General features: G+C 45.4%; 1 long non-coding RNA gene across 3 annotated transcripts; it reads left to right on the top strand.

Annotated features, from left to right (window-relative positions):
• Positions 1-10,881: 10,881 nt before the first annotated feature.
• On the top strand, positions 10,882-64,378 carry LOC132809330 (uncharacterized). 3 transcript variants are annotated; one of them, XR_009642257.1, is made up of 6 exons: positions 10,882-11,006; positions 15,262-15,366; positions 20,287-20,393; positions 29,047-29,155; positions 34,156-34,262; positions 64,256-64,378. It is a non-coding gene; the product is annotated as an uncharacterized LOC132809330 (long non-coding RNA). The 3 variants fall into 3 exon arrangements; XR_009642258.1 differs by lacking the exon at positions 64,256-64,378 and adding an exon at positions 36,674-36,750; XR_009642259.1 differs by lacking the exon at positions 10,882-11,006 and adding an exon at positions 12,782-12,858.
• The last annotated feature ends 6,514 nt before the right edge of the window (positions 64,379-70,892 follow it).

The raw sequence follows: 70,892 nt of genomic DNA, 5'->3' as shown, positions 1-70,892 counted from the left end.
CGGGAGGGCGAGACAGGGGAGGAGAGGGGAGGGCGAGAGGGGAGGGAAGGGAAGGGCGAGAGAGGGGAGGGGAGGGGGGGGCGAGAGGAGGGGAAGGGAGGGGGAGAGTGTGGTGGGGAGGGCAGGGCAGGACCTTGGTGAACAAATCTCTGGATGTCTGAATATGTCAGCACAAGCAGACAGGGTGGGGAAGACACCTGAACTGAGAGCAGGAGGGGGACCCATATCCTGGTGGGGAGAGTTGCTGGAGCTGCTCGAGAGGATTTAAACTCATCTGGCAGGTGTGTGTGGGACCCCAAACAGTCGTAAGGCCAGAAAGAAATTTGAGGTTGGTACAGATGTTCAAGAGAGCAATATAAATAGACAAGGCAGGCAAGAACATAGCAGGCAATGAGGGAAAATTGATGAATTAAACTGCATTTATTTCAATGCAAAGGGCCGGACAGATAAGGCAGATGAACCCAGAGCATGGATGGGAACATGGGACTGGGATGTTGTAGGTATTACAGAAACACAGCTGAGGGAGCGACAGGACCAGCAGCTCAATGTTCCAGGGGACAGATGCTGCAGGAAGGATAGAACAGGAGGCAAAACAGGGGGAGAGCTGGTGGTTTTGATTGGGGGGAAAATCCCAGCAGTACCGAGAGGGAGTATTCATGCAGGATCGCCCAGTTAAGCGATATTGGTGGAACTGAGAAATAGAAATTGGTCATCAGTTTGCTACGGTCGTACTACAGCGATAGGCAATGGGAGATGAAGGAGCAAATATGTCAGGAGATCTCAGATATCTGTTCGAATATTAGGTTTGTAGCAGTCGGAGATTTTAACCTTTCCAGACCCGGACTGGGACTGCCGCAGTGTTGAGCATTTGGATGGGAGGAATTTGTTAAGCCTGTTCCAGAAACTCCCAGTCATTGCGATGGAAAATTGCGATGGAAAAGGACAGGCCTGGTCCACAAGTTCAAGTTATACAATGGAGCAAGATAGGATTAGACAGGAATTTTTAAAGTAGATCTGGGGAGGCTATTTGCAGGTAAAGGGAAGTCTGGCAAGGAGGAATATCTTAAAACGAGATAAAAGGAGCATTCAGCGCCAGCATGTTCCTGTTAGTGTGCAGCACAATGCTGACAGAATTAGGAAACACTGGCTGAGTTTCGAGGCTCTGGTCAGGAAAAAGGGGGCACATGTCAGATATAACTGGCTGACTCAAGGGAATCCCCTCAGGAGCATCGGGGCTGTAGAAATACACTTAGGATGGAAATCAGGAATGCAAAAAGGGAACATGAGATAGCTTTGGCAGAGAAAGTTAAGGAGAACTGAAAGAGATTCTACAAGTGTATTAAGAGCAAAAGAAGAGCAAGGGACAAAACCGGTATCCTTAATGATCAATGAAGCCAACGATGTGTGGAATTACAAGATGCAAAACAAATATTTCACTTTGGAACTTACTGTGGATAAAGACTGGGGAGCTCAGGGAACTAAACAGTGTTTGTCCTGACTATTATTGGAACACTGTGTGCAATTCTGGTCTCAATGCCACAGGAAGGATGTTATGGAACATGAAAGGGTTCAGAAGAAATGAACAAGGATGTTGCCAGGGTTGGAGGGTTTGCGCTTCAGGGAAAAGCCTGAATAAGCTGGGGCTGTTTTCACTTGAACATGGGAGGCTGAGGAGTTACCTGATAAAGGTGTTTAAAATCATGATGGTCAGCGATAGGGTCAATCGACAAGGTCTTTTCCCAAGGGCTGGAGGATTCTAAACCAACAGGGAATAGCTTTAAAGTGCAAGGGGAACGTTTCAAAGGGAGCTAAAGGACAACTGGTTCCTGCAGAGTGTATGGAATAAGCTGCCGAGGAAATAGTGGAGGATGATAGAAATACATTTAAAAGGCATGTGGATGGGTGTATGAGTAGGAAGGGTTTAGAGGGATATTGGCAAAGTTCTGGCAAATGTGACTAGATACGTCATGCAGGAGTTGGTCCGAAGGATCTGTTTCCATGCTGTACATCTCTATGAGCCAATGTCTTGAAATGAGTCCACATTATCGAAGAGGAGGTGCTGGAAGTTTTAAAACACAAAGGTAAATAAATCCCCAGGACCTGATCAAATGTAGCTCAGGACATTGTGGGAAGCTGGTGAAGACATTGTAGGGCCCCTAGCAGAGATATTTGTACCATGTGTGAGAGGCAGGTAGACTGGAAGGTGGCATTGTGGACAGTGAAGAAGGTTTTCTGAGATTACAAAAGGCATCCTGATGAAATGTGTGAATGGCTGAAAAACTGTACATGGAGTTCAATCTGAATAAATGTGAGGGAATGTACTTGGTACAACAAACACGGGCAGGGCTTATACAATTAATGGTAGGTCCTTCGGGAGTGTTGTAGAACTCAGGGTTCAGGTACATAATTCTTTGAAGTTTGCAACATGGAGAGACAGGATGGTTAAAAAAAAACTTGCTTACCACACTTGCTTTCACTGCTCAATCCTTTGGTCCTCTTCTGGAATACTGTGCCCAGTTCGGGTCGCCCAGTTATAGGAAGGATATTATTAAGCTGGAGAGGGTTCAGATGAGATTTACTGGGATGTGGCTGGTTATGGAAGTTTTCAGTTATAAAGAAAGGCTGGATAGGTTGGTATTTTTTCATTGAAACCTGAATGTTGACAGATGACCTCATAGAAGTTTATAAAGTAATGAGGGGGATAGATAGAGTTAATGGGAGTTGTCTTTTCCCACGGTCAGGGGAGTTTCAAGACAAGGCACTACATTCTTAAGTTTAGAGGAGAGACATTTTTAAAAAAATGTACATGGGGACACATTGTCACACAGAGGGTGGGATGCGTGTGGAATGAACTTCCAAGGAAGGGATGAATGTGCGGACAATTACAATGTTTCAACATATTTGGATTAGTACAGGAATAGGAAAGGTTTGAAGGGATATGATCCAGGAACAGGCAGGTGGGATGAGATCAGTTTTAGAGTATTGTTAGCATTAACCAAACAATGCGGTATGACTCTCTGACTAGGATTATAATGTTGTGTCATTAATTAAGAAAGGCTGCAAGAGGAAGCCAGGGAACTACAGACTGATGACCAGACATCAGGGTGGGTCAGTTGTTGGAGGTCATTTTGCGAGGTAGGACTTGCATGCATTTGGAAAGATATGGACTTATTACGGACAGCCAGCATGGCTTTGTGCGTGGGAAACATGTCTCACAAACTTGACTGGAGTTTATTCAAGATGTGACTAAGAAGATAGATGAAGGCAGAGCAACAGATGTTGTTTCTGTCTTCAGTAAACCCTTGGTTAGGGTGCAGCATGATACATTGGTTAGTAAGGGTAGATCACAAGGGGTCAGGGAGAGCTAGCCAGCAATGGGATATACAATGGGATGACAGTGGGAGACAGAGGGTGGTGGGAGAGGGTTGTTGTTTAGACTGGAGGCCTCTGACCAGCAGTGTGCTGTGAGGATTGGTGCTGGGACCACTGTTGTTCATCATTTACATCAACATTTTGAGCTAAAATATAAGAGTCCCTGTTATAATGTTTGTGGATACAAAGATAAGTGCAAGAGTGGGCAGGGAATATAGTTCTCGAAGGGGATGGTAATCAACTGGGCCAATGGGTCAAGGAATGAAAGATGGCGTTTAATTCGGGTGTTGAATTTAGTTCAGTCAAACCAGGAGGACTATTGCAGTTAATGGTAGGGATTTGGGCAGTGTTATCGAACAGAGAGAGACCAAGGGGTGCAGTTACATTGTTCCTTGGAAGTGACATCACAGGGGGACAGGGTGGGAAAAGCAGCATTTGGCACACTTGTCTTCATTGGTCAGAGCATTGAGTACATGAGTTGGAGATATTGGTAACATTGTCGTCAATATTTCTCCTGAGCAGAGGCGGCCACGGGGTGACCGTATAAAGGTTTATGAAACAATGTAGGGCCTAAGTAAAGTGAATTTCCAAGGGTAGGTGAGTCCAAAGCTAGAGGCATAAACGTGAGGTGAGAGAGCAAGGATTTAAAGAGGGAGCTGAGGGGCAACATTTTCCATGAAGGATAGTGCATAGACGGAATGGATTTCCAGAGGAAATGGTAGAAACAAATACAATTACAACATGGAAAAGGCACTTGGGCAGGTACATGGAGAGGAGAAGGTTTGAAGGGATTTGGAGAGAAAGTGAGGTCTGCAGATGCTGGAGGTCAGAGCTGAAGATGTGTTGCTGGAAAAGCGCAGCAGGTCAGGCAGCATCCAAGGAACAGGAAATTCGACGTTTTGAGCATAAGCCCTTCATTCCTGATGAAGGACTTATGCCCGAACGTTGAATTTCCTGTTCCTTGGATGCTGCCTGACTTGAAGGGATTTGAGCCAAACACAGGCAAACGCGACTCATTCCATTTCGGAAACCTCAGCCGAAAGGTCATGCCGCACAGAAACAGACCCGATGTTTCTAGTTATTGGAGGAGGAGACTACCGAGACAAGGCATGTTGTAGAGACTGAAGCAAGTTACAGCGATATGGATGGTCATCTGGACTGGAGGTTTCAAATATGTGAAGTAATTGGTGAGAGGGAAGGAGGTGACAGAGATAGGAACTGTTATTGGTGTTAGAATGATTGAAGACACTGGTCCACAAGACAAGCCATCGATACAGTGTTGGAGAGGGAATAGGGAACAGAAAGACCCAGGAAGCATTACTACCCTCTCATGGGAGGCCTGCTTTCCCCTCTGTTGTCCTGATGTTCACCAAGACAGCACAGGCCTGGATTGAAAAACTGGGAACTCCCGATGCTGTCCCAATACAACAAAACTTAAAGTAACGGTGGTACCTGAGCCTGGGGTGTGTCAGTACTGTGCTCCTTTCCAGCATTATATCTATCTCATGTCCTGTTAGCTGATGTATAGAGCCCTCTCATTGCTCTCTTCTCTGTGCGCCGAGTGATCTTATCTGGCGGCAGAATTTATTCAAGGCTCCCGACCTCCCTGACCTTTGTTTCTCTGGCTGACCAATCATCTTCCCGACCAGCAGTTGTCAAGTCTATTGAGTCAGGAACTCCCTGGGTACCTGTAGAAGACACAGAAATAGGCAGAATGGGAAATTAGACTGATGCTGTGAGGGTTACACATGTAGAATGGCACTGAGCCCACATAGATCTGGAAAAACCCAGTCTCCAATCCTGGCCTGTGCTGCCTCATCTCTCTAGAGTGGAGAATTCTGTTGGCTCAGGATTTGGAGTAGCTACAAGAGTGAGAGATGGTGACAGGGGCAGCAATTAGACCCACACAATGAGGGATACCACATAGAGTCATAGAGATGTACAGCATGGAAACTGACCCTTCGGTCCAACCCGTCCATACCGACCAGATATTCCTACTCAATCTAGTCCCACCTGCCAGCACCCGCCCCATATCCCTCCAAACCCTTCCTATTCATATATCCATCCAAATGCCTCTTAAATGTTGCAATTGTACCAGCCTCCACCACATCATCTGGCAGCTTATTCCATACACGTACCACTCTCTGTGTGAAAATGTTGCCCCTTGGGTCTCTTTTATACCTTTCCCCTCTCACCCTAAACCTATGCCCTCTAGTTCTGGACTCCCCAGCGCCAGGGAAAAGACTTTGCCTATTTATCCTATCCATGCCCATGGAGCGACACTGAGTGATATCACCAGAGTACAGGATCAAACACTTGTGCTGGGATGCCCAACCTGTGAGAAGGTGAAGTGATGGCCTAGTGGCATTATTGTGAGACAATTTATCCAGAAACTCAGCAAATGTTCTCTGGACACAGGTTCAAATCTCACCATTGTAAATGATTGAATGTGAATTAAATGTTTCATGTCTTTAGTGAAGTAATCTAGGATGGGACTGGGATATCACAGGGATTACAGAACAACAGCTGAGGGAGGGACAGGACAGGCAGCTCAATGCCCCAGGGGACAGATGCTGCAGGAAGGACAGAAGGGGAGCTGAGAGAGGAGGAGAGCTGCTGGTTGTGATTGGGGTGAAACATCACAGCAGGGACTGAGAGAGGAGATTCCTGCGGGACCGCCCAGTGACGCTGTGTTCATGGAATTCATCAGTAACAATGGGGCTTCCCTTTCCTCTGACTGTTCTACAGACCCCGAGAGCCCCGCCCTCCTGCACCTTGACCTTCTCAACATGGCGGCCCTTGGGTCCGCGCTCCCTCTTCCCTCAAACAAATGGCGGCCGTGACCCTGGGCCGCTTCCCTGATCAGAGACCGCCACCTCCTTCCCCGGGCCTGGAGGGGCTTTTTTGTTTTTTTTAACCTGTATCCCGCACTTGTGAATTCTCTCCGCTCCTTTCTCCCAGCGAGGCTCCCACACCCCGGCTCTGAGCGCCGCTCTCTGAAGCCGATCGCAGCCGCTGCCGGAGAAAGCAGCTCCATGTCTCTCTCTGTCCTGATCAATGTGACACTGCGCATGCTCTGCATGGAAACCAAACTGCGCATGTGCCTGAGGTTTATAGACAATGCCCACCCTGGGACTTTTGCTCTTACCCAGAATAATTTTGCTAATCCTCTCTTCCACTTCCCTAGAACTCTGTGGAGGCCTATAAAAAAACTCCAAGCAGTGTGACCTCTCCCCTTCTGTTTCTAACCTCAGCCCACACTACCTCAGGAGACAAGTCCTCATGAAAAGCTATCTCAGCCACCATTATACTATCCTCGACTAACATGACTTGCATGCACCCATTGCAGAGCTTCAAACTCCATGAGGCAGCCATACTCTCTATCACAGACAGACTCAGTCTGGAACCTCCTCTGTCCTTAAGACCTTATACACTGCCTGCACTCCTCCATTTCCCCTTTGCATGTTCCCTTTCCAACCTGCCCCATCTGCATCACTCCACAATTGGAAGTGTCAAGGGCAGAAGTCTGTCAAATCGTCTCCCTAACCTATTCTATCCTCCTTTAAGATTTTTTTGGAAATCATTCTGCTTAATCAATGTTTTGATCATCCATGAAGTACCTTAGGAGATTTGCCATTGTGAAAGATTCCATACAATATGAGTAGTTGTTGTTTTTGCCATACATTAGGAGAAACAGGAATGATGCATTCAAAATTCTACCAAGAAAGTCACTGATAGGTGCAGTGTATAGGCCACCAAATAATAACATCATATTGGGATGGGCAATAAACAAAGAAATAACTAATGCCTGTAAAAATGGTACGCTTATTATCATGGGTGATTTTAATGTACATGTATTTTGGTCAAACCAACTTAGTCAGGGTAGCTATGAGGAGTTCATTAAGTGTATCTGTGATATTTTACTTGAACAGTATGAAATGGATCTACAAGGGAGCAAGCTATCCAAGATCTGACCCTCTGCAATGAGACAGGAATAATTAGTGACCTCAGAGTTAGGGATCCTCTCGGAAGAAGTGATCACTGTATGGTTGAATTTAATACATATGGAGAGTGTGAAGATAAAACCTAATACCTGGGTCCTGTGCTTGGACATGAGGAACTACAATAGAATGAGGGAGAACCTTGATAACGTAGACTGGAAACAAAGATTTTATGGTGGGACAGTTGATGAGCAGTGGAAGATTTTCAAAGACATTTTCCAAAGTCCTCAGCAAAGGTATATTCCAGTGAAATGGAAGGACTGTAAGAAAAGGTGTTCTCTACGATGGGTATCTAAGGAAAGTGATCAAATTGAAAGGCATACAAAGTGGCCAAAACCAGCATGAAACTAGAACTGGGAAAACTTTAAAGGTCAACAGAAAGCCACAGAAGAGTTACAAAGAAATGTAAGCTCGAACATGAGAAAAATAAACTAGCACAGACTATAAAGACAGATAGCAAATGTTTCTATAAACATAAATAATGAGAAAAGAGTGGCAAAAGTAAACGTTGGTCTTTTGGAAAAAGAGAAGGAGCATTTAGTTACGGGACATCACAGTGGAGGATACTAATATCTTGCCAGTAATTAACAAAGACACAAAGGTAGGTGAGGATATGGAAGCTATCATTATTACAGAACACCTAGTTTTGGACTGTTGGAGGTAATTGAGCTAATAATAGAAAATTCTCTTTTCCCTGACAGAATGTATCCCAGGAGAAATAGCAAATGCACTGACAGTAATTTTCCAAAATTCACTGGACTTCATGGCAGTCTCAGCAGTTTGGAAAGCAGCAAAAGTGACGCCACTGTTTTAAAAAGGAGGTGGACAAAAGATGGGTAATTATACCCCAGACAGCTTCTTCTCTATAGTGGGAATGATGCTTTGATCTATTATCAAGGAAGAAATAGCAGGGACTTGATAGAAATTGTCCCATTGGACAGATACAGCATGGGTTCATGAAGGGCAGGTCATGCTTGAAAAATCTTTTGGAATTCTATGAAGACATTTCAAGCAAGTTGGACAATGTGGACCCAGTGGATGCAGTGTACCTGGATTTCCAAAAGGCCTTCAAAAAGGTGCTGTGCAAGAGGCTGTTGCATAATATAAAGGTATATGGCATTAGGGGTATAGTATTAGCATGGATAGAAGATTGGTTGACTAACAGGAAGCAAAGTGTGGGGATAAATGCATATTATCCTGGCTGGCAATCAGTGACTAGTTGTGTGCCTCAGGGATCAGTGTTGGGACTGCGATTATTTAGAATTGATACAGATGATTTGGAGTTGGGGACCACATTTAGGGTGTTAAAGTTTGCTTATGACACGATGATGAGTAGCAGGACAAAGTGTGCGCAGGACTGTGGAACTTTGCAGAGGAACATAGATACATTGAGTGAGTGGGCAATGGTCGGTCATATGGAATATAATGTTCATAAATGTAATGTCATACTGTTTGGTTGGAGTAACATTAAAAAGAGATTATTAATTGAATTTTAAAAAGTTGCATTTTTGCTAAGCAGAGGCACCTGAGTATCCTACTGCGTGAGGTTGGTCACCAGGTATAACAATCAATTCTGAAGGCAAATGCAATTTTGTCCTTCTATGCTGAAGGGATTGTGCTTAAAAGCAGATGTTATGTTCCAGCTGTATTGGGTGCTGGTGAGGCCACACCTGGAGTACTCCATGTAGTTGTTATCTCCTTAGTTGAGAAAGGATGTACTGGCACGAGAGGGGGTGCAGAGGAGATTAACTAGGTTGATTCCAGAGTTGAGGGGGTTGGCTTAACAGAGACGGAGTAGATTGGGATTATATTCATTGGAATTCAGAAGAATGGAAACATATAAAATAATGAATGAAATGGATAAAATAGAAGTAGAGAGGATGTTTCCACTGGCAGGTGAATCTAGGACAAGATGGCATCACCTCAAGATTAGAGGCAGCAAATTTAGGACTGAATTGGAAAGGAACTTCTTAACCTCAATGGAATTCATTGCCCAGGGAAGTAGTTGATGTTTGTACAGTAAACGTTTTTAAAGCTAAGGTAGCTTTTTTTCAAAACAGAAATAATTAATTAAAGAATACGGTGAGAACATGGGTAAATGGTTCTGTGTCCACGAAGTGATCAGCCATGATCTTATTGAATGGCAGAGCAAGCTCAAAGGGCAGGATTGTCTTCTCCTGTTCCTAGTTCTTATGTTATACAATTGATATGGTTAATGTAATTTCTGCAGTTTCATGCATTCACACACACACACACACACACACCTCACACATATCCCACACACATACACACACACTCACTCACACACACATACACACACCTACACACACACATACACACACACACATACACACACCTATACACACACACACACTCACATACACTCACTCACACACTCACTCACAAACACTCACTCACACACACACACATACACACACACATACACACACACTCACTCACACACCTACACACACACTCACTGTACTAAAACTGAGGTTTAATGAATAAAAACTAAATTATGAAACTAATGATCGACTAGGCCATAATGAAGCATGAACTAGAAGTCACCTCTGTTATGCCAGGAACATGGTAACCTTGGGCAAGAAACCAAGGAATGCTTCAGTTAGACACAGAGGGCAATATACAATGAAAGCTCTTTTCATGACATCAATAAATGTTATAACTAGTAGCAGAAATTGTAAAATAATATAACATTTTAATTAAAGAAATTGGCAGAGAAAAGCGTGAAATGCTTTAACCAATGGAATTGTCATTAATGATTTTTAATGTAAGAAAAATCCATAGCGTGAGATGTTTAAACCAATGAAATTATCACCAATGTATTTGAATGGAAAAATAATGTATAAGTATTAGTGCTGTAAAATCTCCCGTTGCGATTTCCGAAGTCCTTTTTGGAACTCGCCCAATCTTCGAAGATTGAATAAACATCAGTTGCTCTGTCTGTGTGTGTCTCGCAGTATTTCGAATTGCCACGGGAAAAGTGACAGCCGGTGGGGATAAGGGCTGATACCAGTCAACTTGGAGTTCGCCTTTTTGAACTTAACCTTGTGGACAGTCTCCCTTGACACAAGGGTTAAAGGTCAGTCCGCGGTTGGCAGAGTTCGGAGGCAGGACCCGGTTGTTCTGAATCAGATCCCTAGAGTTAGAATAGTTAGCCAAGTGTCAGGAACTATTCTCCGGAGATTCAGAAAACCTAGACAGAAATCACTTATAACACATTCCTCCCTCACTCGTGACTTGGAGGTGCTGATGTTGGATTAGGATGGACAAAATTAAAATTCCCAGAACACCAGGTTATAGTCCAACAGGTTTATTTGGAAGCACTAGCGCTGCTGCTGCTTCATCAGGTGGTTGTGTGTTTTTAACTTTGTCCCTCACTCTTGTAACTTATGCAGAGCAACAAAAACCAGGAAGCAGTGCGCATGCTCCAGCCAACAATGGTCACAAGATGATTGATGTCAGCGGTGGACCAATGGAAGTACAGGGGCGGGGCTGGAGGACCTGGCGAGGCGGTTGGCCCTCCGACCAATCAGAGTGAATGAGAGGCGGGACTTGATTATACCACGTGATCATCCTCGCGGACAGCGCGGCTGTGCGGGCGGAGAGCTGTCGGTAAGGAAAGAAATAAACAGCAGCAAGCGGGAGGGAAACGGTGACGGTCTGGGCTGAGAGGTTTTGCGAACATTTGGTGCACATCGGAAAAGACAAATTTGAAATTTACAGTCTCGTTTTTGCAGTAAACCGGAAAATGCCTCATTTCGCGATTGACTCGAGTCAGTGCCGCCATCTTTATTCGGGGCAACGATTCACTGGACACGTGCAGCCGCCATCTTTGTAGGGGGCAAAGTTCAGAGGGGAGTATGTGCAGCTCTCCCTGATAGAGAGTCATGGGGCAGGATTTACACAGAGCACATTCACACCCAGGGAAATGGATTTTTGTTTTTCTGTGGATTTGTTTCGTCATTCGTTTAAATGATTTGGATGTGAATAGAGGCGGTACCGTTAGTAAGATTGCTGGTGACACCAAAATTGTTGGTATTGTGGTCAGTGATAAAGGTTGTCTCAGAATACAATGGGATATTGATCAGATGGGCCAATGGGCTGGGGAGTGGCAGATAGGGTTTAATTTAGATAAATGTGAGGTGCTGCATTTTAGAAAAGCAAATCCGAGCAGGACTCACACTGAATTGTAAGGTCTTGGAGAGTCTTGCTGAACAAAGAGACCTTGGAATGCAGGTTCACAGTTCCTTGAAAGTAGAGTCACAGGTCGATAAGACAGTGAAGAAGGCATTTGGTATGCTTCCCTTTGTTGGTCAGAGCGTTGAGTACAGGAGCTGGACAGGACATTGGTTAGGCCACTTTTGGAATATTGTGTGCAATTCTGGTCTCCCTATTATCAGAAGGAGGCACTGAAACTTGAAAGGTTTGAGAATTGATTTTCAAGGATGTTGCCAGGGTTGGAGGATTTGAGTTGCAGGGAGAGGCATAATAGGGACTGGGGCCATTTTCCCTGGAGTGTCATAGGCTGAGGTGTAATTTTGAAGAGATTTATATAATCGTGAGGGGCATGGATAGCGTAAATAGACCAGGTGTTTACCCTGGGGTGGTGGAGCCCAGAACTAGAGGATATAGGTTAAGGGTGAGAGGGGAAAATTCAACAGGGACCTAAAGGGCAACAAAAATTGTAACATTTCAAAGGCAGTTGAATAGGAAGGGTTCAGAGGGATGCCGGCCAAGTGCTGGCAAATGGGAATAGATTAGGTTCGAATATTTGGTTGGCATAGATGGGTTGTACTGAAGAGTCTGTTTCGGTGCTAGACATCTCTGACTGTGGGATCATAAAACTGCTCCGATTCGCCTCTGAGCACCTTGATGTCCACTTGTTCACTATCTAGCTTCCTCAGTCTCTGAGTGTATTTTTGCTCTGTTTAGTATTTTACTATTATGTTCACAGACCTTTCAATAAATGAATTGTCCACTGCTGCCCGGCTCCTGACCATATTACAGAGGAGGTAGTACTGGATGTGTTGAATCATATCGAGGTGGATAAATCCCTGGGACCTGTTAATGTGTATCCCAGACATTTGTGGAAAGCTAGGAATGTGATAGCAGTGCCCCTCACTGAGATGTTTATAATGTCATTGGTGACAGGTGAGGTGCTGGAAGACATGTGCCATTATTTAAAAAGGTGGTAAGGAAAGGCCAGGGAACAAGAAAACAGTGAGCCTGAAGTCAGTGGCAGGCAAGTTGTTGGAATGGATTCTGAGGGACAGAATTTACATGTATTTGGAAAGACGAGGAATGGTTAGGGATAGATAGCATGGCTTTGTGTGTGGGAAATTCTCTCTCTAAATTGATTGAGGTTTTTTTTGAAGATGTGACAAAGATGATTGATGAAGGCAGATTGTGAATGTTGTCTATATGGACACTGAACGATGTTCCACAAAGCAGACTGGTTAGCAAGGTTAGATAACATGAAATGTTGAGAGAACTAGCCATTTGGATACAAAACTGGCTTGAAGGTAGGAGGCAGAGGGTGGTGCAGAGGGTTGATTTGTGGACTGGAGGCCTGTGAGCAGCAGCGTGTTGCAGGAATGGATATTGGGTCCTTAAATAATTGACTTGGATGTGAATATGAGATATGGTCAGTAGGTTTACAGAAGACACCAAAATTGGAGGTGTAGTGGACAATGAAGAAGGTTAGTTCAGAATACAACAGGATCTTGACCAGATGGGCCATTGGGGCGAGGAATGGCAGACTGGGTTCAATTTAGACAAATGTAAGCTATTGGATTTTGGAAAGGCAAATCGGGGCAGGACTCATACACTTAATGGTAAAGTCCTTGGGAATGTTGCTGAACATAGAGACCATGGAATGCAGGTTCATTGTTTCTTGAAAGTACAGTCATAGATAGGCAGGCTAGTGAAGGTGGGGTTTGGTATGCTTATATTTATTGGTCAATGCATTGAGTACAGAAGCTGGGATGTCAAATTGTGGCTGGACAGGACATTGATTAAGCCATTTCAGGAATTACGTTTTAAGTTCGAAATCCCCTGTTCTGGGAAGGATGTTGTGAATCTTGAAAGCGTTCAGACAAGATTTACAAAGACTTTGCTAGGATTGGAGGATTTGGGCTACAGGGAGAGGCTGAATAGGCCAGGGTTAATTTCCCTGGAGAGTCAAAGACTGAGAGGTGACTTCATGGGGATTTATAAAATCATGAGGGGCATGGATACGGTGAACAGCCAGGGTCTTTTCCCCCCAGTTAGGTGGGTTCAAAACAATCGCATGGGCTTAAGTTGAGAGGGCAAAGATTTAAAACGGATCTAAGGGGCAAAGTTTTCAAGCTGTGTGTGGTGTGTGTGTGGAATGAGCTGCCAGATGAAGTAGTGGAGGCTGATACAATTACAACATTTGAAAGGCATCTGATTGGGTACATGGACAGGAAGGGTTTCAAGTGATACGGACCAATCGCTGGCAAATGGGGCTCCAGTTGTTGAGGATTCCTAGTTGGCATGGACAAATTGGACCAAAGGTCTGTTTCTGTGCTGTACATCTCTATGACACTAATAAATGAAAATAAGATGTGTTCCTCTTTTGTGGAGAGCTAGCAGAAGCACAGATAATTGTTCTTGGAGCTGAGAAGGTTAAGCAGTGATTTTGATCAGCTGCAAATTTGTTTCTAAGATATTTAATTTGCAGAGAGAGGGGAATTGTTAACAATGTCACAATTTTAGTAACTATTTTCAGGTAATTGGCAAATAATAAGTGAATATGTGAACATTATGTTCTTCAGTAAGTTCTGAGCATCTGGAATAGTCTGAACGGCAGCTGGACAGACTCAGCAATTATTCATAAACAGATTTGGAATTTTACCTTTTAAGGGAAGATTTGGGGTGCTATGGGCAAATGGGAAGGGAATTGGGACAGATTTGCAGCATTTCTAGAGGGAGAGAGTACAGCCCCAATGGGCTGAATAGCCCCCAGCCCCTGTGCTCTGTGATACTGTCCCATTCACTGTGAATGATGAAGCTCATCCCAGAGCAGAGAGAGGGAGGATCCCACCAATCATCCGGGGCCCATTGTGAGGTGAGTGATGTCAGCGCAGGCCAATAGGGCCAGAGGGCAGTACTGGAGGACCAGGTCGTACGAGTTTGTCCTCCAACCAATCGGAGTGAATGAGGGCATCCTCAAGGTTGGAACTAAAGAAAGGCACATATCGCAGAGATTTGAGAAACTGGAGGACGTGAGATAGGGAGCGTTCTGTGGCTAGTGAGGAATTATATAAATAAGGAAGAGTTGTGAGGATGGTTTAGGTGACATTGATCAGGCGAGTTGAGGATGGAGGAATTTAGGGATCGTGAGGATTAGAGTCATAATGTTATACAGCAAGGAAGCAGGCCCTGTGGTCCAACCAGTCCATGCCGACCATAATTCCAAACTGAACTAATTGTACCTGCCTCCGCTTGGTCCACATCCATCCAAATATTTCCTATTTATGTACTTATCTGAATGTCTTTTCAATATTGTAATTGTATTCACAGCTACCACTTCCTCTGGAAGTTCATTCCACACGTGTATCTTTTTTATTAAAACCTTCATGTATTTTCTCAAATCTTTCTCATTTCTTCTCAAAATGAATGCACCCGAGTTTTGAATCCCCCCTCCCCCGGCTATTCACCCTGTCTACACTCTTTCTAATTTTATAAACCTCTAATAAGCTCACGCCTCAACCTCGTGCACGCCAGTGAAAAAATTCCCAGCCTATCCAGCCTCTCCTTAGAACACAATCCCTCCATTCATGGCAACATGCTGGTAAATCTCTTCTGAACCTGCTCCAATTTAATAATCTCCTTCCTATAACAGCACAACCAGAACTGGACAGAGTATTCCAGAAGAGGCCTCCCCAACATCTTGTACATCCCCAACATAACGTCCCAACTCCTGTACTCCAAGGTCTGAACAATCAAGGTAAGTGTGCTTAGCACCTTATTAACCACCCTGTCTACATGTCACACAAACTTCAAAGACGTGAAGCCCTCGGTCTCTCTGTTCCCATATCACTACTCAAGGCCCTACTTTTATTGAGAGTAAGTCCTGCCCTCATCTGTTTTTTCAGGTTGTTATATTTTGCATTTATTCCAATCCAAAAAAATTGAGTATAAAGGCAGTAGGGGTATAATTAAGAGGGAAATCAGGAGGCAAAAAAGGGACGTGAGATAGCTTTGGCGAATAGGGTTAAGAATAATCCGAAGGGCTTCTATAAATACATGAAGAAAAAAAGGCTAACTAGGGAGAAAATAGAGACCCTCCAAGATCAGCAAGACAGCCATTGTGTGGAGCTGCAGGCGATGGGCGAGATAGGAAACCAGTGTTTTGCATCAGTGTTTACTGTGAAGAAGTACATGGGAGATATAGAATGTGGGGAAATAAATGGTGACATCTTGAAAAATGTCCATATTACAGAGGAGGAGGAGATGCTGGATGAGTGGCTAAGGAGCTGGTGCAGGGGAAAAGGATTCACATTTTTTTGGATCATTGTGATCTCCTCTGGAGTAGAGTTGACCTGCATAAGAAGGATGGATTGTACCTGAATTGGAAGGTGTTAACATCCAGACAGGGAGATATTAGTGATACTCGGGAGGCATTAAACCAGTGAGGGAGTGGGTGTAAACCCAATAAGATAGTGAGGAAAGAGTATGTCTGAGACTGGTACAGTTCAGAAGTCAAATAGTCAAGGCAGGCAAGGGCAAGGCACAGAATGAAGTCGGACTGAGCAGTTGCACTGCATTTACTTCAATAGAAGAGGCCTGACAGGGAAGGCAGATGAGCTCAGGGTATGGTTTTGAACATGGCACTGGGATATTATAGCAACTACAGAGGTATCACTCAGGGATGGATAGGACTGGCAGCTTAATGTTCCAGGGTATAGATGCTATAGGAAGAATAGAAAGGGGGACAAGAGAGGAGGGGGAGTAGCATTTTTGATTCAGGATAGCATTATGTTTTTGCTTAGGGAAGATATTGCTGGGAGTACGCCCATTGAAGTTATTTCGTTGGAACTGGGAAATAAGAAAGGGATGACCACCTTATTGGGGTATTCTGCATGGATTTTGTCTGGGTTCTCTGGTTTCCTCCCACAGTCCAAAGATGTGCAGGATAGGTTGGATTATCCAGGCTGAATTGTCCACAGTGTTCAGGGATGTGCAGGTTGGGTGGATTGTCCAGGCTGAATTGTCCGTAATGTTCAGGCATGTGTAGGTTGGGTGGCCCTGGGAAATGCAATGTTACTGGGGGAGGTGAGGAGGCTCTCAGGGTCAGTATCAGTGTGATGGGCTGAATGACCTGCTTCCACACTGTTGGGATTCTCTGATAATTCTACTAGTTTTAAAATAGTTACAGAAAATAATAGACCAGATCTACATGTTAAGGTTCTGAATTGGACAAAGGCTGATTTTGATGGCACGAGGCAAGAACTTTCACCTGGCCCCTCCAGCCTGCTCTACCATTCAATAAGATCAGGGCTGATCTTTTCATGGCCTCAGCTCCACGTTCCCGATCTCCCACCATAACCCTTAATTCCTTTCCTGTTCACAAATCTACATTTTGCCTGAAAGGCATTCAAATGCTGCAGTCAGCAGGGAACGCCACAGATTCACAACCCTTTAGCTGAAGAAGCTCCTCCTGATCTCAGTCCTAAATCTGCTCCCCCTTATTTTGAGGCTCTGGAGTTGGACCCGTCCCCAGTGGAAATAGCCTCCCTGCTTCTGTCTTATCTCCTCCCCTCATAATTTTATTTGTTTCCTGTCCAACGTCCCATTCTTCTAAATTACAATGAGTATAGAACATGTTTTCTCAATCTCTCCACATACACCAACCCTCTCAACTCCCAACTCAAACTAGTGACCCTCCTCTGCACTCCCTCTAGTGCCAGTACATCCTTGCTAATGTAAGGGGATCAAACCTGTACACAGTACTCCAGGTGTGGCCTCCCCAGCCCCCTGTACAGCTGCAGCATAACCATCCCTCTGGCAATGAAGGACAATATTCCCTTCACTGCCTTAATTACCTGCTGTACCTGCAACCCAGCTTCCTGTGATTCATGCACAAGGACACCCAGCTCCCTCTGCACAGCAGCCTGCTGCATGTTTTCACCATTTCATCATCCAGTTTGCTGTTAGTCCGACCCAAATGGATGACCTCACATTTCCCAACATTGAACTCCATCTGCCAGATCCTTACCCACTCACTTAATTGATCTGTATCCCTGTGCAGACTTGCAATGGACTCTGCAGACATTGCTTTACTCATCTTTGTATCAAATGTGAACTCTGACACCGTACACTTGGTCCTCAATTCCAAAACATTTGTGTAAATTGCAAACAGTTGTAGTGTCAACACTAATCCAAACACCCGTTTATCCCCATTATTTATTATGTTGGTGAACCGATCCTGTATCAATGATAATTACCCATAATGCTGTGCATCTTTACCTTATACAGCAGCCTTTTGTGTGGCAACGTATCGAATACCTTCTGGAAATCCAGGTACACCACATCCACCGGTTCCCCCTTGTCCAACGCGCTCATTGTATCCTCAAATAATTCCAGTAAATCCATTAAAAGTGACCTGCCTTTCATGAATCCATGCTGTGTCTGCGAAATGAGACAATTTCTACCCAGATATCTCACCACTACTTCCTTGAGAGATTCAAGCATTTTCTCCACTGCAGAAGTTAAGCTAACAGGTCCTTTTTGAAAAATAGTGGCACCAATTTGCAGCTTCCAGTCTGTCAAAACCATCCCAGAATCCAACAAATTTTAGTGAATTATCACGAGTTTGTTATTCTCCCCCCCCCCCCCCCCATCTCCTTTAGTCCCTCGAATGCATTCCATCAGGGCCAGGAGACCCAGCTACCTTGAGGCTGTTATCTTTCCCAACATTGCCTCTTTACTGGGAATGATTGTTTCTCTGTCCTCATCTGCTATTGCCTCCACAGGCCTGCAACAATGAGAGTATATAGACAGTATGTTCCTGTTAAGGCCAAGGCTGGTAGGTGTAGGGAATGCTGCCTGTCGAAAGAAATTGAGGGCCTGGTCAGGAAAATGAAGGAGGCATTTGGCAGGTACAGAGAGCTGTGTTTGTGAGAATCCCTAGAGGAGTATAGGGGCAGTAGGAGTATACTCGAGGTAAACCAGGAGGGCAAAAAGGGGATATGAGATAGCTTTCGGAAATAGGTTTAAGGAGAATCCAAAGTGATTGTACAAACACACCAAGGACAAACGAGTAACCAGGCAGAGAATAGGTACCTGCAAAAATCAAGGCTGTCTGTGGAACCGCAGGAGGTGAGAGAGGTTCTGTGTGAGCGGAGAGGTTTTACAAACACAATGTGCGCATCGGAAAACACACATTTTGTAACGTCCCAGTCTCGTGTTTTCAGTAAATGGGGAATTGCCTCAGTGTGGCTGCAGGTATGTGTACGCGTCACCATCTTTATTCGGGGCAAGAATTCACTGGATACATGCGGAACTGCCAGCTTTGTAGGGGGCAAGGTGCAGCCAGGCGCATGTGCAGCCTTTCTGTGGTACAGAGTCATTGGGCAGGATTTACAGAGCACATTCAAACTCAGAGAAATGGATGTTTATTTCTGGATTTGTTTTGTCATTCATTTAAATGATTTGGTATCGGAAATGAGTTTGCAGGTCATACAAAATTGGAGGTATTGTGGATAATGAAGAAGGTTACCTCAGATTACAATGAGATATTGATCAGATGGGGTTTAATTTAGATAAATGTGAGGTGCTGCATTTTGGAAAAGCAAATCAGTGCAGGACTTATACACTGAATGGCCAGGCCCTGGAGACGTTTGCGGAACAAAGAGACCTTGGACTGCAGGTTCATAGTTTCTTGCAAGTCAAGTTGCAGGCAGATAGGATGGTGAAGAAGGTGTTCAGTTTATATTCCTTTATTGGTTCGAGCATTGAGTACAGGATGTGGGAGGTCATGTTGCTGTACAGGGCATTCGTTAGGCCACGTTTGGAATATTGTGTGCAGTTCTGGCCTGCCTCCTATCAGAAGGGTGCTGTGAAACTTGAAAGGTTTCAAAAAAGACTTCTAAGAATGTTGTTAGTGTTGGAGGATTTGAGGTTGGAGGCTGGGCTGTTTTCCCTGGAGTGCAATAGGCTGAGCTGTGATGTTATGGAGGTTTATACTATCAAGAGGGGCATGAATGGAGTAAATGAACAAGGTGCTTTCCTTGGAGTGATGGTGTCCAGAAGTAGAGGCATTGCTTTAGGATGAACGGATAAAATTTCAAAGGGGCCTAAAGGACAACTCTCATGCAGTGGGTGGAATGAGCTGCCAGAGGAAGTGGTGGAGGCTAGTACAGATAAAACTTGTTAAAGGCGTCTAAATAGACACATGATATGATGAGTAAGCGTTTACAGGGATATGGGCCAAGTGCTGGCAAATGGGAATAGATTAGGTTCGGATACCTGGTTGTCATGGATGAGTTAGACCGAAGAGTCTGTGTCGGCGCTATCCATCTCTATGACTGTGGGATCATAACAGCTTATACTGTTCTGCTTCATCTCTGGGCTCCCTCATGACCACTTTGTTAATGTCTAGCTTCCTCAGTCTCGAACAATGGGTGTATTTTCCTATTACTTTTACAGACATCTTTATACGTTAATTTTTCACTGCCGCCCAGCCCCTGACCGTGTGCTGCTTATTAATTTTTTTTCTGGAAAATTTTTGACAGTCAAGAATTCTTTTTTTCCGATGAGCAAGTGTATTTTCCTTCCGTTTCTGACTATAAATTCTGCATCATTTTCGTTCCCTGTAATCCGTTTTGCACTCCCTGAAACATCAACTGTGTTTCTCCTTCCACAGATCCCAGTGATTAATGCCAAAGCCCTGTTGCCTGGGGAGAGGGTGATGTTTGACTTTCTTGTACAGCTGCAGTTTGTGTGGTGAAGGTGCTCCCACAATGTGGTTGGGTAAGAGACATTACAGATTATTCATTACAGCAACAGTGATGATTTGAAGATAATGTCCAAATCAGGAACAGTTTGTAGTTTTATTATCATGCTTATAATTTCACAAAAATATTATTGGGAACTTTAGACAAGGCCAGAGAAGTAGGTTTTGAGGAATGTCTTAAAGGAGGAAAGCAGACCTGTGAGGTTTTGGCTGTGAATTTCAGACCTTGTTGCTTTGGCAACTGTAAAAGCAGCCACACAGGGGAGGTAATGAATTAACAGATCATTGGGAGTCTCGAACAGAATGGGTTGTCGAGGTCTCAAAGGGTGTGTGATACAGCGAGCTAGGGATGGTCACAACCAGGAATTATATCAAGGGTGAGAATTTTAAATTGAGGGATGTGGGCCGGATGCTGGCAGGTGAGACTAGATTGGGTTGGGATATCTGTTCGGCATGGACAGGTTGGGTCGAAAGGTCTGTTTCCATGCTGTACATCTCTGTGGCTCTATGTTGTTGATTATGAATAGCAGCCTTTTGGTGGATCAACAAGTTTTGGTACGAGGAAGTACTTGGGCAGAGATTTAGTTTTTCTTGAGATAACAGGGAGGTTGAATGTGGGAAGTTGGCCAGGAGTGTGTTTGTATAAGGAAGTCTGGAGATAACACAAGGTGGATGAGAGTATATGAGCTAATACAATGTTAGAATCAGCACGAAATAGTGGTCCTGTCCCCCTCACCTCACCACACCTCTGGGATTCAGCTGGTTGTCAGGTTGTGAATCAGGCGGTAACACAATCGGGAGCTGAGTGGCCATGGTGGAGCCTGAAATGAGTGTCACTCAGCTGGCTGTTGCTGAGCAGCTGCTGCTTGGTAGCCCTGTTGGTGACATCTTCCATCACTTTACTGCTGATCGAGTGTGGACTGACGGAGGGAAATTGGCTTGGTTGGATTGCCCTGTGTTTTCTGTTGAACATGCCTGGGCAATGTTCCACAATGTCAGTAGATGCCAGTGCTGGAGCGGTACTTGGCTTGGCGGGTGGCAAGTTCTGGAGCACAAGCCATTAGTATTATTGCCAGGATATTGGCAGGGCCCGTAGCCTTTGCACTACTTAACCACTTCTTGATGTTATTCAAACTGAATGAAACTGGCTTAAAACTCACATCTGTGATGTTGGAAACCACTGGAGAAGGCTGGGATGGAGCATCCCACTTCTGGCTGCAAAGGCTGTTGACTTATCTGGTGCATGGATGTGTGAGGCCCCTCCATCAGTAAGGGTGGGGATATCTGTGATGCTTCCTGCAGTGAGTTGTTTTATTGTCCATCACCGTTTACAACTGGGTGTGGCAGTACTGCAGAGCTCTGATCTGATCCATTGGTTGTGGGATCACTTAACTCTGTTGCTTGGTGCTGATGCTGTTTGATATGCAGATGGTTCTGTTTGGTAGCTTCAGGTTGGCACTTCATTTTTAGTTATGCCTGGTGCTGCTCTGGGCATGCCCTCCTTTCCTGTCCTTTGTGATGGGTGAGAGCAGGATTTACAAACCCATGAGATTACAGATTGTGCTGGAGTACAGTTCTGCTGTTGTTGATGTCCCACAGTGCCTCAGAGAGATCCAATTTACGTTCCTACATCTCATCAAAGTCTGTTCCATTTAGAACGGTGATAGTGTCACTCAACACAATGGAAGTTTTTCTCAACTTTAAGCCAAGACTTGTGTCTCCAAAAAGAATGTGCAATGGTCGCTCGTACCGATACTGTCATGGACAGATGTGTCTGTAGCTGGTCAGTTCATAACAATGAGATCAAGTATGTTATTCCCTGTTGTTGGTTCCCTCACCACCTGCTGCAGACTCAGTTGAGCAGCTATATCCTTTAGGACATGACCAGCTCAGTCAGTAATTCTGTTGCAGAGCTAGTCTCGATTGTGGACATTGAAATCCTGTACCCAGAGTACGTTTGACACCATTTTACTTCCTCAGTGCTTCCTCCAAATGTTGTTCAACATGAAGGAGAAGTGATTCATCAGCCAAGGGAGGACGGAGCGTGGTAATCAGCAGGAGCCATGAGACTTCCTGGTGTCCGGAGTCAATGCTGAGTACTCAGAGGGCAAATCCTCCCTGTCTGTGCCACCACCTCTGCCTGGTCTGTCCTGCTGGTGGGACAGGACATATCCAGAGATTTCAGGAGAAAGTGAAGACTGCAGATGCTGGAGATCAGAGTCGAGAGTGTGGTGCTGGAAAAGCACAGCAGGTCAGGCTGATGAAGGGCTTAGGCTCGAAACGTCGATTCTCCTGCTCCTCGGATGCTGCCTGACCTGTTGTGCTTTTCCATCACCACACTCTCGATATCTAGGGATGGTGATGGTGGTATCTGGTCATTGTCTGTAAAAGGGCTCCTGAAGAAGGGCTCATGCCCGAAACGTCGATTCTCCTGCTCCTTTGATGCTGTCTGACCTGCTGCGCTTTTCCAGCAACACATTTTCAACATTGTCTGTAAGAGTTGATTCCATGAGTATGAGTATGTCAGGCTGTTCCTTGATTGGTCTGTGAGACAGCTCTGCACATTTTGACACCAAACTCCAGATGTTAGTCTGGAGGACGTTGCACCATCGAGAGGGCTGATTCTGTGGTTGTATTTTCTGGTGCTTTGTCAGATGCTGAGTGGTCCATCCAGTTTCATTCCTTTGTTGAGACTTTGCAGTGATTAATACAGTGAGTAGCTGGCTGGGCCACTGTCGGGTTGGCAGGATATTTTTCCACCATTGACAATGGTTCCATGGAGATTAGTAGATTCCTAATTCCAGTTATTTTTTCTTGAATTCAGATTCCACCATCTGCCAAGTTGGGATTCGAACCAGGATTTCTGTCATTGGTTTTAATATTTTGGGTAAAAGTTAAATACATTCGGTTTGTTCACGCACTTTAAATATCACTTACCCAGGTTTTGTTTCTTTGTGAAACACTGTCCATCATCCTGTCTCCTCCATCCTTCTCTCCAACAACAAGAGTTTGGAGCACATGGAGTTTCTCTGTCACTAAGACTGAGACAATCCGATCTGCTGCTTCCCTCCCTCCCACTGAGTCAAACTGCCTCACGTGGTGTTCCCGGATTTTGTCCAAACTTTCTCCAATCCCGGTCAAGCCTTATCAGAGCTCATCTTGACCCTTTTACCCTCATCTCAGTAAACCATAGAGTTTCCAACTCTCTTTTCTCCCCCTCCTCATCAGTCTCCGTCACCGATTCACAGATATTGTTCCTTGTTCTGTCTTTTCTGGTTATGTCCTTCTCTCCCATTCTGTGAAAAACTAATATTTGACCTCATGGTTGTTGAAAAATCCTGCTCCATCTCCACTCTCCCTTTCCTTTCTGAATTCCTTGCATTTGGTGTCCCTCATGGATCTATCCTTGGCCCCTCTTGTATCTCCTCTACATACTGACAGGAAGTGACATTGTGCAAAAGCACCATGTTGGGTTTCACATGTACACTGACAATGCCCAGCTCTCCCTCCCCGTCATCCCTCTCCATTACTCCACTGTTACTCAGTTATCAAGCTGCAAACCACATTCCCACTACTCGATTAGGTGCAGTTTCCTCCAATGAAACATTGTCATGGTTAAACCCGTTGCCTGACCAATTCCTTTCCCTTACTGCTGAGCCCCTCCCTCTCACTGAGAACTATACAGCAGAACTACACTCTTCACAATATTGCAGTTCACTCTTCACAATATTGCAGTTGTTTCTGACGCGAAGCTGACCTTCTGATTAGACGTTTACACAATCCCAAACACCAGGAATTCCAATCTCTTAAACGTTGTTTGTCCCCTCCTCACTCCAGCTCCATTGCTACTGAAACCCCTTACCCGTGTCTGTGTTGCCTTAAACGTGATGAATCCGAAACAGAACCCTTGATTCTGTGACTGGCTCAGAATCTGGTTTCAGACTCCCCCCTCAGTATTTACCCTCAGACACATCAGTATTTATTCTGTCAAACCCCTTCAGAATCTGGTGGTGCGGTCTGATTGTAGCTTGTGGAAATGGCAGAAGCTGATGTGTTGTATCTGGGTGGAAGGTAAGGACTTGGGGTGGGTGGGGGGAGCTTGCAGGGTGTTCTATCCTTGTTGCAGTTGGAGGTGTTGGTTTCAAAGGCAGAGGTGCAGGAAGTGGAGGAGATACATTGGATGGTATTGACCACATGGGAGGGGAAATTGCAGTCCTTGAAATATTTGGTATTTTGGTATGTTCTGGCTTCACTGGAACACTGCAGTAAGCATGAGACAGAGGTGTTGGCCAGGTGTGTTATAGTGACAGGCAGCTGGAAGCTCGGGGTCTGTTTTTGCAGCAGAACGTCGATCATCAGTCGCCATTTCCGCCACCTCCACTGAGATGCTGCCAGACACAGGTTCCTGTCCCCTCCATTAACAGCTATGCACCCTCCCAGCCAGATCGTAATCCACTCCTTTGTCTTTCCAAATGTTCCGGTCTCTCTCTGGGTCCTGTCCCTGCCTATTATTTACTCTTTAACCCCCTATCTCCTGCAGTACAAAGATCTGCAGGTTAGTTGAATTGGCCAAGCTAAATTTCCCATAATGCTCAGGGATGTGTAGGTTAGGTGCATTAGTCAGGAGGAATATACAGTAATAGGGTAGGGGAATGGGTCTGGGTGGGATACCATTCGGAGGGACGCTGTGGAACTTTTGGGCCGAATGGCCTGTTTCCACACTGTCAGGATTCTAATTTTCCCAGCTCCCATCGGTTCTGAGGAAGGGCCACTGGACAGATTCCTGTTCCCAGATGCTGCCAGACCTGCTGAGCTTTCCCAGCACCTCCTGCTTGTTGTTCCTGATTGACACCATCCATCCACCTTCCGGGTTTGATTCAGGCAGGGGGAGGATCCCACCACTGACCTCACAATGGGGTCCAGCTGATTGATGGCAGCTTCGGACCAATAGGAAAAGGTGGTGGGACTGGTGGACCAGGTGGAACCAGCTGGTCATCCAAACAATGGGAGTGAATGAGGGGCGTGGCCAGTGGGATGACACGTCACCAGTAACTCCGCCTGTGCAGTGTCACGTGACTCGGCCGTTGGTGAATGTGGGAGAGGCAAACAGGGAAGGGGAGAGTGGCCTCAGAGACAGAGGTAATGAGTCACTTCAGACTGGGAAGTTTTAATTACACTGTGCGGGTCGTTAGTCTGAATTAGAAACTCTTAATCCCGCGTTTGCAGCAGATGGGAAAATGGCTGCGGCCCTCAGGCGGTGATAGGTCCTGGGATATGGCCGCCATCTTTATTGGGGCAAGGTACAGTGAGGCACATGTCCCCTTCCTAGGATGGGGCAGGTGTGTAACTTGAAGAGAGGCATTTACACATCAAGCACATACCAAGAAAAAATTATGTCTTTATATTCTTCCTGTACTGACTAAGTTTTGTTTTGTGAATTTATTTCATAGGATATTAAATCAGAATAATTGAGGTTGGGATCTCAAAAGTAAGTTTTTACAGTCAATGGAGTCATCAGGATCTGAATATCATTGGCATTTAACTGTGGAAGGAGAAAGGTTTGTCTGTTTGTGGGAAAATATCTCCAATATTTTTGTTAAGCAGAAAGATGTACAAATTCGTGGTTGGATCACCCTTTGGGTGTGTGCTCTGTTCTGGGCCCTGCAGCTGAGGAAGGAGATATTGGCCTGAGAGGGAGCACAGATTTATCCAAATTACACCTCGTCTCTTTGTAAGAACTCTCAGATTTAGACCCAATCACCCACTTCATGATGTTAACCTGTAAACTTCATATTTTCAATTACCTGCAAACTTCCCATTAAAACTCCTTTTGGACTCAAATTCCAGTACCTTTTCAGGTGGGATGTTCCAGCTTCTGACAACTGTCTGTTCATTCAGAAACTGCTGAGGTCCATGTTGACTCTGGGGTTACAAAGGGCTGAATTGAAAGATGAGATGCTGTCCCTGAGCTCCCATTGAGATACACTGGAACAGTACAGGAGGCTGAGGGCAGTGTAGGTGTGAGCAGACAATGAAATGACAGGGCTGCACTGTGAGGGCTGCTTGGCTCAATGAGAGTGTTTTGGAGTTGGGTGTAAACAGAGTGAGGGGAGACAGGGAGAAGGTGAAGCTGAAACTCCGTTTTAGTTCAGGCCGTTCAGAAATTCACATGGTCCCAATGGGAACAGCCAGTTTTTAAGTGATACCTGCGGGGTATTTGTTAACAGTTTTTAAAGTATTTTTCCTGAGGGCAGTTGAGAGTTAACCACATTGCTGTGGGTCTGGAGTCACATGTAGGCCAGACCAGGTGAGGATGACAGTTTCCTTCCCGACAGGACATGAGTGAACCAGATGGGTTTTCTAACAATCGACAATAGTTTCATGGTCATCATTCGCCTTTTCATTCTAGATTGTATTGGATTCCGATGCTGCCATCAGCCATGTTGGGATTCTAACCCTAATCCTCGGAACATTGCACATATCACTCGTCTGGCAGCCATTGCCTCCCTTTTTAGCAATGTTTAAAAGAAAGTTCCATCATTCTACGCATACAATGTGAGATAAAGTACTGCAACCTCCATGTGTCAGCCTCTCCAAAAGGTCAATCAACGGAAATTTGTTTGGGGGTGAAATATTTCACTTTTTTTTGTGGGGGGGGGGGTGGGTGGTGTTTATTAAACAAAAACGAATCCAAATAAAAATCTGATGCCACAGACGTGTAATTTCTGAAGCCGGAGGGGGATTACAGAGACAGGGAGAGTTGTGGGGCTGGAGGGGGATTACAGAGACAGGGAGGGTGGTGGGGCCGGAGGGGGATTACAGAGACAGGGAGGGTTGTGGGGCCAGAGGGGGACTGTTGTCCAAACATCACTGTGGTGTACATGGACTGCAGCATTTCAGGGAGGCGGTTAACCACCACTTTCTCCAAGACAAGTAAAGGTGGCCAATAAATACTGGTCTGGGCAGCAAAGGCAACCCCCAGTGAATAAAACCAAGCAGTGACCTCTCTGAGCTGACTTGCTGTGAAGTTAAAAACCTCTGGAAATGGAGTGGGCAGAGAAGAGAAACAGTGACATTTCACAGCTGCCCTCAGAGAGACCTCACCCTTGGAAGTACTCAGAGCCGGGGATCAGCTCAGTGAGTTTCAGTCTCTTCAAACATCAATCTTAGTCAGTTTTATTTTATTAAATCTACAATAGTGAGTCAGGTGAGGATTTCTTTTTAATGTCTTACGGTCTCTTGATTAAATGTTTAAGATATAAAACATAAGTTATTCTCGGGCAGTATTTTTCGAGCAGTAAGACTGTGCCTTTGTCTTGGTCTGTAGGTTGTTAAGGCAGAGAGATGGCCTGTTGTAGAGTGGCGTGCTGTTCCTGTCGGATGTGGGAAATTAGGGAGAGTTTCAATGATCCTGATGATTATGTCTGCAGGAAGTGTGATTGCAAATCCTATTGGATCACATGGATTGGTGGAGGAGTGATTAAAGGCAGTGAGGAATTGACAGGAGCCGGGGAGTGTGATAGGTGCAGTCTCAGGATTGCAGGATACTGCAGATACAGTCAGGTAGGTGGGTTACCTCCAGGAAAGCTAGGAGGGGTAGGTAGGTACTGCAGGAGTCTCCTGTGGCTATCTCCATCTCAGACAAGTGACAGCCAAGTTACTGGGACTGAGACTGGCTTCTAACATAATGTGAGGTATATCCAGTTCCACACGATCGATGGTGATAGGGGACTCTCTAGTCAGGGGCACAGTCTGCCGTTTCTGCAGCTGACAGTGAGAGATCAGAATGGGGTGGTGCTGCCCTGGTGCCAGTGTCAAGGATGTCTCTCAGAGGGAGCAGAATATTCTCAAAGGGAAAATAACCAGTGGGAGGACATTGTACATTGGTACCAATGGCATAGGAAGGGGAAAGCATGGGGTCCTGAGGAGCAGGGAGATTTGCTAGTGCCACTCGGGAGGCATTAAACCAGTGAGGGAGTCGGGGTAATCCTAAAGAGATAGTGAGAAAAGAGGTGAGTCTGAGGCTGGTACTGTTCACCGATCAGACTGTCAAGGCAGGCAAGAGCAAGCTACAGAATGAGGTGGGACGGACCAGTTGCACTGCATTTATTTCAGTGCAAGAGACCTGACAGGTCAGGCAGGTGGGCTCAGGGTATGGTTTTGAACATGGTACTGGGATATTACAGCAATTACAGAGGCAGCACTCAGGGATGGATAGGACTAGCAGCTTAATGTTCCAGGGTATAGATGCTATAGCAAGGATAGAAAGGGACCAACAGCAGGGAGAGAGGTGTTTTTGATTAGGGATAACATTATGGCTGGGCTTCGGGAGGATATTCCTGGGAGTACCTCCAGGCAAGTTACTTGTGTGGTACTGAGAAATAAGAAAGGGATGACCATCTTACTGGGATTGTATTATAGACTCTCTCCCAATAGTCAGCGGGGAATTGAGACACAATTTTACCAGGAGACCTCAGTTATCTGTAAGAATATAGTTGCAATGATAAGGGGTTTTAACTTTACCAACATGGCCTCGGAGTGCTGTAGTGTTAAGGGCTTGGATGGAAATGTATTTGTTCAGTGTGTACGAGAACATTTCTGATTGAGTTTGTAGGATGTACCTACTAGAGAAGGAACAAAACCTGACCTGTTTCCTTTATTCATTCACAGGATGAGGCTATCACTGGCTCGGCCAGCATTTATTGCTGCGTTTACCCAGAGGGCAGTTAAGAATCAACCACGTTGCTATAGGTCTGGAGTCCCATGCAGACCAGACCAGGTAAGGATGGCATTTTCCTTCCCTAAAGGTCATGAGTGAACCACATGGGTTTTTTCAACAATTGACAATGGATTCCTTGTCGTCACTAGATTATTTTTTCCAGATATTTATTGAATTCACTTTCCAAAATCTGCCGTGATGGGATTCAAACCCAGGTCCCCAGAACGTTATCTGGGTCTCTGGATTAACTGTCTAGTGATAATTTCACTCCATCATCACTGCCTCTTAGGAAATGAGGCAGGGTGAGTGACTGAGGTATCAGTGGGGCAGCACATCAGCACCAAAGATCCCACAGTATTGTGGCTCAGTGGTTAGCGCTGCTTCCTCAGCAACAGAGACCTGGGTTTGATACCAGCCTCAGGCAACTGTCTGTGTTGGAGTTGGCACATTCTCCCCAGTGTTTGTGAGGGTTTCCTTCGGATATTCAAATTTACTCCTACAGTCCAAAGATGTGTAGGTTAGTTGGATGAACCATGTTAAATTTCCCATAGTGTCCAGATGCAGTATATGAGGTTTTGGGATGTGCAGGCAAATCTCTGCCTGATGTGAAAAGATCGTTTTGAGGTCCTGGACAGAGCTCAGTGACGTGTGGCTGAACGTTTTACATTTCCCGTGGCGGTAAGGGAAGGTCAAAGGTGTGGAGCATGTGTTGGTGGGAGGGTGTGGACCTAACAAGGGAGGTGCAGAGGGAATGGTCTCTGTGGAACGCAGATAGCGGTGGGGAGGGAAATATGTCTATGGTGGGGTCTGACTTTAGGTAGCAGAAATAAGAGGTTAATGCGCTGTATCTGGAGATTAGTGGGGTGGAAGATGAAGACCGCAGGGCTGTATTCTTTATTGTGGCTGGAGGGGTGGGGTAAAGGTGGAGGTGCGGGAAGTGGAGGGTATGTGTTGGAGGGCATTGTTGATCAAGTCGGAGGAAAGTTACGGTCCTTGAAGTAGGCCTTTCTGGGATGTCCTGGAATAGAATCCAAAGAGATTAAACGAATATATCACAGACAAAAGATTAACTGGACCAGAGAATAGGACCGCTTAAAGGTCAACAAGGCTGTCTATGGAATCACAGAGGGTGTGAAATATATGCAAATATTTCACGTCATTTTTACTGGAGAAGTATATGGAAGCTCGAGAGTTTGGAGAAATAAACAGTGATAACTTGAAAAGTGTCCATGTTACAGAGGAGGTGGGACTGGATGTCTTAAATCGCATCAAGGTGGATAAAGCCGTGGAACCTGATCAGGTGTATCCTGGAACTTTCTGGAAATCTAGGGAAGTGATTGTTGGGCCTCTCCTGTGATATTTGTATCGTTGATAGTGACAGGTGAGGTGCCATTATTTTAAAAAGGTGGTAAGGAGAGGCCATGGAACAAGAGAACAGTGAGCCTGAAGTCAGGCAGGCAAGTTGTTCGAATGGACAGGATATCCATCTATTTGGAAAGGTAAGGAATGATCAGGGAGAGTCACTGTGGCTTTGTACATGCACAATTGGGTTTCACTAACTTGAGTGAGTGTTTTGAAGTGACAAAGAAAATTGATTAAGCCAGGCGGTGAATGTTGTTTATATGGACATTCAACAAGGTTCCACAAAGCAGACTGGTTAGCAGGGTTAGATCACATGGAATGCAGGGAGAGCAAGCCATTACAAAACTACCTTGAATGTAGGAGACAGAGGATGATGATTGAGGGTTGCTTTGCGGACTGGAGGCCTGTGAGCAGCAGTGTGCTGCAGGGATGGATATTGGGCCCTTAAATAAATGACTTGGATGTGAATATATGAGATATGGTCAGTAGGTTTACAGAAGACACCAAAATTGGAGGTGTAGTGGACAGTGAAGAAGGTTAGTTCAGAATACAACAGGATCTTGATCAGATGGGCCATTGGAGCAAGGAATTGCAGACTGAGTTCAAATTAGATAAATGTGAGCTGTTATATTTTGGAAAGGCAAATCAGGGCAGGACTTATGCACTTAATGGTAAAGTCCTGGGGAACATTGCTGAACAATGGGACCTTGGAGTGCAGGTTCATAGTTCCCTGAAAGTAGAGTCACAGGTAGGCAGGGGAGTGAATGCAGCATTTGGTACGCTCCCCGTTATTGGTCTGTTGTGATGTCATATTGTGGCTGGACAGGGCACTGATGAAGGCCCTTCTGGAATTCTGTTTTCAGTTCCAATCTCCCTGTTCTTGGAATAATGTTGAGAAACTTGAAAGGGTTCAGAAAACATTTGCAAGGACTTTCCTGGGGTTGGACGATTTGAGCTATTGGGAAAGGCTGAATAGGCTGGGACTATTTTCCCTGGAGATTTGGAGGCTGAGAGGTGATCTTATAAAGTCATGAAGGGCATGGATAAGGTGAGCAGTCAGGGACTTTTTCCCAAGTTCGGTGGCTCCAGAACGAGAGGGTACAGGCTTAAGGTGAGAGGGAAAAGATTTAAAGGGGATTTAAGGGGCATCGTGTTCATGTTGAGGGCATTGCAAGTATGGAATGAGCTGCCAGAGGAAGGGGTGGAGGCTAGTACAATTGCAGCATTTAAAAGGCGTCTGACTGGGTACTTGAAGAGGGAGGTTTTAGAGGGATAAGGGTGAACCGCTGGCAAATGGGACTCCATTAACGCTCTCCGTTAATGGTCAATGCATTGAATACAGAAGCTGGGACGTCATATTGTGGCTGGACAGGACGTTGATTAAGCCACTTCTGGAATTCTGTTTTCAGTTTGAATTTCCCTGTTCTGGGAAGGATGTTGTGAAATTTGAAAAGGTTTGGACAAGATTTACAAAAACGTTACCAGGATTGGAGGATTTGGGCTACAGGGAGGGGCTGAATAGGCTGGGGCTATTTTCTCTGGAGAGTCAAAGACTGAGAGGTGACTTCATTGAGATTTATAAAATCACGAGGCGCGTGGATAAGGTGAGCAGCTGGCATCCTTTTTCCTCAGGTTAGGTGGGTCCAAAACTAGAGCACATGGGTTTAAGTTGAGAGGGCAAAGATTTAAAAGGGATCGAACTGGCAACATTTTCAAGCTGAGTGTGGTGTGTGTATGGGAGGGGCTACCAGATGAAGTAGTGGAGGCTGATAAAATCACAACATTTAAAAGGCTTCCAATTGGGTACATGAATAGGAAGGGTTTTGATGGATACAGGCCAATAGATGGTAAATGGGAATTCATTAGTTTAGGATTCCTTGTTGGCACAGACGAATTGGACCGGAGGTCTGTTTCTTTGATCTTAATAAATTAAGATGCATTCCTCTCTTTTGTGCAGAGCTAGCTGAAGCACAGATAATTATCCTTGGAGCTGAGAAGGTGAAGCAGTGATTTTGACCTGGTGCCGATTTTGTTCCAAGGTCTTGAATTTGCAAAGAGAGAGAGGAATTGTTAACCCTGTCACAATTTTTAGTAACTACGTTCAAGTAATTGGCAAATAATACAAGGTGAAAATGTGAACACTATTTTACTCAGTAAGTTCTGAGCATCTGGAACAGTCTGAACGACACAGATTCAGCAGGTATTTTGAAACAGACTTGGAATTTTACTTTTTAAGGAAAGATTTGGGGGTAGTTGGGACAGATGTGCACCATCTACAGAGGGAGAGAGGACAGCTCCAATGGGCTGAATAGCCCCCAGCACCTGTGCTCTGTGATACTGCCCCATTCACTGTGAATGATGAAGCTCATCCCAAGGCAGAGAGAGGGAGGAGCTCACCTCTCAATCGGCGCCGGCTTGATTAACGGCAGCTCCAGACCAATAGGAGGAGAGTCTGTGTGGTCCTGCAGCCAATGGGAGTGAATGAGGGGTGTGGCCAGCAAGACGACACCTGTCCATGAGCTGTGCAGGTGCAGTGTCACTGGGTGGGGGTGGGAGAGACAGCAGAGACTGGGACAGAGGCTGTTGGACCTGAATTACAAACTCCCGGTAAATTAAAACCAAAAGAACTGCAGATGCTGTAAATCAGAAACAACAACCAGGAGGGTCTGGAGAAGCTCAGCAGGTCTGGCAGCATCTGTGACGAGAAATCAGAGTTAACGTTTCAGATCCGGTGTCCCTTCCACAGAACAGATGTTACTGAGAAAAAAAAGTCCGTTTGTGTGCAGAAGATCGTGTGGGGGGATGGGGGCAAGATAAAAGGAGTAAAGGTGGGGATAGAGTGAGAAGAGCGGTTGGATAAAGGAGTGGATAACGATCTGACTGGGGGAGGGTGACTAGCTGTTAATGGAGACTATTAGTGGCTAACCATAGGTAGTGTGTAATGACAGGCTGTGACATGAGGTGGCTACGACATGAGGTTGTTAACCTGTGGTTAGCCACTAACTGTCTCCATTGTAAGCTGTTGCCCACCTATATCACTGCACGATTGGAGCTGCTGAGGACACAAACCTTTGGAATATCCTCCCTCACCCCCTCTGTCCGCCTTAAAGATGTATCTAAAAATCGTTCTCTTTAATCAACGTTTCCATCATCCGTGAAGCATTTTAGGAGATTTGTCAATGTGAAAGGCTCCATACAATGCAGGTAGTTGTTGTTATTGTCTGACATCAGGAGAAACAGGGATGAGCCCTCTCTCTCTCTTATACCTGATGAACAGCAGCAAAAGCAGGAAGCACTGAGCATGCTCCAGCCCACAATGGGCCTCGGATTATTGATGTCAGCGCAGGACCAATAAGAGTGGGGGGACGGGGCTGGAGGACCAGGATGTGCCAGTTGGTCCTTCAACCAATCGGAGTGAATGAGGGGCGGGACAATACTCAACCACGTGATAAACTTCACTGACAGCACAGTGTTGTTGTGGCCAAGGCATTGGAGATGTGTGAAGGTGCAGGGCAGGGGAAAGGAAAGACATAGACCAGAAAGAGAAGGAAATTTTCATGGTATGGCATGAGAGGTTTTACAGAACTTAGTGCACATTGTGAATCACAAATTTGAAAATCCCAAATTCTGCCCCATTTTCCCTCCTTATAATGCATTTTGCACTCCCTGAAATAGCAACTGTGTTTCTCCCTCCACAGATCCCAGTGATCAGTGCCAAAGCCCCATTGCCTGTGGAGAGGGTGATGTTTGATTTCCCTGTCCAGCTGCAGTTCATGTGGTGAAGGTGCTCCCACAATGTGGTTGGGTAAGTGCTGTTATAGATTATTCACTCAGCAATATTGAAGAGTTGACAATGTATGTGCAAATCAGCAACAGTTTGTTTTTTTTAATCATGTTTATAATTTCACAGAAATACTATTGAAAAATTCTGGCATAAGGCCACAGATTGAGATACTAGGTCAAGTGATAAAAAGCATTGTCAAATGAGCAGGTTTTCGAGAACACCTTAAAAGAGGAAAGCAGGTCTGAGAGGGTTCAGGTGGGAATTCCAGACAGTGTTGCCTTGGCAACAGTAGAAACAGCCAGACAGGTGAAGCAATGAATAAACACAAATGAGTTGTCAAGGTCTTGCAGGGTGTGTGGTGCAGGGAGACAGGGATGTTCACAGGGTGAGAATTTTAAATTGTTGCCTGTAAATAGGAGCCTTTCGATGGATCAACTAGTTTTGGTACAAGTGAGCACTTGGGCAGGAGGGTTTAAGATACTCTTGAGATTACATGTAAGTTGAATGTGGGAGGCTGGCCAAGAGTGTTTGGATAATTAAGTCTGGAGATAAATACTCGTCCATCCCTGCATTCAGTAAATGAGCTGAGACTAGGGTGGAGTTGGGTGATGTCACCAATGAAGAAAGTGTGTTTTTGGAGTTGGGCTCTTCCTCCACATCACCCCCACCTCCCTCCCCTCACCAAATCACAGGTATTGTTCCTTGTTCTGTCTGTCTTTTCTGGTTATGTCCTTCTCTCCCATTCTGCTACGAAGTAATATTTTGACCTCACCGTTGTTGGAAAAACCTACTCCATCCCCACTCTCCCATTCCTTTCTAAATTCCTTGTATGTGGTGTCCCTCAAGGATCGATTCTTGGTCCCTCCTGTTTCTCACCCACATACTGTCAGGAGGTGACATCGTCCAAAAGCACCGTCTGAGGGTTCACATGTACACTGACAATGCCTAGCTCTCCCTCCCCATCATCCCTCTCCATTACTCAGTTATCAAACTGCTCATCACACTCCCACTACGCGATTGGCTGCAATTTCCTGCAACGGAACATTGAAATGGTTAAACCCATTGCCTTCAGTTGCTATTACAAATTCCTTTCCCTTACTGCTGAGCCCCTCCCTCTCCCTGGGAACTGTCTGAGGCAGAACTACACTCTTCACAATATTGCTCTCATATCTGTAACCCCAAGGTGACCTTCTGATCAGGTATCTACACAATCACAAACACCAGGAATTCCAATCTCTAAAACGTTGCTTCCCCCCCCCCCTTCACCCCAGCTCCATTGCTACTGAAACCCCTGACCCGTGTTGATGTTGCCTTAAACTTGACGAATCTAAAACAGAACCCTTGATTCCGTGACTATCCGAGTATCTGATTCCAGATCCCTCATGATGGGAAACATCCTCTCAGTATTTACCCTGTCAAACTCCTTAAGAATCCTGCATGTTACAATGAGATCACCTCTCATTCTTCCCAAATCCAGTGAGTAGAGTCCCAACATTTTCAGCCTTTTCTTAAAAGATAATCCCTACAAGCCAGGGATCATCCCAGTTAATCTTTTCTGAAATGCCTCGGATGAAATTATGTATTCCCTTAAATAAAGGGACCAAAACTTCTGTCATTACTCCAGATGTGGTCTCACTCGCACTTTGTAAAGTTACTCTCAGGTATATACTCCAAACACTTACACTGAAAACTCCTTGTAATAAGAAACAGCGTTCCATTCCCCATCCTGATTCCCTGTTGTAACTGTGTTTCCTACGCAATTACCCCTGGTCCCTTTGTGGTGCAGCTTTCGACAGTTTCCACCATTTACATAGCACTCTGTTCTTTTATTATCTCCTCCAAAATGAGCAACTTCACAATTTCCCAAATTATGCTCCATTTGCTAACTTGTTGCCCACTTCTCCAATGAATCCCTCTCTGTAAACTGTTTATAATCCTTTTGGAACTTTACCGTTCTGCCTTTTCTCAGAGATTTCCCCGCTCATTCTTCTAAACATTTCCTGGAAGCACTGGGCAGTGGGAAGCAGTTGTTACCTTTTCAGAGAGACTCTTTGGAATGACTGGGAGGAGCTTGCTGCTCATGGGTCAGAATGGAGACAACTTGCCCATCGAGCTGCATGAGCCTTTCACCCCCCCTGTCTAATTGATGAGGCACAGCGGCAGCACGGAAGGAAAGAAAAGGAAGCACACATCCTGCTCTCCACATCGCACTGACTCTTGAAACATTGTGTCCCATGTGTCAAAGATCTGCCCTGTTCAGTCACATGAAGACCCAGTGTGGAAACTCACAGAAACCCATACAGATTTCCCCCTGAACTAACTGCTGACCCCCACAAGGGGTAATGTGTCCAGTCATCCTGGGCCAGGAGGAGGGGGTGGTGAGAGTTTCTTAAATGAACTGACCGTGACAGTTTTATAAACGTGTATTACAGGTGGACATTCAGATGGTAATCTCAGTAATTGTAACGCCAAACTGTGACAAAATTACTCAATTCATCAGGAGCTGGATATTCACGTTGTGTGTGAGTATTGTTTTCCAGCTCATTCCCATTTGCTGCATAAATGTCCTCTTTTGAATCACCCCACACTCTCAGTAGATCTCCCCAAAGTCTTCAATATGTGTCCTGTAATCCTTTTCTGATGAACTCATGAGTGTAAGGTGGATTATTCTAAATCTGTAAACCCCTCTGTCACAGGGCACCCGCAATTTCCTCTGCTACAAGGAGAACAATCTGTTTCCCCAAACCCCTGATTCCCCAATGTCTGTTTGCTCCCTATAAGGCACACATCAGGATTGTGTTGGAACATTCTCCACTTGCCTGCATCAGTGCAGACACCAACAATATTAAAGTGAACATCCTCCAGGACAAAGCACTGTGCCTGAGTGGTGTCCCATCCACCACCTTCAGCGTTCCCTCTCCCCATCCCCAGGGTACAGTGGCATCACTGTGTAAAAGGTAGTCAGCATTGTCTGACCAGACCATAGGGCTGCTGTCTCATTAGGGAGAAATGTCTGGTGGTGGGTTTAACCTGAAGGTTACCACAGCCCAGGCAAGGGGAGAGGTTGAGAACAAGTGTCCATCTATTGTAGATGGATATTCTTGATATGTATTAACAACACCCATGTCTCTGCAACTAAAATCCCCCATTCCTTGTACCATCCTGGTAAATCTCCTGTGCCCCCTCTCAGGGACCCTGCCATCCTTCCCAATGTGTGGGTGATCTCTGGTTTGCACAGACCCAGCTGCTCTGTGTTCCTGTGGGTGATGTCATCATAGAGCAACAGTTGCATTGAACCTCACTGTCTGTAAGGGTGGGAGACACAGAAATCCCGGTAGCATTTGAGATGTATTTAGTGTGCACTTGCAATGCCATGATAGATGAGACTTTTCCACAATTATTGGAAAATAGATGAGGACAGTTAGGTGGTAGTTTTCTTTGTCACAGACCCGATGTACTACCAGAGCCTTTTTCTGTTCTGTAGACCGCTAAGATGTTTATTATAGGAATATGACAAGCTCCATTGGACTTCAGGTCAGAAAGGGTGATACTAGAGTAGATGACAGATGATTGGCCGATGTTTTGGGAGGAAAAGGAGATTGAGAGGTTTAAGGAAGAATTCAGAAGCTCAGCACAGAATCGGAAAGGGCCGTCATCAAGTGAGAAATAAACATTGGGAATCCTGAAGGCTGGAAATAAAAAAGGCACATATAGCAGAGCTTTGAGAGACTGGAGGGGATTAGAGATAGGGAGAGTAATGAAGCTGGAGGAGATGAAAGTTGGAGAGGATTCTGAGGATTGAGGATGTTACAGAGATAGAGATATTTCTGATAGACTTTTTTGAGTTTTGAGGCTGGAGAGGAATTATCGAGATAAGGAAGAGTTGTAAGACTGGATGAGGTGGCATTGACGGAGAGTTCCGAGCATAGAGGAATTTACAGAGATAACGAGCGATAGAGCCAGAACGTTATACAGCACTGACACACACCCTGTGTTCCAACCAGTCCGTGTCAACCATAAATTCGAACTGAACTAATCGCATCTACCTCCACTTAGTCCAAATCCATCCAAGCATTCCCTATCGATATACAGGTCCAAATGCTTTTTCCTCTTAGAATCCCATTCCCCTACCGTTTTACTCTACATTTACCCCTTACTAATTCACTAAACCCAATCATCCCTGAACACTATGGGCAATTGAGGACTGCCAGTTCACCTACCCTGTACATCTGTGGCTTGTGGGAAGAAACGGGAGCACCTGGAGGAACTCACGCTGACACGGGGAAGCATATCCAAACTCCGCATGGACAGCCACCCAATGCAGGAATTGAACCTGTGTCCCTGGCAGCAGTGCTAACCATTGAGCCACTGTGCCACCCTTAAATTGTAATTGTATTCACAGCTACCACGTCCTCTGCTAGTTTATTCCACATGTGAATCACTCTCTGTACAAAAACAAAAAGTAAAATCCGGAACGTCTTTTTAGGGTCTTCCTTTTCTCACCCACTCTTGAATCGCGCCCCCTCCTGGAAAGGGCACCTGCTGTTCACATTACCTATACTCTTCAGGATTTTATAAACCTCCAATAAGGTCACCCCTCAGCCTCCTACACCCCAGTGAAAGAGGTCCCAGCCTACCTAGCCTCTCCTTATAACCGAAAGCATCCATTCCCATCAACATCCTGGTAAATCTCTTCTGAACCCGCTCCGACTTAATAACATCTGTCCTATAACAGCACAACCTGAACTGAGCACAGTATTCCAGAAGAGGCCTCACCAACATCCTGTACAACCTCAATGTAATGTCCCAACTCCTATACTCAAAGGTGTGAGCAATGAAGGCAAGTGTGCTATACATCTTCTGAACAACCCTGTCTACATGTGACATAAACTGCAAAGATCTGAACCCCGAGGTCTCTTTGTTCTATATCACTATGCAAGGCCCGATCAGTGTAAGTCCTGCCCTTTTATCAAGATGAAATATTTGGCATTTATTCCAATCCAGAACATCCTTCTAGTATAAAGGCAATAGAAGTATACTTAAGAGGAAAATCAGTAAGGCAAAAAGGGGACAGGACACAGCTTTGGCGAATAGGGTAAGGACAATCCAAAGGGTTTTTATAAATACATTAAGAGCAAATGGGTTACTAGAGACAGAATAGGGCTCCTCAAGGATCAGCAAGGCAGCCTGTGTGTGGATCTGCAGGCGATGGGGTGGGGAGGGGATACTAAACAAGTATTTTGCATCAGCATTTACTGTGGAGAAGGATATGGAAGATATAGAATGTTGGAAATCGATGGTGACACCTTGAAAAATGTCCATATTACAGCGAAGGTGGTACTGGATGTCTTGGAACGCAGAAAGGTGGATAAATGCCCAGGATTTCATCAGGTGTGTCCTAAAATTCTGTAGGAAGCTAGGGAAGTGATTGCTGGGCCCCTTGCTGAGATTTTTGTATCAGCGATAGTCACAGCTGAGGTGCCAGAAGACTGGGGGTTGGTTAATATGATGATACTGTTTAATGAAGGCGGTTTGGACAAGCCCGGGAACTACAGACCTGTGAGCCTGATGTTGGTGCCAGACAAGTTGTTGGAGGGAACCCTGAGGGACTGGATTTGCATGTATTTGGAAAAGCAAGGACTGATTAGGGATAGTCAGCATGGCTTTGTGTGCGGGAAATCATGTCACTTACTTGACTGAGCTGTTTTATGAAGAAGTAAGAAAGTGGATTTTTGAGGGCAGAGCGGTAGATGGGATCTATATGGACTTCAGTAAGGCGTTCGACAAGGTTCGCCATGGAAGACTAGTTAGCAAGATGAGATCTCACCATACCAGGAGAACTAGCCATTTGGAATATAGAACTGCCTCAAAGGTAGAAGACAGAGGGTGGTGGTAGAAGGTTGTTTTTCGGACTGGAGGACTGTGACCACTGGAGTGCCACAAGGGTCGGTGCTGGGTCCACTACTTCTCATCATTTACATAAATGATTTGGATGTGAACATAGGAGGTATTGTTAGTAAGTTTCCAGGTGACACCAAAATTGGAGGTGTAGTGGGCAGTGAAGAAGGGTAACTCAGGTTTCAATGGGATCTTGATCAGATGGGGAAATGGGCTGAGGAGTGGCAGATGGAGTTTAATTTAGATAAATGTGAGGTGCTGCTTTTTGGAAAAGCAAAGCCTAGCAGGACTGATAGACTTAATGGTCAGGTCCGAGGGAGTGTTACTGAGCAAAGTTTCCTTACAGTGCAGGTTCATAATTCCTTGAAAGTAGAGTCGCAGGTGGATAGGATAGTGAAGGTGATTGGTATGATTTACATTATTGGTCAGAGCAGTGAGTACAGGAGTTGGGCAGTCATGTTGTGGCTGTACAGGACATTGGTTTGGCCACTCTTACAATATTGAGTGCAATTCTGTTCTCCACCTATCAGAAGGATGTTGTGGAACTTGAAAGGTTCAGAAAAGATTGGTGGCAGAATATTCTTTAAAGGGTAGAATAACCAGTGGGAGGTCATTGGACATTGGTACCAATGACACAGGAAGAGAAAAAGATAGGTCCTGATGAGAGAATATAGCAAATTAGCCTGGAATATAAAAAAGTAGATACTCGGTCGTAATATCTGAATTACTCCCAATGCTACATGCTAGTGAGAGTAGGAATAGCAGGATGGAGGAGATGAATGATTGGCTAAAGATCTGGTGTAGGGCAGAAGGATTCACATCTTTTGGTCATTGAATTCTCCTCTGGAGTAGAAGTGACTTGAATAAGAAGGATGGATTGTCCCTGAATTGGAAGGTGACTAATATCCAGGCAGGGAGATTTGCTAGTACTACTCGGGAGGCATTCAACCAGTGAGGGAGTGGGGGTAAACCTAAAGAGATAGTGAGAAAGGAGGTAAGTCTGAGGCTGGTACAGTTCAGAAATCAAACAGTCAAGGCAGAACGCGGTAGAACCGAGCAGTTACACTGCATTTACTTCAATGCAAGAGGCCTGACAGGGAAGGCAGATGAGCTCAGGTTATGGTTTGAACATGGGACTGGGATATCATCGGTATTATAGAAATATGACTCAGGGATGGATGTGACTGGCAGCTGTATGTTCCAGGGTATAGATGCTATAGGAAGGATAGAAAGGGGGACAAGAGAGGAGGACGAGTGGTGTTTTTGGTTAGGGATAGCATTAGAGTTGTGCTTGGGGACGATATTCATGGGAGTAAGTTCAGTGAAATTATTTGGACGGAACTGGGAAATAAGAAAGGATTGATCACCTTATTGTTAATATCTGCGTGTGTTTCATCTGATTGCTCTGGTTTCCTCCCACTATGTAAAGATGTGCAGGTTAGGTGGATTATCCAGGCTGAATTACCCACAGTGTTCAGGGATGTGCAGGTTAGGTGGATTATCCAGGCTGAATTACCCACAGTGTTCAGGGATGTGCAGGTTGGGTGGATTATCCAGGCTGAATTACCCACAGTGTTCAGGGATGTGCAGGTTAGGTGGATTATCCAGGCTGAATTACCCACAGTGTTCAGGGATGTGCAGGTTAGGTGGATTATCCAGGCTGAATTACCCACAGTGTTCAGGGATGTGCAGGTTGGGTGGATTATCCAGGCTGAATTACCCACAGTGTTCAGGGATGTGCAGGTTGGGTGGATTATCCATGGGAAAGGCAGCATTACATGGGTAGGGTGGGAGTCTCTGAGGGTCAGTGCGGATGTGATGGGCTGAATGACCTGCTTCCCCACTGTCTGGATTCTCTGATAATTATAATAGTTTTAAAATAGTTCCAAAAAAGAATAGACCAGATCTAAAAGTTGCTGTTCTAAATTGGATAAAGGTGCATTGTGATTGAACAAGATAAAATCTTTCAATACTTCTTTGCTATTCCCAGGTAAAGGGACGGCTGAAAAGTGGGAACGTAACATAAGGAATAGGAGCAGGAGGAGGCCATCTGGCCCCTCCAGCCTGCTCTGCCATTCAATAAGATCAGGGCTGATCTCAGCTCCACTTTACTGCTCTCTCCCATAACCTTTAATTCCTTTCCTGTTCGTAAATCTACATTTTGACCTAAAGACATTCAAGATGAAAGTCTCAACTGTTTCAATCAGCTGGGAATTCCACAGATTCACAACCCTTTAGCTGAAGAAGTTTCTCCTGAACTCAGTCCTAAATCTGATACCCCCTTATTTTGTCGCTATGCACCATAGTTTGTCCAGTCCACAGTGGAAATGACCTCCCTGCTTCTATCTTATCTACTCCTTTCATAATTTTATATTTTTCCTATACAATCTCCCATTATTCTAAATTCCAATGAGGATCATGCCAGTTTTGTCAATCTCTGCTCAGAAGGCAACCCTTTCAACTCCAGACTCAAACTAGTGACCCTGCTCTGCACCCCTCCAGCGCCATTACATCCTTCCTGAAGTAGGGGACGAAAACCTGTACACAGTACTCCAGGTGTGGCCTCCCCAGCCCCCTGTACAGCTGCAGCATAACCATCCCTCTAGCAATGAAGGACAATATTCCCTTCACTGCCTTAATTACCTGCTGTACCTGCAAACCAGCTTCCTGTGATTCATGCACAAGGACACCCAGCTCCCTCTGTACAGCAGCCTGCTGCATGTTTTCACCATTTCATCATCCAGTTTGTTGTTAGTCTGACCAAAATGGATGACCTCACATATCCCAACATTGTCCTCCATCTGCCAGACCCTTAACCACTCAATTAACCTCTCTGTATCCCTGTGCAGACTGACAGTGGCCTCTGCACACATTGCTCTACCACTCATCTTAGTGTCGTCCACTTTTCATGAATCCATGCTGTGTCTGCTCGATGAGACAATTTCTATCCACATAGCTCACTATTTCTTTCTTGAGAGATCAGACATTTCCCCCACTACGGAAGTTATGCTGACACGTCCATTTTAAAATATTGGCATCACATTTGCAGCTTTCCAATCTGTTAGAACCGTCCCAGAGTCAGCAAATTTTAGTGAATTATCACGAGTGTATTTGCTATTTACCCACTGCCATTCCTTACAGTCCCCGGGGATGCATTCCATCACGGCCAGGAGACCCATCTACCTTTCGGCTGGTATCTTTCCCAGCACTGCCTCTTTACTGAGAATGATTGATTGTTTCTCTGTCTTCATCTGCCATTGCCCCCATAGGCCTGCGACAATGAGTATATAGACAGTATGTTCCTGTTAAGGCCGAGGCTAGGAGGTGTGAGGAATGCTGCTGTCAAGAGGAATTGTGGCTCTGGTCAAGAAAATGAAGGAGGGTTATGGCAAGTCCAGACAGCTGGGTTTGTGTGAATACCTAGAGGTATATAGGGGCAGTAGGAGTATACTCGAGGGAAACTAAGAGGGCAAAAAGGGGACGAGAGTGCTTTGTGAAATGGGTTTGGGGAAAATCCAAAGAGATTCTAGAAATACACTAAGGACAAAAGAGTAACCAGGCAGAGAATAGGGACCCTCAAAGATCAACAAAATTGTCTATGGATCTGCAGGAGGCAGGAGAGATACTATCTGCGTATTTCATGTCCGCTTTTACTGAAGGAGGATATGGAAGTGAGAGAGTTTGGAGAAATAAATAGGGATAACTTGACAAGTGTCCATATAAGTTATGAGGCACTGGAACTTGTATAATGCATCAAGATTGATAAATCCCTGATACATGATCAGGTGAATCCCAGAACTTTGTGGGAAGCTAGGGAAGTGATAGTTGGGTCCCTCGCTGAGATATTTGTATCACCGAGGTGCTGGAAGACTGGCGCCATTATTTGAGAAAGGTGATGAGGAAAAGTCAGGGAACAATACACTGGTGAGCCTGGAGTCAGGTAAGTTGTTGGAAGGGCTTCTCAGGGATAGGATTTAGATGTAATTGGAAAGGTAAGAAATGATTAGGGACAGTCAGCATGGCTTTGTGTATGGAAATCACTAACTTGGACTTCAGAAAGACATTCAAGGTGGAAGAACTAGCTATTTGGATATAAAATTGGCTGTAAGGTTGGAGACAGAGGGTAGTGGTGAAGGGTTGCCTTTCGGACTGGAAGCCTGTGATGAGCAATATGGTGTAAGGATCGGTGCAGGGTTCACTGCTTTTCATCATTTATATCAATGATTCCTATGGTTCGTGACTTTACATAGACACCAAATTGGATCTGGAGGAAGTGGATCGGGAAGAAGGTTACCTCAGAGTACAATGGGACTTCAATCAAATGGGCTGGGGAGTGGCAGGTGGAGTGAATTCAGATAAATGTGAGGTGCTGCATTTTGAAAAAACAAATCAGGGCAGGACTTATACATTTAATGGGAAGGTCCTGGGGAGTGTTGTTGAACAAAGAGACCTTGTCGTGCAGGTTGATAGTTCTTTGAAAGTGGAATCATGGATAGGCAGGGTAGTGAAGGAGTACTTGGTCAGTGCATTGAGTATTGGAGTTGGGACATTGTTTTGCAGCTCTACAGGACATTGATTCAGCCACATCTGGAATTCTGCTTTCAGTCCTGGTCTCCCTGCTGTAGGAGTGATATTACAGAACATGAAAGGATTCTGAAAAGATGTGCAAAAGTGTTGCCAGGGTTGAGGATTTGAGCTATAGGGAGAGGCTGAATAGGCTGGGGCTGTTTTCCCTGCATCATTGGATGCTGAGAGATGACCTTCGAGGTACATAAAATCGTGAAGGACATGGATAGGGTGAACAACCAGGGTCTTTTCCCAAGGTTAAGTGAGTACAAAACTAGAGGGCACAAGCCTAAGGTGTGAGGCAAGAGATTTTAAAGGGATCTTAGGGGCAATGTTTTCAAGCTGAATATGGAATGAGCTGCCAGAGGAAGTGTGGAGGCTGGTACAATTACAACATTTGAAAGGCATCTGACTGGGTACGTGATTAAGAAAAGTTTAGAAGGATATGGGCAAAGTGCTGGCAAATGGGACAAGATTAATTTGGGATAAATGGGTGGCATGGATGAGTTGGATTGAATGGTCTGTTTCTGTGCTGTACATCTCGGAATTTAACTATTTGAGGATAAATTTGGAGTGCTACGGGTAAATGGGAGGGGAGGAAGGGCAGATTGGCAGCATGTCCAGAGGGAGAGAGTATAGCCGTAATGGGCTGAATAGCCCCCAACCCCTGTGCTCTGTGATACTGCCCCATTCACTGTGAATGATGAAGCTCATCCCAGGGCAGAGCCACAGACATATACAGCACGGAAACAGACCCTTCAGTCGAACTCGTCCGTGCCGACCAGATATCCTATCCTAATCTAGTACGATATAGCAGCAGTTGGCTCATATGCCTCTACACCCTTCCTATTCATACACATCCAGATGCCTTTCAAATGGTGTAACTGTACTAGATGCCACCACTTCCCCTGACAGTAGCTTCCATACACGCACCATCTCTACATGAAAAAAGTAGTCTCTTGGGTCCCTTTTATATCTTTCCCCTCTCACCTTAAACCTATGCTCTCTAGTTCTGGACTCCCCCACCCCAGGGAAAAGACCTTGTCTATTTATCTCATCAATGCCTCCCATGATTTTATAAACCTCTCTATGAGGTTACCCCTCAGCCTCCCACACTCCTGGGAGGATCCCACCACTCATGTCACAATGGGGCCTGGCTGATTGACGGCAGCTTCAGAACAATAGGAGACTAGATGTAATCCTCCAGCCAATGGGAGTGAATGAGGGGTGTTGCCAACAGGCCAGCATGTGACCATGAGCTGTGCACATGCAGTGTCACTGGGCAGGGGTTGGGAAGAGACCCAGTGAGTGTGAAGGGAGTGGGAGAGAAATGGAGTTAGTGTGGACTGGGAGGGTTTATCAACTCATGATGTAGGCTGCTAGACCTGAATTAGAAACTCCCAGTAAATGAAAACCAAAAGAACTGTGGATGCTTAAATCAGAAACAACAACCAGAAGGTACTGGAAAAGCTCAGCAGGTCTGGCAGCATCTGTGAAGAGAAATCAGAGTTAACATTTTGGATCCGCTGACCCTTCCTCAGAACTGATGTCACTGAGAAAAAATGTCAGTTTATATGCAGAAGGTAGGGGTTAAGGAGTAAATGATAGGTGGTGATATAGTCCAAAAAGAGATATAGCAGCAATTGGACAAAGGAATGAATAATGATCTGGCTGGGGGAGGGTGAATAGATGTTAATGGAGACTGTTAGTGACTAACCATAGGTAATGTGTAATGGCAGGCTATGTAATAACAAGGCCTGGTGTGTGGGGTGGGGCACTAGGGCGCAAGGACGTGGGAGACTTAGGACCTAAAATTAATGAATTCAGTTTTAAGGTCAGAGGCCTGAAGGGTCCCCCAAGTACAAAATGAGGTTTGTTCTTCCAGCTTACGTTAAAGTTTGGCGCAGGAGAAGTACAGCCGGTCAGACAGTATCCAAGGAGCAGGAGAATTGACATATTGGGCCTGAGCCCTTCAGCAGGATTCTGAGTGGGGAAGAGGGTTGACAGATAATAGGATGTGTGTGTGGGGCTGGCGAGAAGGTAGTTGGGAAGGCGATAGGAAGATGCTGGTGGAGGGTAATGGTGAGAGGGTGGAGTGGGTAATTAAGAAGGAAGATGGGCAGGTGGGACTGTTCAAGAGGGTGGTGCTGAGTTGGAGGGCTGGATCTGGGATATGGTGGGGGGAGGGGAAATGATGAAACATTGATTCTGTACTTAAAGGGTCCCAAGGTAGAAGATGAGGTATTCTTGCTCCAGGAGTCATGTAGCTAGGATTTTGTGGTGGAGGTGGCCCAGGACATGCATGTCCTTGGCAGAGTGAGAGGGTGGGTTGTAGAAATGGTTGACCACAGGACAGTGGGGTTGATTGGTGCACGTCTCCCAGAAAGGTTCCCTGAAACATTCTGCAAGTTGGCGTCCTGTCTCCCCATTGTAGAGAGCAATGAACACAATAGATGAGGTTATTCAATGTACAGGAAAATCTCTGCTGGATGTGGAAGGGACCTCTGGTGTCTTGGATGGAGGTGAGGGGAAGGTGTGGGCACAGGTTTACACCTCTTGCAATGGCAGGCAAAGGTGTTGGGAGTGGAGGATGGGTTGGTGGGGAGCATGGATCTAATGCGGAAGTCACAGGGAATGGTCTCTGAGGAATGCTGAAAGGGGTGTGGAGGGAAAGATATCTCTGTTGGTGGGGTCTGATTGTCGGTGGTGGAAATGGCAGAGGATGATGTGTTGTATCTGGCTGAAAAGCGAGGACTTGGGGGTTCTATCCTTGCTGCGGTTGGAGGGGTGGGGTTCAAGAGCAGAGGTGCAGGAAGTGGTGGAGATACACTGAAGGGTATTGTTGACCACATGGGAGGGGAAATTGCTGTCCTTGAAATACAGGGCCATTTGGTATGTTCTGGAGTGTTCTGCATCAAGCTTCCCTGGAACACTGCATTAAGAATGAGACAGATGTTGGCCAGGGAACAGGCTCGTGTGTTAAAGTGGCAGGCAACTGGAAGCTCAGAGTCTGTTTTGGTCTGAGGGGGAGCATAGATTTGTCCAGATTGCACTTCGTCTCTTTGTAGGGACTGTCAGATTTAGTCCCAATCACCCACTTCATGATGCTAACCTGTAAACTCCTTATTTTCAATTCCCTGCAGCTCCTTATAAACACAAATTCCAGTACCGTTTTAGGTGGAATGTTCCAGATTCTAACAACTGTCTGTTCACCCAGAAACTGCTGAGGTCCATGTTGACTCTGGGGCTACAAAGGATTGAATTGAAAGATGAGATGCTTTTCCTGAGCTCCCATTGAGATGTATTGGAACAGTACAGGAGGCTGAGGGCAGTGTAGGTGTGAGCAGACAATGAAAATGACAGGGCTGCACTGTGAGGGCTGCTTGGCTCAATGAGTATTTTGGAGTTGGGTGTAAACAGAGCGAGGTGGGACAGGGAGAATGTGAAGCTGAAACTCCGTTTTGTTTCAGCCCATTCAGAAATTCACATGGTCCCAAAGGTAACAGCCAGTTTGTAAGCGATACCTGTGGAAATTTTGTAACAGTTTTTAAGGTATAACGTATCAACATAAGTAAAGAATACGGGATTTTGATTACAATGTTTGAAGGGTAGGAAGATTGCTCGCTCATTTAAATTCTCTAAATGGGAGTAACTAGCTGAATCTAGAGAGCCTGTGTGACAGGAGACCTCAGACCCATGGTGTGCTCCTCTTGTACAATGTGGGAAAATTAGGGATGTTTCCAGTGTCCCTGACAGGCTATGTGTGCAGGAAATGTGCCCATCAGCAGCTACTGGGAAACTGCTTTTCAGACCTGGAGCTGTGAGTGGACTCACTGTGGAGCATCTGCAATACTGAGAATGTTATGGACAGCATGTTCAGTGAGTTAGTCACACTGCAGGTGAGGGTTACACAGGCAGAAAGGGAATGGGGGACCATCAGATCAAGTAAAAGGCTCAGGAAGGAAGTGCAGGAGTTCCCAGTGGTTATTCCCTTCCCAAACAGATACTGTATACCGCTTGGGATTCGTGTGGGTGTGTGCGTATGTGTTGGTCTCAGAGGCAATCAGCAACAGCCAATTTCATGACACCATAGATAGCTCTGCTGCCCAGAACGGGAAGAAAGATAGTGACAGGGGATTCAATAGTCAGTGATACAGACAGGCACTTCTATGGCCACAGCCATGAATCCAGGATGGTATGTTATCTCCCTGGTGATAGGATCCGCGATATCATGGTGCAGCTACAGAACATTCTGGAGCTGGAGGGTAAACAGCCTGTGGTTGGAGAACACATCAATACCAACGACAGCATGAAACAAAGGGATGAGTGTTTGAAAGCTGGATATTGGGAGAGCAGGGACACATTATAATGCAGCTCCTGAAATGAAATGATGTCAGACTTGCTCCCAGTGCCATGTGCTAGTGAGAGCAGGAATAAGAGGGTAGATCAGCCGGATATGTGGCTGGAGAAATGGTGTACCATGGAAGGGTTTAGATTCTTCAGGCATTGGGAGCGTTTCTGGGTTAGGTGGGAACTGTACCAGCCTGACCGGTTACCCCTGGGCAGAGCTGGGTCAAATCTCCTGGGGGGGGGGGCGGGGTGCGCTATTGCCAGTTCCATTGGTGAGGTATTAACTAGTCTGGCAGGGGGGTGGGAGCTAAAGTGTCAGGTTAGATGGGTCAGATTCAGGACAGAGTGTGGGAGGTAGAATATTAGTGATGTAGTCAGCGGCTCCGAAAACCGAAGGAAAGGAGGATTAAACGAGGATTGAGTCCCTCTTCATCCATCAGTCCTGACATCCCAGGAATCAGAGTCAACAAAATCTGGAGCTGTACAGCTCTCTGTCTCCAGTGCTTCAGCAAAATGGTGGGAATCTGCAACAAACCCAAGAAGTGCTGGAGATCCCCAGCAGGTCGGGCAGCGTCTGAAATGGTGACACCTGCAGGAAACATTGCAGCCTTGGTCATCTTTTTCGCTGTCCGCTAAACCTCCAGTTTTGGCGTCATCTGCAAAATTACTAATACCTCCTGTGTTTACATTCAAATCATTGATATAAATGACAGAAAATAATAGATACAGCACCAATCCTTGTGACACTCCACAGGCCTCCTGTCTGAAAAGCATCCCTCCACCACCACTCTCTGTCTTCTACCTTTGAGCCAGTTCTCTACTCAGATAGCTGGTTTCTGCTTTATTCCATGAGACCTAACCTTGCTAACCAGTCTCCATGAGAAAGCTTGCCGAATGCCTTACTAAAGTCCACGTTGATCATGTCGACCAGTCTGCCCTCATCAATCATTTTTGTTACTTCAAAAAACATTCTAACCCCTGGAAAACATAACAGTTACAGCACCAGAGTAATCAGCCCATCGTGTCTGTGCAGATCATAATGCCATCCCAAACTAATTCCATCTGCCTGTAACATGATCCATATCCCTGATAACCTATGCCTGCTTATGTGTCTGTCCGAATGCCTCTTAAACTGTGATTGTTTCTGCTTTTCCCATCTCCCAAGAGAATACATTCTAGTCACTGACCACCTTCTGCACAAGACACTTGTCTGACACAACTCCCTTTAAACTTGCACAGATATTGTTGGAAACGCTCAGCAGGTCATGCAGCATCTGCGAAGAAAAATCAGTTAAAGTTTCAGGTCTGGTCCCCCTCAGAAACGTTATCGCTGATTTCTCTTCCCAGATGCTGCTAGACCTGCTGAGCGTTTCCAGAAGCTTCTGTTTCTCTTCCTGGTTTACAACATCTGCAGTTGTTCCGGTTTTCATAGCCTTTAAACTTGCTCCCTCTCTTAAATGTGTGGCTCTAGAATTTGTCATTTCCACCTTGGAAAAAAGATTTACGTTTTCGTTTGGATTCCCCTACCCTGGGAAAAAAGAAACCATGACTAGTCACCCTATCATTGATCCTTATAATTTGATAAAGTTTGATTAAAGCCACCTAACGTGTCCAGTGCTGCAGGGAAATAGCCTCAGCTTATTCACACTCTCCCTATGGTTCAAATGTTCCAATCTGGCAACACCCTTGTAAATCTTTTCTGAACTCTTTCAAGTTTCCCAACATCTTTCCTATAGCAGGGAGACTGGAATTGAAAGCAGCGGGCATTCCAAAAGTGGCCAAGCCAATAAACTGTACAACCGAAACATGATCTCCCAGCTCCTGTACTCAATGCACTGCCCAATAACAGCTAGCATACCGCACACCACCTTCACTGACCTGTCTACCTTCAACTACACTTTCAAGGAACTATTAACCTACACTGCACGGTCTGTTTGTTTGTCAATACTTCCCAAGAACTTGCCATTAAGAAGTTGAGTCATATACTGGTTACATCTTTCTGAAATCAGGGAGACTACAATTGAATGCAGTATTCTAACACTGGCCTGACCAATGCCCTACTCAGCCACAACGTGACCTCCTAACCCCTATACTCAGTGACAGAATCCCTGCAGTGTGGAAGCAGGCCTTTCGCCCCATGAGACCATACCAACCATCGGAACAGCATTCCACCCTAACTCTGTAACCTACCATTACCCAAAGCTAATCCACCTAACCTGCATGGCTTTGGATTTGTGGGAGGAAATTAAGAGCACCCAGAGGAAGCCCACGCAGACACAGGGAGAATGTGCAAACACCACACAGACAGTGGAGTCGAACCAGAGTCCATTTATTGACCAGCACATTCCATTCAATGTTAGTGTCCCAAATTCCATGTTCAGCACCTGATCTCCCTGAAACTTTCCAGGAACTATGCAGTTGTTCTGAGCCCTTCAGAGGGAATTAAGGTGGGGAGGACAAAACACAAACAGGGTTGAGTTGTAGATCTATAAAATAACACTCCATCTTCCTCCCCGTCTCCCCCCACCCTGCTCTGTCTGTTCCCCCCCTCTTTGTCGTCGCCCCACCCCCTCATGGGTCGTCCTCCCCTCTGTCGGTCTGATCCCCCATCTGTCGCCCCCTCGGTCTGTCCCTCCTCTCTGTCGTTTTGACCCCTCCTGTCGGTCGTTCCCCCCTCTCCTGTCGGTCGCGCCCCCCACCCTGTCGGTCGCACCCTCCCCCCCCCCCCCTCGGTTGCCCCCTCCTGTCAGTCGCCCACCGCGTCTCCCCTCTGTTCCCCTCCTCTCTAATCCTACTTTCTGTCCCCACCTGTTTCTGTGCCACCCCCTCTATCCCCCCTCTCTTTCCCTACCCATTGCTGTCCCACCCCTGTCAATCCACCCACTCCCTGTCTGCCTACCCTCCCTCCCAAACCCCTAGTTCTGTACTCCCCCACTGGAGGGAAAATATCTTGTCTATTTACCCTATCCATGCCCGGCCTGATTTTTAAAATCTCTTTTAGATCACTGTCTAGCCTCTGAAGCTCCAGAGAAAACAGCCTATCCAACCCTGGCAACATGCTATACTTCTTTTCTGACCTCTTTCAGATGGATGTTCTTTAACATGATAGGAAGGAGAACAGAATTCGATGATTCGGCAACTTTTGCAATATTCCAATGTCCAGTACAGCCGCAATATGACCTCCCAACCCCTATACTCAATGCTCTGACCAATAAAGACAAGCTGGCCAACCGCCGCCTTCACTATTCGATTTACTTGCTACTCTACTGTCAAGGAACTATGAACCTGCACTCCCAAGGGCTCTTTGTTTAGCAGCACTCCAGGAACTTACTATTAACTGTAAAGGCCTGCTAAAGTTTGCTTTTCCAAAATGCAGCACCTCACATTTTTCTAAACTGAACTCCTCAGCCCATCACCCATCTGATCTAGATCCCCTTGCACTCTGAGGTAATCTTTTTCCCTGTCTACCACACCTCCCATTTTGGTGTCATCCGCAAACTTACTTACAATACTTATGTTCACATCCAAATCATGGATATAAATGGCGAAAAGTAGTGGATCCAGCACCGATCCTTGTGACACTCCACTGGTCACAGGCCTCCAGCCTGAAAAGCATCCTCTGCGTTCTACCTTTGGACCAGTTCTGTACTCCATACGATCTAACCTTGCTGACCAGTCTCCCGTGAGGAACCTTGTCGAACGCCTCACTGAAGTCCATGTAGATCATGTCCATGCTCTGACCTCAGCAATCCTCTTTGTTACTTCTTCAAAAAAACTGAGTCAGATTCATGAGACATGATTTCCCATGCACAAAGCTGTTATTAATATCCAGGATTTAACTCTGTACATCGGGGTCTGCGTTGCCCAGTTATAGGTGTTAATATTCGGGATGAAGTTCAAGTATGCCAGCATGTTGTCTGTGACTGTGCATTGAGTCTTGTTAATGTCACCAACACAATTGAGTTCCTTTTTGAAAGGCGGTCCCCGTATCCCTTGCCCACCAGGAAATGGTGGCAGTGTCCTTACCTCTGGACCAGGAGGATTGGGCTCAGATTTGAGGAACAGCATCTTTGAAGAGGCTGATTAGAAAACCTGCCCAAGCCACCAGGCCATACTGTCTCCCAGCTGTCCCTGCCTCAGCCTCTAAACAGAACCTTCCTGTAGTTTCTGTCCTGTCAGACTCTCCCATTGCTCAGTTTGTCCAGGATCCCCTCCTGCTGCTGCACTGCTCCTGTCCCTCACTGACCTGTCCATCCCCCAGTGTCCTCCACATTCATTCATTGTTTACAATCTCATTACCCCAGTTCTCCAGCTCCGCCCCTTCCTGTCCATAGAGACGGCTCAATGATTAGCACTGCTGCCTCACAGCACCAGGTACCCGGTTTTGATTCCAGCCAAACCTGGAATTTGTGCATTCTTCCCGTGTCTAAGCGGGTTTCCTCCGGGTGCTCCGGTTTCTGCCCACAATCCCAAAGATGTGCAGGACAGGTGAATTGGCCATTTTAAATTGCCCATAATATTAGTTACATTAGTCAGGAGTAAATATAAGGTAGGGGAATGGGTCTGTGCAAGTTACTGTTTGGAGGATCGGTATGGACTTGTTTGGCCGAAGGGCCAGTTTCCATACTGTAGGGATTCTGATATATTGGGCAGCAGCTGCTGTCAATCACCCGGACTCCTGTATGATCGGGAGCGCGTGCTGTAGGAGAGGAGACCAGTGTATGGGCGCAGTGCTGGCCTATTGTGGGAGTATGCACAGTACGGGTCAGTGCCTGGGAAGGAGGCTCTGGGTGTATCGGATTAATCTGTCATTGGCATCTTCCTCCCTCTGGGAGCAGGACCCAGGGGAATGGCCCCTTTCCCGGCCCCCCTGAGATGTGATCAGACTATCAGTGGGGCAGCATTTTGCAGAAAGTTATCAGAACTCTTTTTTTTGTGAAGATTCAGGGTTTTTGTGGAAAGTGACAAGGATGGGCCTGCAATTAGAGTTCTAATTTGGTTCATTTCAGTAAGACGGGTTTTGGCCAGAGTGTGCAGGAAGCAGTGTATGCAGGGTGGTTGTCATCAGAGGATTCACCAACAACTCCCCCCCTCCCGGTGGACTCAGAATCAGACTCATTGGTTTGGTTCTTAGTCTGCAGACAAGAGCTAGGAAACTAAATTCAAAGAGAGGACAGACTGTGTGAGAACCAGGTGTGGAGGAAAGGAGTGAGGAGGTTGGTTTGGATTTCAGTTCACAGAAGAAAGAAATTGTTAGATTGAGAGTTAAAACTTTGGGAAACATGAAACTACAATTTAATACTATAATTATCTTATAAAGATCCATCCTGTATTAATATGGTGAGTTGTTTTCTCAGTTGTAGGATACTGAAAGGGTGGATTTGTGGATGAGAATTTCAAATTGAACTTCATGTTCAGATCTGATAGTTACTTGATCCGTGCCAATCTGAATATTCATTGGCCTTTTCATGTGGAAGGAAAGGGGAGTATTCTGTCCGTGGGCGAATATTTCAAATCTCAGTGTGACTGGAAAAACTACTGAGACACAGCCAAGTCCATGTTAGGGTGGTGACTGTGGAGAAAGAGTTCATTTGTTTTTAGAAGTCTGAAAAATCATGGCATGTTTCCCAGGAACAATTAAGCCACAGCTTTGCTTGGTAGAAGGACAAGTCTTTAATTAACCATGCAACCAGAAAGACACAAGGATACCTGCACCATGGGAAATACTATGAAAACGGGATTGTTGTAAAGGAGTTCATTCTCGACCATGGACTGTAATCCATTGGCGTTGTCACGTTGGTTCCAGCGCCATGGGGAAACACTGGAAATATGATGAATGCAGTGTAGGTTTCAGTTATTAAACTGTAAAAAGTGCAGAACAATTTAAAAAGGATGTTGTCAGGGCTCAGGGGTCTGAGTTATAGGGAGAGGTTGGACAAGCGAGGATTGTTTTGTTTAGAGCAGAGGAAACTGTGTGGGTACTGTTCTAGAAGTGTGTAAGACCATGAGGGGCATGGGTAAGGTGAATGCATTCAGTCTTTTTCCCAGGGAATCAAGGACTGGAGGGCATCAGTTGAAGGTTAGAGGGGAAAGAATAAAAGAAAAGTTGAGGGGCACCTGTTGTACACAGAGGGTGGTATGTATATGGAATGAGCTGCCAGTGGAAGTGGTTGAGGTGGGTACACTCTCACAACAGGTAAAAGACATTTGGACAAATACATGGATAGGAAAGGGTCAGAAGCAGGTGGGCCAAGTGCAGGGAAATGTGGTTAGTGTGGATGGACATTCTGGTCGGCATGGGCCAGTTTGGGCCAAAGGGCCTGTCTCTGCTGCAGGATGCAATGACTCAAAGTGCATCTGCTATTTCTCCCACTAACTCTGTTGATATCCTGGGATGTATTCCATCAGGGCAAGGAGACATGTCTATCTTTAGCTCCATTAGCTTGCCCAGCTCTAACTCTTTCATGATAATGGTTATTTCTTGGTCCTCACCTTCCTCCTTATCAATTATTGGCATGTTCTTCGTATCCACCACTGTGAAGACTGACTGCTGTGTCCTCATATTCCTGAACCCTGTTGGATAGGGATAACTAGGTACAGAACTCTGAGAGGTCTTCTTAGAGTCTTTATTGATGAGACATGGCAGTTACCTGGATAGTGTACATGCAGAACGCCTCCAGGCAGCATCAGGTAACTCCCCGCCTGTCCCATGTAAAGCTCCCATTCTTATACCTTTGTGGTTAGGGACTTTAAATAGAGACTGTCTCTCAGTATTATCTCCATGGCAACGGTCAGTTAGAAAGTCTAGTTCAGTTTCGCACTTTGTGGTTAAAACATACACCCCTCCCCCACTGTGGCTCTCTCAAGTATCTGAAAGGCACTTCAGTTTCAGTGGGGCTGTCTATCAGGATTCTGATATGGAGGAGCCGGTGTTGGGGTGGGGTGGACAAACTTATAAATCACACAACACTAGGTTATAGTCCAGCAGGTTTATTTGGAAGTACAAGCTTTTGGAGTGTGCTGTGATTTGTAACTTGATCAGGATTATCTCTATGGTAACAGTTAAACGCTTCAACAATTACAGAGGCCATATGTTCCCCACATAATAGGTTCCCCTCTAGCAGTGTAAACTGCTATTCTGACCCTGGGGATAGCGACTCATCACTTTTCTCCCCCAATCCCACCTAGATTTCTGTTGATCTTTAAAGTTTTTCTAATCTCCTAGTTTCTCCGTGGTCTTTGCCAATTTGTATGCCTTCTATTTCAATTTGATAGAGTCCCTTATTTCCTGAGCCACTCATGGCAGATTACTCCTTTTCCTACAATCTTTCCTTTTCCCTGATATATACTTTTGCTGAGCACTTTGAAAAGCTCCCCCACTGTCGGTCAACGTTCCCAAGGTAAAGTCTTTGCTTCCAGTTTACATTAGGTTGAGGCAGGAGTTGGCTATTGTAGTTTCCTTTGTTTAAGCACTGGATCTTGGATTGGATCTAATCTTCCATCTTTCCAGCTGTGTTCTAACTTCAACCAGATTTATCAGAAGTCTTTTATCAGATTACGAGGGGAGGCGATGTTTTCTGGGTGCTTTGCGTTTCATTGTCAAAGACCTTGGCTTTGTATTAAAGTACAGGATAGATATTCACAACAGAGTATTCTGGACGGTGTGAATGTACGACACAGTCTAAAATCATAAATCACTGTCTCCCCTGAGTTTAAAATTGCAAAATCATTATCTCCTACACGCTTCCTCACTATCTAAGTTTGGAACGCTAATCCACCTGACTATCCTGCTTTTTCCAAAATCTCCTTTGGTGAAGGTGGTGAGTTTTGGATTCAGCTTTCCAGTTATTACCGTAAGAAGATAAGCACTGGGCACAGGAGAGGCAATGCAGCTCTTCGAACCAGCTCCACCATTTAATACGGTGATGATTGAGCTCACCTCGGTCTCAGCTGGATTTTCCCACCTGCTCTCTCTCACCCTTCATCTCATTGTAAATTCAACATCTGTATCTCTTCATTAAATCTGCTCATTGTCCTGGCATCCACCGCATTTTGAATAGGAAATTCCACAGATTTGCAACACCTTGAGATAAGTACATTCTTCTTTAAGAGAGTAGAATAGAGTCCCTAAAGTGCAGAAACAGGGTATTCATCCATCGACCTTTGATGAGCATCCCATTCAGACCCACCCTGTCCCTGTAACCCTGCATTTCCCATCGTTAATGGCCTAACGAGCACATACTTGGACACTGTGGGCAATTTAGCATAGGCCATCCACCTAACCTACACATCTTTGGACTGTGGGAGGAAGCTCGAGCACACTAGGAAACCCACGCAGACATGGTGAGAACGTGTAAATTCCACACAGTCGCATCTGGCTGAAATAAAACCCGGGTCCCTGACGCTGTGTGGCAGCAATGCTAACAACTCAGCTACATCTGCTTAAAATCTGCTACCCCTTATTTACCTCCCCACCCCGCAATCTATGTTCCTTACGTCAGAAATCAGGTTGTGGAAGCAGATGTGTCAGTAAAATCCAGTGAGAGTCCATATGTCCTGTGTGTCTGAATGGGGATCCAATACACAACACCCTCGAGCCCACACCTTTCATTCACTATCCAGAAACATGTCTCCAGTGGCTTCATGGGGGCTACAACTCCCACAATCCCTGAGGCAGGGACCACGCGTGTGCGGGGAAGCCCAGAACTGCACATGTACAGAATATGGGCAGATGTTGGAGCATGTGCTTTGGGGAAATTAGCGGAAAGCATTTGACACTGTGATTGGCTGGAGGAGGGACCAATCAGCTTGTAGTATTGATGGGTTGGGGGGGTCAAAGTTCCATCCCCAACTTGTCATAACACTGGGCATCGACCAATGGGAAACAAAGAACGATCTGACCCATTCTCCCAGACTGAAGGTTCCGCTTCTGTCCAGGATCTGCTACCTCCCTTTCTGTTTCCTTTTGATTTATTCTCCTGTTATATTTTTGACTTGCAGCAACTGAAGGGAAATGGAGTAAACCCAGAAAGGGTGCAGAGTCTAACCAGGACAGGAAGTGGTGGCATGGTTCTCTTTACCAGTAACTCCATGAGAATGGAGGTGGGTACATTAGGGACAACAGAGTCAGAATGGTGGGAGAGAGTAAGTGGGCTGGAGGGTTACAGCTTTTGGGGAAGAAAGGGAAGAAAGATTTCCAGAAAAGCTAGAATTGTCTGCTCTGAATATCTAACCTGTACATATTTATTTATTCAGGGTGCTCGATGGTGAAGATTTGCAGACTGAAATCTCAAACTCCTGTGCAGATCATGATTAAGTTAACCAGCATTTGAAGAACCAAAGATAGAGAATAACTTGGCCAAAATCCAGCAACACTCTCCCACACAGCATTGTCGGTCTCTCTGCGCCAAATGGACTGTGAATGGTTCAAGACAGCAGCTCACTACCACCTTCTCAAGGGTAACTAGAGATGGGGAATAAATGCTGGCTGAGCCAGTGATGCCCATATCCTGGAAATGGTTTCTGTCTCAAGTTGCTGAAACCCAGTTCCTGTTACTGCAGGATGATGAGGGATGCTGAGTGCATCCTCCAGGAGGCAGCACCATCACACTACCCCCGCCTACACCCACACAGTAACACAGCAACGTCACTGGTACAAAAGGCAGTGAAACCAAAGGAGGACTTAGATATAGTTCTTCGAGGTAAAGTCATGAAAGGGGATTGGAGCACAGCAGGAACAGGAGACTGAGCTGGATCGTCAGCTGTTTCCCATCGAATAGAGCAGCAGGATTGAAAGGCCGAATGGCCTCCTGCTACTATCTCTCATGTATGTAAATAGCCATGGAGCCCGGGGAGGAAGAAGTAGGCAGGGCAGGGATTCTCCAGGCGAATGCACTTCCACATCCGGTTTCAGTGAGGGACGGTTTGATGGATTTTATTTAACATTTGTCTTTAACACAAGGTTTGTGAATTTGGTTTTAAAATGTTGTAGCTATTTATTCCACAATAAATAAAACTAAAAGAAAAGAAATGAAACGATCTGAATATAACAGTTTTTTAAAATTTCAAACGCCCTGCAAAACAAATCCTGTCTACTCCCAGACGCCATCACTTTCCAGTTACTCAAGCTCCAGGGAAATATTCCCTCCCTGTCTGAACCTTTGGTTTGATTTAACTGCTTTTCATTTCTGGTTCTGTGAGCTGTGAAGTGTTCTTTATTCCCCACATCTCTGACCCGGGCGTGGTATCTCACACACAGCTGAGCAACCTTCCCACCATCAACATTATCATTACGCCATTACCCAATTTTGGTTCCCATATAATCACCAGCAGTAAACCACCCATGTAACCAATTGAATATTTATAAACAACGCCCCATACAGGCAAAACAAACCATTACAAATGACAAAGTGGGAAGGGATCAAATCAAAGTAGAGTGAGGAGGCAGCGATGGAGATAAAGCACTGTATCCACTGTGGTACCCATCTCTATCTAAAGGCATTGGGAGAATTGATACACACCACATGCTCCTTCTCCAAGGACACCCTGTTGTATCCCCTTTATCCTCAATCATAGAATGGAATCCCGACAGTGTGGAAGGAGAGAATTGGCCCATCAAATCCCACCAACTATCCAAAGAGCATCCCATCTGGAGCATTCCACCCCTGTAACACTGCATTTCCCATGGCTGATCCACCGAGTCTGAACAATTCTGGACACTGTGGACAATTTAGCAAATCTTTGGACTGTGGGAGGAAACCAGAGCACCTGGAGTGGACCCACACTATCCTGGGGACAATGTGGGAACTCCACACAAGCTGTTGTCCAAGGCTGGATTCCAACCTTGTACCTGGTGCTATGAAGCAGCCATGCTACAATCACAATTTAAATCAAAACAGATAACCCCTGCTCATTGCTGTTTGTGGAGACTCATTGCCCAGAGAGACATTCTGAGATTCAGAAAGAGACAATATGAGTTCAGTCAACTCCTGTCGAGTTAATGGGATTAACAACAACATCAATACTCCAACAGTGTCATCAGACCTCGTACCTATTCTATCATTTACGATTTTTAACCCATGGGAAGTTTGTTACCAGCTTCAATGACAGCCATAATGCTCTGACCACTTTGACAGAGCCAGTGCTCGTCAGTTCTAATAGTTATCAATAGATTGTATCTAAACAGGATGCCCCTCAACAGGAAGTGCTCTGACACTCAATGCCCGTAAGTCAAGGTCATTTTCCTAAAACCACTCACGTCTGGCAATATCATTGAAGGTATTTTAAACAGTAACCTTTCAGTCTCAATTGCCAGTTCCAGTCCATGAAGCAGCCAGTAACATGCATCAGGGAATTGAATTGCATTGCCCTGGCAGGAGAGATTGAGGAGCTTGAAGCTGTCTTCTCTGGAGTATCTAAACATGAAACACTTCAAATGAACAAAAATCTTCAAGAGCTCGATAGGACAGATACAGGAAGGATGTGTTCCCTGGCTGGTGTGTCTGGAATGAAATAAGCACTAACTCCGGTATCTTTACCCAGCATCCCCTTTAGCTGCATAAATGTTGAAGATTTATTTGCTGCTCTAATTCCACTCTCTTGATCACTCCCATTTTTCACTGCTGTAATGTTGATGACTGTGCAAATGTATAAAATTTAATTTAATCCATCCCAAAACCTCTCTGTACCTGTGTCTCACTTGTGTTCACCGAGATGCTCATTCAATCTGACCTCTTTACAAATCCTGCTCTGATATTTCCTTAGAGGGTTCAGAATTAATTATTCACAGAATTATTACTGTACAAAAGGAGGCTGATTAGCTCATCAGCTCTCCAAAGGATCACCTCACCGAATGCTATCCTTCTCCCTTTACCCCATAAACCTTCCCATTCATCCTCTTCCAATAACACCGGCATGTTCACAGCGAACTACAGCGATCGGATTTATTTTGTTTGTTCATGGGATCACGGCATCACTTGCTGGGGCAGCATTTGTCATCCATTCTAACTGCCCAGGAGATGGTTCAGAGTCAACCCCATTATTTGGGGTCTGGATTCACATGTTGGCTGGACCAGGTCAGAAGTAACACAGTCTCCTAGACCCAATGACCGAAAGAGTTGATTTCTGGCCTACTATCTCAGCAAAGACAGTTCTCATTGTAATGGCAGAATTTCTCCGTGACCCAGTGAGTGCTGCAACACCTGAGGCTGTGGGGGAGCCAGATTCAATCACGGATATGGGAAAATACTCAGACACTGACCTGTCCATCTGGTTGTTAACTCAGACAGATAGAATGAAATATGCACATTAGATAGCAACTTTGATGATCTGGGGCAATGAAACATGCTTCCGACCTGATTATTTCAACCTCAAATCTCTGAAAATACAAACACAAAACATCCTATTTGTACCAGGTTGTCTCTCAGCCTCCTGTTTTCTTGAGAAATACATTTTGAGCCGTTCAGCCTTTTCTTGTAATTATAACCTCTATGTTCCTGTAAGATTTGTAATGAAACCTTTATTGTTTTCCTGTCCCTTGTGAGTGATGCCAGCAGCAGAAACAGGTCCTGAACTGTGAGGAGTTTCAGTTGGATTATTCATATTTAAAAATTCATTCTCACCCTCACATACAGTGTGGAATTGATATAAAAACAGCAGGAAAGGAGTGATTGAGAACCCACAAAAACACGCAGGCAGCATGTGTGCCTGAGCTGAACGAACCGGGCATTAGGAAAATGTGACAGCAATCGCAACCATTTATAATCACATAATTCTGCAGGTGTAGACAGAGGCTATTCGGCCCATCAAGTCGGTAATTACCTGCTCTCCTACCCTATCCCCGTAACCCCACTTTTACCATGGCCAACCCAACCCACCTAACCTACACTCTCCAGGCCATGTTAGCACTGCCAATAAAGTAAATCTGCACATCTGTGGGAGGGTCACAAATTACATCCAAATGCTCGGAATTGTGGATGAAACTCACAAATACTTGACTGACGCAAATTCTCTGTTTCTAAAATAAAATCTGGGTGAAACTGCAGCCAGAAAGATTTCCAATTATCTCTGGAGGAAGAGAATTCAAAATTTGTCCCCGGGGGGGGAGGGGGAGTGAAAGTTACAGTGGTCAGGGAACCATCAGAAATGTAACAAGTTGTGAGTAGGTAGGTGTGAGACGAGGACAGAAAGGCAGTCTGTCACATAGGGGAAGGCAGGCGAGATTAAACAGCAGAAATGCTAATCTCTCAAGGCCAAGGGGAATAGATTTAGGGCTGGGAAGGAAACAAGGTATGCAGCTGCCAAAGAAATACTTTGAGAAAATAGATTATAACAACATAGAGGACAGAGTTCACAGTCTGAAATTGTTGCTCTCATTGGTGAGTACAGAACGCTGTAAAGCCTGAGTCATTCTATCACAGCCAACACATGGAGGATGGGCTGAGTGGCTTTGATCTGTGCTGTAACTTTCTAATAATTTTATTCTGACATTTGGAGCTCAAGTCTAATGATGTTTAACTTCTCAAATTGGACTGGAGTTTAATATTCTGGAGAAATGTCAAATAAATCACATTTATCCCATTCTGCAGAACTTAGTCCATTGCCCTGCACGTTCCAACATTTCAGTTCCATCCACGTACTTTTATTCAAATGTAATGCTGGTAACTGCCTCTGTCACCCGATCAGTGAGATCCTGCTCTCCACCATCTCTGAGGGAAATAAATTCTCCTTTCCACTTTCTTTTCAGAGAATTATCTTCAATCTAAAACCTCTAGTTCCTGATGGCTCTGTTAATGAATAGCTGCTTCCTATCCATTCTACCTGGATTCCTCAGTATTTTATCACATCAATTAAATCTCAGTTCATCTTCCTTGGAATCCAGCCCCCACCCCACCCCACCCACCACCACCACCTCCAATCTATCCAATCTTTCCTCAGAGCAGAAATTATCCAATCAGAGAAACATTCTGATCAATTTTCTCTGTCCCCTCTCCGGTGTGATCACATAAATCCTGGAATGTGGGGACTATGAGTGAGTGCACTACTTTAGCCGTGGTCACCCTGTTCCAGTGTCACCTCCGTGTTCTTGTGGTTGTTGCTGATACAAGAAAAATCCTGGTTTTCCCACATGGGAACTGCCTCTGTCACCCCATTAGTGAGATCCTGCTCTCCCACATGTGCACTCCATGGGACTGGGATTCCCTACCATGTGTTTGTTTGTTAATTAATCCTAAATAAGTTCCACATTAAAACAGGATTATCAGATACCCAGCAACGAATTTCTTCCATTATACTCAAGTCACCTTACTTTTAATATCTCTTTAAAATTATTACTAACACAACAGGCTTTAATTTGCTGAAGAAGTATTCAGGTGTCTTCACTGTTACAATCACTTGAAGATTATCTTTACTTTTAGTTACACCTGGCGAATTGAACACTGATTGTAAACATATTAATATCAAATGGACTTCAGTTTTATGAAGATTAATCCAGTCTGACATTCTTGTTGATTCATATCTTGGAGAGAACTGTCGTCAGAACTCCAGCTGTGCTCTGACTTCAATCACGACTGCTTGTGGTTGGACTGCAGATCTTACATCTGTTCTGTTGTTTACTGGGTTGCTTTGCTCTGCCCATCACTTGCTGCTTATGCTGTTTGGTAACTTCATCAGGTGAGCACCTCATTTTCAGGTATTCATGCTGCTGTTACTGACATGCCCTCCTGAATTCTCTCAGGGCTGATCCTCTGGTTTGTTGGAAGGAGGGAAGTTGGAGAATATGCTGGGCCGTGATTCTGTAAGCTTTGTTGGAGTACGACTCTACTGTTGTTGGAAGGCAAGAGCTAAACTCTTGCACTGTAAACCCGATGTACAAGAAGCTACATGCAGTATCATAAACACTGACAGTCCAAGACATGAAATACAAGCAACACTGTACAATGATGCAGGATCACAACTGCAGCAAGGGGAGATTAAGATCCAACTTGACATAGGAGTAGAGAAAGAAGCAGCTGATCAAATTGTCTTATTCATAGTCATAAAGAGACTCTGTGAGATTATTGTACTCTTAGGGTTGAGGATGGAGGAGGTTGGGGAGATGAGGAGCTCTTCAAAGGAAAGTAATCTGCCTGAGAGTTATGGGATCGACTTGATTGCTAGGTATTTAACAGAAAGCTAATTGAAACTGTTTTTATCCCCAAAAGATAACAAGACTGATGGTGTTTCCAATCATGATCAGAAACAAACCTCAGAATACATGGTTCATAGATGGATGTCAATAGCCCATCAACATCCAACTCCTGCAATTATTCAGCAAATGTATGTGTGATTAACTAGCCCTGATGTCAGTCCTGATATACCAGATCGCTGTTTACTCTGTGCAGATGGACAGCAATGTGAGGAAGTATTGGCCGAGTGATATTGTCGCTAGACAGTTCATCCAAAGCCCCAGATAAAGTTCTGGAGACCTGCGTTCAAAGCCTGCTGCAGCAGATGGGGGAATTTGAATTAAATTTTTAAAAACTTGAAAATTGAAGAATCTAATGACGACCATTAATCGATTGCCAGAAAACCCCATCTGGATCACTAATGCCCTTTCAGGAAGGAAGCTGCCATCCTTACCTGGTCTGGCCTACATTGTGACTTCAGACCCACAAAAATGTGGTCGACTCTTACCTGCCCTCTGGGCAATTAGGGATGGGCAGTAAATGCTGCCGGGCCAGTGACACCCTCATCCTGTGAATGAATAAAGGAAAATAAAAGTCTCTACCCAGTGTGAATCTGTACATGTTCAGAAATGTTGTGAACATTTCCAAAACGAACTTCTTTGTATGCAAAACTTTATTAACTGCAAAACCGTTGTTCATTACTTGGTGTGAAAAAGAGAAAAAAAAATCCAACTGTGGTTATGAGTAAATTCACTGGTGTCTCAGCAGGATGGATGCCTGAGTGAATCCCTTCCCCCCCACACACGCACAGAGCAGATGAACAGCTTCTCCCCAGTCTGACTGGTTTGGCCCGTTTCCAGGTGGGAATGCGTAAAGAATTCCCTTCTGGCAATCCCCACATTTCCAGAGTCTGTCCCTAGTGTAGCTGCACTAGGGTTTAGCCATTTCATATAAATGCGAGCAGACTGTTACACACACCGTTAGCCTGCTCTCCCCCCCCCCCCCCCCCCCCACCACCACCACCGCCCAAAGAACCCAGTATAAAGCAGTAAACATTATCTCCTGCTGTGGAAGGACAGTCTGTATTGGTCTGAGTAGAAACATGAGCAGATTTACCTAAATGGCAACTTAATCGGTGACCAGAGCACGTTAAGCATGTCCAAATAAAATGCATTATAGCACAGAGAGAGGCCCATCAAATCCAAGCTGGCTCTCTGTAGCAGAATCCAATATTCTCACTCCCCATACATCCCCCAAACTTTGCATGTTTATTTCCCTAAGATCTGATATAATTGTTTTTACCAATCATTCATCTTCTTCTCTGCCTGCACCACCATAATAGGCAGCATGTTCTGCATATTTCTAGCCAATGCAGACAGCAGAAACACTTACTCATGTCCGCTGTATCAAAACCTTACATCTGATCTTAATTCTTTTGCCATCGCCTATCGAATACATATATTTTTGTCTGCTATATCTAGGTCTGTTATAATCTTATACAGCTCTATCAAAAATATATTTAGCTTGTTTACTTCAAAGAAAATAGCAATTTCTTCAAATCAATCCAATGACTGCATTGTCTTCATCAGTGAACCACTCCAGTAAGTCTGTACTCCACACCCTGAAGATCACTCATAGCCCTCATTGTCGATGCCTATTTTGTTCCACAAATCCAGACGATGCAAGTTTTCTGCACAACAGCAGTAGCTTTATTATTGGGCAGCCGGCGAGAGTTTCAAAGCATCTCCAAATTAGCAAAGTGCCTACTTGTAGAGACTCTTCTTCATGAATCTCTGCCTTACCCACAGAGACAGTATATTTAATAGGGAGTAGACAAAGGCATATCAGTCACATGGGCGATTGTCATTACATAGTTTAAAGTAGGTAATTATGACCTTACAAAGCTTGATGAATGGCGACGTCCTGTGATAACGTGTGAATGGATTACAGAAACTTATTATCGTATTGTTCATGATTATGTGTTGATTGGAAGAGATTAAGGCTGGAGGGTTCTTCCTTCAGTAAATGGGGGAGTCACTTACCTATGCTAATATGTAGGGGAGGTAAGACAATGGGAGAGGGAGGCAGTTTAACAGGGTTGTGCCCAGGGCTCTCAGTCTTGTCTGGAAAGGGCAAATTCCTCTGTCTGGGGTTACGAGGAAATCCACATGTGTGGCTGCAAGAGGTTCTATTTTGAGATACCGTCAGCCTTCCCCCTTCTGAGGTGTTCTGTCTGTAATGTAAGAGTACAAGCCTTCAGTTAATGAAATAAGGCCTTTGGCAAGGAATAGTTAACCCTTGAGACCTCACAGTGTCCTGAACGGGAAGCAAAAGGTACGGAACTGGTCCCTCTATGGTAGTTTAACTTCCTCGTTCTGACCAGGAATCTGTTGACCAGAATTAGACAATAGACAATAGGTGCAGGAGTAGGCCATTCAGCCCTTCGAGCCTGCACCGCCATTCAATATGATCATGGCTGATTATTCCTAATCAGTATCCGCTCCCTGCCTTATCCCCATAACTCTTGATTCCACTATCGTTGAGAGCTCGATCCAACTGTTTCTTAAATGAATCCAGAGGCTGGGCCTCCACTGTCCTCTGGGGCAGAGCATTCCACACAGCCACCACTCTCTGGGTATTTTAAGCTGTGTCCTCTGGTTCGGCACTCACCCATCAGCGGAAACATGTTTCCTGCTGCCAGAGTGTTCAATCCTTTCAAAATCTTATACGTCTCAATCATATCCCCTCTCAGTCTTCTAAACTCAAGGGTATACAAGCCCAGTCGCTTCAGAGAAAGTGGAGAAGGGAGAGGTGAGGGGGAGGGGAGAGAAGAGAGGAGAGAGGGGAGAGGAGAGAAGGGAGGGGAGAGGCGACAGTGGTAAGGAGTGAGAGGAGTGAGTAGTGAGGAGGGGAAGAGGGAAGAAGGGAGATGAGAGAGGAGAGAGGGAGGAGGAGAGGGGAAAGGGGATGAGGAGAGAGGGGAGGGAGAGAGGGGAGAGGATACAGTGGTGAAGAGTGAGAGGAGAGATTAGTGAGGAGTGAGATGGGAGGGGGAGGAGAGAGGGAAGAGGGGAGAGGAGAGAAGGAGGAGGAAGGGAGGGGGATGAGGAGGGAGGGGAGGTTGATAAGAGAGAGGGGAGGGGAGAAGAGAGAGAGGACGGGAGAGTCTGTGGGAGGAGAGAGGGGGGAGGGAAGGGGGGTGAGAGGGGGAGGGGAGGGAGTGGGAAGAGAGGGGAGGATGGAGGGGGAGGAGAGAGAGGGAGAGTAGAGAGGGCGTGGAAAAGAGGGGTAGAAGAGAGAGAGGGAGAGGAGAGAGGTGGAGGAGGGAGGGGTAGGGAAAGATGGGGAGGATGAGGCAGAGAAGAGCAGGAGCAAAAGAGCGTGTCAGAGCAGGGGAGGAGGAGAGTGGGTGAGGTGTGGGGTGAGGAGGAAGAGAGTGGGGTGTGTTAGCTGGGAGAGAAGAGGTGAGGGGGAGGAGGTGGCGGTGCGGAGAGAGTGAGTAGACAGCAGGAGGAGCAGAAGGAGGTGACGAGGGAGGACAGAGTGGTTGGACGTGGGGAGGAGGAAATTGGATGAAAGACAGAAGGGCAGATGGGTAGGACGGTGAAAGTGTGGGAGGAAAGTGAGGAGAGAATTGGGAAGATAGGTGAGGGCAGGGTGGCAGAAGAGAGGGGATAGGAGACTGGGGGAAAGAGAGGGGTGGGAAGATGGGTAGTAGAGTAACCCACCCAGACCTTTCTCGGTCTGGAGAGTTCACCTAGCCCATTGGGCTACTCTCCCATTACCAGTCCACCCTGACCTGCACACCATTGGACACACCGTGAGGAAACCCACGCAGACACTGGGGAAAATGTGCACACTACACACAGACAGTCGCCTTGGGCAGGATTTGAACAGGGTCCCTGGCACTGTGAGGCAGCAATGGTAACTACTGAGCCACCATGCGACCCTAATGAGAGAGAGAGAGAGAGAGGGAGAGAGAGAGATGAAGTGAGAGTGGAGGGAGAAAGAGGAGAGAGGGGAGAGAAGAGTGAGGGAAGAGAGAAGAGTGAGGGAAGAGAGAGGGGAGAGAGAAGAGAGGGAGCAGCGGGGAGGATGAGAAGAGAGGTGAAGAAGGGGTGGTGAAGAGAGAGCAGAAGAATGAGAGTGTGAAAGAGAAAACGACAGAGGAGAGAGAAGAGAAAGAGAGAGCAAGAGAGAGAGAGAGAGAGAAAAGGCAACAAGGGAACAAGTGACCCCCCAGTCCACATGCTGTCACAGACAGACAGAGACAGTCACAGATCAATACTCCTCCGGTCAGCCGGCATGGCGTGAGGGTAATGGCTGACTGAGCTAGGTTCAATTACTCCCAATGTCTATCACCCAAATCCCATCTCCTCCCCAACCCAGTTCATCCTGTCAGCTCCCAACTTCCTCTACCTGGAACACATCTCCCCCAGGTATGGGATACACCAACAATCACCTAAGACTTTGGTACAGATCGTCAGGGAGGATATGATGGCGAAATTATATGCAGTGATTGGTAATGACTGAGGATGCAATACTCAAACGTCAATTATTTCCAGTTTGTGATGAATCAATTGATATTGTCAGATTTTGATTAAATGTTTCTTTGGCGTTTCCTGTCTGTGAATCTTCTTCACACATTCAAAGAAGTTTAATAAAGGCAATGCTGGTCCATGTGAGAAATCAGACAGACAGATAATTCCCTTAGTTTGATACTTTTGTGTATATATCCTTCCTTGAAGTCCTCAGAGAAAGAAGCTTACACGATCCATCACTATTAGGGCAGAGAAAAAAGAATAATCAAAATAAAGTAAGAAATTATCTCTAAACATGAACATTATTTCTCTCTCCCAAAAGGTGCCAGTCCTATTGGGTTCCTCCTGCACCCTCTCTATAATTTCAGAAACTCACATTATCGCTCCTCGAAGTCGAGGGTGATCAGTATACTCACAACAGAGATCATCATACACTGCGAAGGATTGGAGGTTCCAGAGAGGGGATAGGCTCATTCATTTACAAGAAAGTTTCAGGAGTGACTTATGATGCAATGGAGCAACTGGAGTTGAAGCGAGATGTGACAAAGCTTATTGGCTTATTATTGTTATAGGTAAGGAAGATGAAAACAAGATGTTCACATTAGCTGGGGGAAATGGACAACGAGATACAAAAATTAAGATTGTGGATAGATTGACAGGGAGGATTTGATGAAGTGGTTATATAGAAGGGATTCAATATCCACTGTATCTTAATGGATTGCATTTGGACTGAACAGCCTGAAGTTCTGTATTTAATTTTCAGATTCTGTCAAGCCGTGTGCTTGAATTACCCCAGTATCAGAGTCATAGTGATGTAGCTCAGGCAGTCATTTTGAACGATCTGGGTATCTTCTAATTTCCAGTTCCTTTCCCTCTGGGTGTTTGCAGACCCCTCAAGCTCTCTGACACTTTTGGTAATGAAAGCAGGAAAATTGGTGACAGACTCTGAAAACAGTGAAAGCTCCAGTTGTTCCACCGCCCTTCAGATCCCCGCTAACCTTCCTGCTTTAGGGAAATCGGCACGCCTGGTTGGTGACAGGCTGTGTGACTCCAATGGTCGGCAGCGGGCTGAAAGATAAAGGTTGTTAGTTTGACACCATCCAGGTATGGAGCTTTGGTTGTTCCAGATCAGACTATGGGAATAGTACCCTAGCTCCATTTAAACCGGAAAATCCATGGCAAGGTGGAATTGCAGCCCAAACCATTGATGATTCTGTGTTTCCTGGCTCCACGTGGAGTAAGATAGGGATAAACATTGTTCTCTCCAGACCCCTGCTGTCAACAGAAAGTGGCCACTGCAGCTCCCTGCACAGCCCTGGGACAGTGCTTACAGAAACTGTCTCTTCATGAATGGTGCTTCCCGTGTGAGAAACTTTACTTTTAATACGGTAACGGCTGCAATCCAACCCCTGTCCCCAAGATTAGAAGCTGCAGGATTTTGTGATGAGAACAGTGTTATGAAGTTGAAGACGTGCCCTCCACCTTTAAATGAGAGTGAATGCTGTTCGGAACTGAGCGCTGACAAATACCTGTGATGACCAACTAGCAGTCTCAGCGTGTACTGGAAAATTGAAAACGGTTGGCTGTGGAACAAGTCAGTTTTGTTTGGTAATTAAGAAACAATTCCAATTTTACCAATCAATTTAAATTATGCCTCAGAATACTAAAATCCAATCGCTCTTGAATTTAGTGTTTAGAAACACTGCAGAACCGGATGTTTCCACAATGTTACTCCCACTGACGATTCCCCATGAAACATGCCCAGGTTCTCAGTTGAGGATTTTTGCTGGGAACCTTTGCCCCTTGGCTTTGAACCAGGCCGCCTGCCCAAGGAAAGCAAATGTGGTACTGTTTTTAGTGGAAGGATCAGAGTCCAGGAACTCCACTGTGACACAGAATGGCCATCAGTGCTGTACACATCTGTCCATATTCAAAACCAGTTTGGCGACCACTGTGACAATGTTTCACACAGAAATGAAATGGGATTGTATTCCGTTTCATCACGCGAGCATGTATGAGCGAGCAAATTCAAAGCCAGGTTTGCTGACGTGAACAGCAAGTTATAAAACTCTGCTCATGTCAGTCTGAAAGGCTGCCATCGGGAATAAGGCTATTCATGCCCGATTTTGAAG

The sequence above is a fragment of the Hemiscyllium ocellatum genome, unplaced genomic scaffold (genome assembly GCF_020745735.1).
Source record: "Hemiscyllium ocellatum isolate sHemOce1 unplaced genomic scaffold, sHemOce1.pat.X.cur. scaffold_1068_pat_ctg1, whole genome shotgun sequence".
NCBI classification, from domain to species: Eukaryota; Metazoa; Chordata; class Chondrichthyes; order Orectolobiformes; family Hemiscylliidae; genus Hemiscyllium; species Hemiscyllium ocellatum.
Note: the sequence above shows the minus strand (reverse complement) of the source record. Positions and strands in the feature narration are given on the sequence as shown.